Source organism: Balaenoptera borealis (genome assembly GCF_965194805.1).
Source record: "Balaenoptera borealis genome assembly, chromosome: 10".
NCBI lineage: Eukaryota > Metazoa > Chordata > Mammalia > Artiodactyla > Balaenopteridae > Balaenoptera > Balaenoptera borealis.
The window spans coordinates 73,030,829-73,102,132 of NC_138874.1; the positions used below are offsets into that span (position 1 = coordinate 73,030,829).

At 48.2% G+C, this 71,304-nt stretch overlaps 1 protein-coding gene across 5 annotated transcripts; it reads left to right on the forward strand.

Annotated features, from left to right (window-relative positions):
* Positions 1-2,959: 2,959 nt before the first annotated feature.
* Positions 2,960-31,591, forward strand: CXCL12 (C-X-C motif chemokine ligand 12). 5 transcript variants are annotated; one of them, XM_082407075.1, is made up of 4 exons: positions 2,960-3,120; positions 7,146-7,263; positions 9,439-9,525; positions 12,174-12,388. In XM_082407075.1, exons 1-4 carry the CDS (start codon positions 3,060-3,062, stop codon positions 12,265-12,267), a joined length of 360 nt encoding a protein of 119 aa, XP_082263201.1. In that variant the 5' UTR covers positions 2,960-3,059; the 3' UTR covers positions 12,268-12,388. The 5 variants fall into 5 exon arrangements, with proteins under 5 accessions (XP_082263201.1, XP_082263202.1, XP_082263203.1 ...); XM_082407076.1 differs by lacking the exon at positions 12,174-12,388 and adding an exon at positions 31,269-31,591 and having other exon boundaries at positions 2,962-3,120; XM_082407077.1 differs by lacking the exon at positions 12,174-12,388 and adding an exon at positions 22,919-23,051 and having other exon boundaries at positions 2,962-3,120.
* Positions 31,592-71,304: the final 39,713 nt, after the last annotated feature.

Consider the following 71,304-nt stretch of genomic DNA (forward strand, 5'->3'; position numbering starts at 1 on the left):
GTTTCACACTGGGAAACAATGATTGGGTGCAAACTTTCAACCCTGTACTAAGGTCCTTCTCCGAAAGCGCAGTCACTGAACTCTGAAGGTGTGAACAGCCTAGACTGGGCAGAGGGCTGTGGGCAGGCACCTGGACTGGCACGAGGGGTCTAGAGACCATAGCACAAAATCGAGCCTTGGAGATGCACCTGTCTGTTAACCCAACAGCCAGACCCCTGCCTCCCTCTCACCTTGAACTCCTCATGACTGAGGTGTCCCTGAGGAGCTGCAGCTCTGAGTGCTGAGTGTGGGAGAAATCTGCAAGATCTCACAGGGAAGGTGGCATTGCTTTGGGCCTTGACAGGGAACTGAGTTTCCTGGCAGAGAAAGAAAGGTGGAGCCTTTTAAGCAGGGATAGTGCCATAAACAAAGGACAGAGGAGAAAGGGTAGTGGGCCCTGCTACCCTGAATTTGGGAGGCACCCCTGTGACAGAGCACAGAGCCCAGGTTAAAAAGGCACAGTCTGGTCCCCGGAGTGTTGACTTGTGCAGAGTTTTACATTTAAGTAGCTTGCCAACTTACAAACTGTGGACAGTTTACAGATCCTTGGCTTCCCTATTTAAAATCCTAACTCACTCCCCTTCCTTCTGGTCCATTTTCTTGAAGCACTTAATGACCTTCCACAGTTTATGTGCTTAATTCCTTATGTATAGTGTCATTTTCTTTTCCCCCATCCCCCAGAAGGTACACTCCAGGAGGAAAGGGGTTTGGGTTGTTTCGTCTGTTTGTTTGTGCTTCCTTTACTGAAGTATTTCAAACACTTATCCCATGTCTGGAACATAACAGGTGCTCAATAAGAATTTTACTGAATTAATGGAGGAAGTGATGGCACTGATGGGTCCCACACTAATGTCTGTCCTGGGGTTGCGGGGCGCGGCCAGACACAAGGCCCTCGTTTCCCTTCAGCCCACGCGGGTCCCTCCCAGTGGCTCCCTCAGGCTGTGGGAGCAACAACCGATTTGTGACCAAAAGCAAACAAGCGAGAGGCTTTGACATTGGCTTTGGCCGGACTTGCAGGTAAGGCTCCACAAGCGCGGCTGTCGCCGGGCTCTGGCCTCTGTGGTGTGGCCCTAAGTCCCGGCCACCCGATATATGACTGAACCTTGCAGCTTCACGCGTCTGTGCAGTGATCTGGGGCGGGCCCGAGTCTTGGTCCACTCGGACCGCAGGTGCGCGGGGGAGGTGGGGGGGGAAGGGGGGAAATGAGAGACTTCGCCACCAGAGGGCGCCCGAGCTCAGCCGCCGCTCGCCAGCTTGTCAGCAGCGGGCTAGGGCTCCAACTGGAAGATTTCCTGCCCCAGGTCTCCCGAGAGGAGGTGGAGACCGGGGGATGCCGGAGGACCGTCTTATCCATTGGATTGTTAGTTCTTTAAGGGCAGGGACCAAGTCAGTGGGATTCCCGGCTCTACACCCAGCACTCAGAAGCAGGCTCGGCCCGGAGTGAATGAATGAATGAATGAATGAATGAATGAATACAGGTTCACAGAGCACCTAATTGGGCGCGAAAGTAGTTTGGAAAAAACAAAACAAAACGAAAAATGCAAAAGGCACCCATCCCCACGGCCGGAATCCCGGGGCTCTCGCAGCTTCCTGCTGATTGCCCCTTCCCTTGGCCCCCAGTTGGAGCAGCTGAGCCCAGGCCGGGCGGGCCCCGCCCACTCCCCCAAGGCCAGAGATCCGGGACTCCAGAGACTTGTCCCCACCGAACACCCCTTGAATGGACGCGGGGACAGTATCCACTCCATTGTCAGGTTATGAGGGAAAGAGCAGAGGGAGGTGGCCGGAGAGGCTTGTGACCACTAGCGAGGCTCAGAAGGGCACTCTTCTCACCCCTGCGCCTCCCAGACCGCCTGCTTGCAACCCTGTGCTCTGCTGGGGCCATCTCGGGTGTCCAGGTTAGGGTGCGGCAACCTGCCAGGAGGGCTGGACACCGCCGAGAGACGACCCCGTGGGTGTAGTTCTCTGGACCAGAAAGACGAGGAGCACCCTCCTGGATGTGGGGGGAGAGGGGAGTTCTTTCATCACTTCGGGGGGCGCAGGGCATCCTTTGGGGAGAGGGAGAAAATAACTGAAGTGTAAACAATTATTTCTAGCTTCCATTTCTTGGGTACAGACTATGTGTTAGACGCAGTGCTGAGCACTTCGTGGTGGTTGGGAGGGGAGTCTCAAGTCAAATCCCACAGTTCCCCTCCGCGGGGTGGGAACTGGGTTTATTCCATTTCACAGTGGAAAGAGCAGAGGTGCAAAGGGCTAAGTAAATTCACGTTTACTAAGAGCCTCCGGGGCGAACTGCCATTATTTCCTTTTGGTGGCAGAGCACTCTATTTTAGAGCTTCAATTTCACAGTTGAGGAAACTGAGGCTCGGCTAATAGGTTATAGCTTTGGCTTGGAATCAGAGTCGCTCTGCCTGCAAAGACTAGTCTGTTTCCCTTAGTCCCAGCTTTCCCCACCGCTGAGCAGCGAGCTGAAGCCGGTGGTCACCTCCAGGTCCTACACTCCCCAAAAAGGACCCTCTTAGCTACCCGGGACGCCGCTGGCCTAGCTGGTCCTCACCTCTAGGACCGACCTGTTTGTTTTTCCTTGGTTCGCATTCTGTTCCCGCCTCTGGGACTCAATCTTTCCATCTGCATAATGGGAGCAGTAACCAGTCCCATCCGCGACCCTCACTGAGCGGCTGGCTTCCTCGGTGCAGGTTAGGCCTACAACGCAGGGCCCAGCGCAACCGAGAGGTCAAAGGCTGGGACGCACCGCAGTCCCAGGAGCATCCCGGGCGCGGAGCAGTGGTGGGAGGGAGGGGACAGGGGGAGCGGCCGCGTGGGAGGGGACTCTGGTCAGAGCCCCGGGCCGCAGGCAGAATTCGGCTCCAGGCCCGCCCCTTGCCGCGCGCCCGCCCCGCCCCACCCCGCCCCGCTTTCGCCTCTAAAGTGCTGGGCGCGCGCCTCCTGCTGCCGCACTTTCACTCTCCGCAGTCGCATACCCTCCGCGTCCTGCCTCCGTCCGCCCGCCGCCCGCTCTTGCCATGGATGCCAAGATCGTCGCTGTGCTGGCCCTCGTGCTGGCTGCGCTGTGCCTCAGCGACGGTGAGTGCGCCCGGAGACGGAGGCGTAGACAGGCGCCAGGCTCCTGACTCCGTGCGGGGCCACGGCTCCTCTGCCCCGGCCCGCGCCGTCCCGAGCGAACCTAATCCGCGCCGCTTTGCACCCGGGAGGTCGAGGCAGCCCACCTCTCAGGGCGCGCTCCCTCGGCGTGCGGCGTTTGAAGTCCCCAGCGTAGCGCCCCCCGCCCTGAGGCTCGCACTCCGCTGCCGAGCTCGGGTTCCCGGACGCGGGAGCGGCCGCCAGACCTCTGGCGGGCTGCAGAGCGAGGTCGGGCAGGATAACTGGGTGCGAGCGCGCCCAGGGCGCTTTCGGAGCCGGCGCGGGAGGGCGCGGAGGTGTGGAGCCGAGTCGGGAGCCGCGGGTCCCTGGCCCTTGACCATCCACCTCCCAGCTAGTGCCTTCCCGCGGCCCAGCTCGGTTTCCAGAGTAGAATGGGCTCCTGGCTCCGTGCGGGGCCACGGCTGCTCTGCCCCGGCCCGCGCCAAGGCGGTCTGCGGTTCCTGTTGGAGAGAGCGCTTTGCAAAGCCTGTCTGGCATCGCGACTTGCTTGTGGTGGCAATGCGATCGGGTGCAGCTGCGAGGCGTCCCTCGCAGTCTTACCGTTCCGAGCAGCTGTCGGGTTTGCGGCGATCGCCTGGCTGCGCTTCTGTACCGCAACGCGGTCCGCAGCGACGCGGCGAAGCTGGAAGCGCATCCAGACAGTGCCTTCCCTGCCTCTTCCTGGGGTCACCCAGGAGAGGCCCAGGGGCGATCCGGGTCATGCATGCGCCTGCCCAGCCCCCAAAACACACCTGCAGGCTGGCGCCTTTGTCGCCAGACGGGCGAGCACTACTCTGTCTCGGAGTGCGCGCTGCAGCAAAGTTGAATCGCCAAGGCTTTAGGCCGTGGGGGAAGGTGGTGTACCGTTTCACTGAGAGGGAGAGAGCTTTTTTCCTTCTGAGGCTTAAGCGAAATCTCACTGTCCTGTTACAGGACACCACGGCTGCAAACCAAAATAAACTGTTGCCTCTGAACACACAAAATAAACCATGTCAGCATGGTCAGGCCACGCTGAGCTTTCTTGGCTGCGAAGTTTCCAACAAATCGCGCAGAGGGTTGAAGGACACTGTGCTCGGTGCAGCTGAGGTCTGTGCAGGGCCCCAGGCCCTGGAGCAGTCTGCTAGGTGCCGGCTGAAGACCACCGCTGCGTTCTCGCTGGCCGGTGGCTGACCACCTGGGAAGTGTTCTTTAAAAGTGTAGCAAGTTGCTGGTCAGAGCCGCAGAGAGACTGGCACCAAAGGGAATTCAGAATTTTTCTGTAAGCTGAAAAAGTAACCTAGCCTGTGTCTTTACACTGACACTGACACTGACACCCCCAACCCAGGTCATGGGGCACACTCCGGTTTGGGTATTAACAGCTGAGTGGTTTGGTGAGAGTAGAGGTGTCATCATCCAGCTGTGGGAATGGTGCTTCTTCTAGCTGCCCCCTCCCCTGGGGAACTGCAGAAGTGACTAGAATGCAAGGACCCAGGTCCTTGAGTCCTGGGCACAGCTGACCTGGGGGGAGCACAGAAGGAGTGGGGGCCTCATCCACAGACTCCTCCTGACTCCAGGAAGGGTTGGTTGCTTGCCCATCTGAGTTGCCCTCTTGGCAGCCAAGTGGCCAAGTCAGGGTCCTGGGCTCCCGCTTGGTCGGGCTCTCCTTGCACGCATAGGCCAGAACGCACTTTTTGACCACCTGGAGCCTGTGTACCCATGCTGGGTCCCCTTGTTCAGGCTCTGACTCTGGCTCCTGCCCTCCCTCCATTGACTAACCTCAGCCAAGCAGCTGGGCCCCCGGCTGCCCTGCGCTTCTAGGGCTTAAAGCCAGGGTGGGCCCCATTCCCAGGCCTGGCTGGAGGGGCTGGCTTGGGGGCTCTTGTCTCTGCATTAGAGTGGAAGGACTGCTCCGGAGCGGAGCCAAGTTCACCAGAAGCCAAGTTCCCCCAAACCCTGCGTAACATCTGGACCAGTCAGGCCTCTTGCCTGTACACGGACCCATATGCAAAACAGTTGGAAAAGTTAGTAATATTGACAAAAAGCTGGCAGGAAGGTCACCAGGTGGACACAGCACCTAGCTCTCTTGGTAAGAACACTTGGGGCTCTGTCACTTTAAAAAACCTGTTGAAATTCTCCACTTGACAGGCAGGCAACTGGGTCCTGGGAGCAGGAATAAAAATTGCCTTGGAAGGAAATGGATAATCCCAGGAGGTGGAGAGGGGAGAGGAGAAAAAGAGAAAGCTTGTGTTCTGACCTCAGAACGGGCTCTGATTTCTGGCCTGATCGCCACTGCTTGGCTAATGGACTCAGAACAGCATCTCAGGGACATGGGGGAGGAGCAGCCCCCATCTTGCACAGCGCTGCCCCCAGCAGCTGTCATACTGTGCACCTTCCAGTTTGCTGCTCTGGGGTTGGGACCAGTCCTGAGTCACCAGTGGGCCCCACATGCCGGTTCTGCTCAGCTCTGAAGGACCCCTGAGAATTTCAGGGGAACCTGGAGGCAGGACACTCGGAGGGGAGCCTTCGGCTCTTCCTTTACCCTGGCCACCCAGCCCCCAGCTGCAGGCCACTTTCCCAGGTGATCTGGTTACAGGGCCATACAGACTTCTGCAGGGACCCGGTGCACTTGCTAAAAGCCAGGCCCAGCAGCGACTTTCTGGACTTAGCCCAGGTGTAAACCTGAAGCCTGCTCCAGGCTCTCCAGTGCCACGAGTCACTGAGAGCCTTGAAGCCAGGCTTTCTTCTTCCTGGTTTTCAGGGAGTCGAGTTTGGTCTTGGGGGGCCAGGTGGTCTGCTTTCCCCCTGACTTGTTGGCCATGCCACCTCTCGACGGAATTCAGCCTTTAGAAAAAAAATGAAGTCCCTCACTCACAAGCTTCCCCAGCTCTCTTGCCCCAAATACGGAACTTCAGAACCACCAGGAAGCCTCTGGGAGCTCTGAAACAGGCAAACTTTTTTTTTTAATCTCTGGACTAAATATTCTCAGACATACATTTAATCCCTGATGAAAGGATCCACAAATTCAAATAATTTGGGGTATTAAGTAGGGCTTGGATAAAATCTGCAGAAAACGCGTACACATACGCGTGCGCACACATACACGAGCGCACACATACACGAGCGCACACATACACGCACACACACACACACACAAATGTCAGTACCCACCCCCCCCACCCCCCAGGGCTTGCAATTCTAGACTTCCAGGGTGAGCTGTGGGTTCTGCAGGAGCCCTTTGCTAATTTACACTAATGAGTGTCAATTATGGCATTTTGCAAATTGGTGAACTGGCAAACAAAGATGTAATACAACCCAGGAGGCTGGAGCATCCCTGCACAGGCAATGAAAGCCACGTTTGCCTCCAGCCCTGGAAGTGCAGGGGAAAAGATGGGCCCTTGCCTGCCCTCTGGGGACGCCCAGGTAGGAAGCCAGTGGGATTCTTTTGCGGTTGCCTTGGCTTAAGGTAAATGTGAGGACAGTGAAGACTGCAGGTGGGGGAGGGGAGCATTCCCAGGGCAGCTGCAGTGGCTCCTGGGAGAGGGCGAGCCTGGAGCCTCCTTCTTCCCCCTCCCTGTTCCCTGAATCGGGAAGTCTTTCTCAGTTGGCCCTGGAGGAGTTTATTTTGCAAAGGATAACTAGGAACCTCAGTACCTTGGACTGAAACAGTTCTCTCCTGTGATTAATGTCCTTTATCTTGAGACACCCGAGCAGGGGCCTTCCGATTTTAGCTTCCCTACCCTCCTAGGGTCCAGCTCTCCTCAGGTCCTTCTGGCCTCTTGCCCTGCAGAAGCTGAGCCTCAGCCCACTCAGAGCTCCCTGTGCTGCCCAAGGGAAAGGTCTCTGCCAGGATGCACCCGTGACTCCTCCCATCGTTCCCCATCCTACCCTCATTCCACCATCTGATCACTCAGCTGCAGACTCAGACACGCTTGTATCCCCAAGGCCTGGCAGGATAATAACAAGCTGCTTTGTTCTCATTACCTCTCTAGGGAAACCGGTCAGCCTGAGCTACAGATGCCCTTGCCGATTCTTTGAGAGCCATGTCGCCAGAGCCAATGTCAAGCATCTCAAAATCCTCAACACTCCGAATTGTGCCCTTCAGATCGTGTAAGTCCGAACATCATCCTCCAGGGATGTTACATTTGATGGGCATAGTAACACCCAATGCGCAGACTTGTTAAAGCTAGAGAAATGACACATGCCGAGTGTCCAGGCTCGAACCTGGCATAATTAGAGGCAGCTGACAGTACCACCAGGCACGGGTTTCAAAAGCTGCTCTCACCCTTGGTGCCCTAACCCTTGGTGCTGTGCTCACTCACAGAGGGCCCTTGCCTCTTCTTTCCAAGCTTCCTCCCTTTAGTGCAAGAGATGGGAGCACATTCAGATGCACCCTTAGACTGGAGAAACATGGGATTCACCAAAGTTTCTTTCTGCTGAAGTACAGTAAATTAGCCAGCCCCTTGCTGGTAATAGTTCTGCCAATTTCAGGGCTTTGGTGCCCTAATTTAATCCTTTATCACATAGCACAAACTCACAAGACTCAAATTCAGTTGAAGTCATCGTTAAACTGTTCGGTGAAACTCAAAATTACCAGCTCACTTAACTGCATTTTCTGAAAGCCAACACACAAGGTTTTAGTTTTGCTGGTGTTGATGGCAGCTGCTAACATTTGATTTCATCCATGTGGGAAACGAGACATACCAAAATCACACATACATGAGACGCTAAGATCTCTCCTGGAGAGCAGGAAGCTGAGCCAAGTCCAGAAAGAAAGCCACACGTGGCCGTCCATTGCTCGGCCCTCCAGGGCCCGTGTGTCCCCATGCCGCTCACAGCGAGCTTGGCTGTGTGTCTAGATGTCGGGGAGTTGAGGCTCGGGGTCTCCCGGGCAGAGCTCACCTCCTGAAAAGTCCCATCACTAAAAGCAGGACGGGGACACAGCAGTTGGAGCAAAAGCTACACCCACCTGACGACTTTCCACCCAACACCAACTGGTTTTAGGTTTGACTTTTCTTTTTCTCTAGCCTTTGCTGCCTTGAATGTGTTTGTCATTTACAATATGCTTTAGGGCACTAGAAGACGAATTTTGTTTTTCCATTTTCTTTGCTTGTAATAAAATACTCTCTTTTGAGTAGTATTTAATCAGATAATGAATTCAGCGAGGATGGGCCCACTTTGTGGTGCAGACTCTGTGGGTTCCCTTGCCTCGAGGTTGAAGAAGCCAGATAGAATCCTCAGGTCTTTCGGGGCAAACATGTTAATAAACAGCAATCCCCAGAATTGGACCTGGATCCGCCTTGCTCCGAGCCAGGCCCTCTGCACAGCTCGTTGACTCAACAGGCAGGCTGTGTGAAGACTCCTGGTGTCCACGAGCCTCTGTGCTGGCCGCACGGGTCCTCCTAGACCCCAAGTGGCTGGGCGGTGGTGTCCTCGGGCTGCTTGAGATTACCTGGTACCCAGGGGCTTTATGGAGAGGGATCCAGAGATAAGTCCAGGTCCTCTTCCAGGAGTCTTCAGGGAGGGAGGCTCTGAGTAAAGGTGAGAATTGGGAGGAAGGTGCAGTACGAACTTTCAAAGAACAAATGAGACCATGAACATTCAGTGAACTTGTAAAATCTCTCTGGAAACCATTTTCTGGCAAACTACCTACCCTACCTCTCCCCTGCCCTCCCCACCTGCCCCCACTGTACTCTCACCTCTCCCCATCCCCCAGACTATGCGGTACCTCTTTGTAGGTCTCCTGCCTCTAGGCTTATTCTTAAGTCTGTCTTCCATGTACTATCAAGATGGTCCATCAAAAGAAAAATCTGCTTCTGCCACCCCACAAGTTCCCGTCATAAACAAAATTGCAGATGAAGCCCCACTGCTTTGCCCCTTACATCTGGCCGTGGGCTTCTTGAGTGTCCTGTCTCCCAAATTCCTCACATCCTCTCTGCACTGTTACCCCTTTGGGCTATTTGCTCTTGCTTTTCCTTCCCCCTTTACTTCACTTGCCCAGCTCCTACTTATCCTAAAAAAGCCAACTCAAATGTTCCCTGTGTGAATTCTCCCTGGACTCCTTAAAGACTTTTCTTCACTCCCCGGTGTCTCCGGGGTAAAACTTGCAGCACGGCTAGCGCTGTCTCCCCAGCACACCTGGGGTTCCTCCCGAGCCTGAGCCTGCCAAGCGGGGCACCCCGCTCCAGTTGGGTCCTAACCTGGGTGTCGGATGAGCAGATGTCCAGGTCACAGCCATGTTCCCTTCCGATCAGCTGCACACTGTCGCCTCTTCTGTTTTGGCAGGGCAAGGCTGAAGAACAACAATAGACAAGTGTGCATCGACCCGAAATTGAAGTGGATTCAGGAATACCTGGAGAAAGCTTTAAACAAGTAAGCACAACAACCAAAAAGGACTTTCCACTAGATCCACTTGAGGAAAGCTAAACCCGTGTGAGATGAAAGGGCAAAGGTGTGTGGGGGAGGAAGGCCTGAATGGTGAGGACCAGGTGTGCCTGGGGGGCAGCGCATTGACCTGGGCACGGGCGAGAGGTTTGTCCAGCATGTAGACAACTGCATTTATAGCCTACGGTACAATATCGCAGCGTGTGTTCATATGTGCCCCGTACCTTTCACATTGGCTGTTTTATAACTGGGGTTTTTCTAAGAAATTGTATCATCCCAATAGCATTTCCCACCAGTCGGTTGCCTCATCATCATCACAATCATCATCATTCTCATTACTCTTTTTTAAATCGATGATTACTTCAAGCTTTGTATTTGGTTTGTTTTGGAGATTCTCCTTTTCTCCCCCGGGAAGTCTGAGCACAGTCAGGTGATGGCCAAGCAGGGAGCTCAGATAAGCATCCTTCCTCCAGAAGCTGAGGCTCGGAGGAAGACAGTGGGCGACTCCTGCAGGGGGTGCCCCTCCTGAAATGACAACCCACATGCTGACCAGTGCTAGGCGGCGGCCACTACCTTCACCTCCTCTTTCAAGCTCAGTGATTGGATGGGTGGGCTCCACGTAGAACCGCCATCACCGGGGACTGTGCTCAGAGACCCTCTCCGGGTCACTCCCGGCCTCTCCCTGCCTCCCGGAATATGCTTTCATCTCGCTTCTGCTTCTCGTTTCTGTACGCACCCAGCTGGAGGAGGGTGACCGCAGGGGCTCCCACCCTGTGGCCCCCTCCTCCCTTTGCCCGCCCCTCCTCTGCAGGCCCTCTGTGAGATCCTTCTCTGGCCTCCTCCAGAACGGGGCTGGCCCTCTGCTGGGGGTATGAGATCACGTCTCCTCCTTCCCACGAAAGGCGGTCTTTGCAGAATCAAATGCAGTTTTCAATCTGAGAGCTTGCTTTGAGGAATTTGGGTTCTGTGATTGCCTCTGAAACCTATGTATGCCATGGTGGCTCTACAAACTCTGAGGTTTCTGAAATCAGAAGTGAAAAAATAGATGAATCAATGAGCCTCTTGCCACTAACCCCTCCTCCTGAAGCCACAAGATGGTTTCAGGTTCCAATCAGAAATGTTGGCAAGATGAAATCCCCTGCATAAATGTGATCCACAGATGGGCCTGGTGGTATTTGTAACTTTTTGCAAGGCATTTTTTTATATATATTTTCGTGCACAATTTTTTAAACGTTACTTTAGTAAACAAATGTATTTCAGAATATATTTATAGTCGAACAATTCCTATATTTGAAGTGGAGCCATATGAATGTCAGTAGGTTACATTTCTCTATTACCATAAACTACTGGCGATTTGTAAAGAAATATATATAAGTGTGACTGCAGCTTTTTAATGTTACCCACAGTGTATTTTTTCACTTGTACTAAAATTGTATCAAATGTGACATTATATGCACAAGCAATAAAATGCTCATTGTTTCATGGCATAAACCTCCTACTGTATGTGGGAATTTATTTACCTGAGATAAAGTCCATTAGTTGTCAGACATGGGGCTCACACACATTTCTGGAATTTATTCAGATAAGCTGGCCTGCTGGTCAGGTGCCTTGCATCCCTCCTGCCGAGTTCACATGCAAGTGACAGCACATGGGCCTTGCTCAGGAGCAGATTAGATCTGCAGCTCAAGTTTTTATGTCTTTTTTTTTTTTAAAACCCGGTAGAAGCAGTGGGGCTAGTTGTCTGAAGAATAATATTTGGCTCACTAATTCCTTTTCCCCTTCTTACTGCTCCTCGGTTCTCCTAACATCCCCATGTAATCTCCAGAGACTCAATCCTCATAATATCCAGCTTTCACATTTTCCCATGTAAAAATCCCATAATTCCAGCCCATGGCTAATATCAAGCTTTCTCAGGAACAGGTGGCCTTACCCCATACATCATTAAATACCATTCAGCTTGAATCATTTTAATGTGACAGTCAAGAGCCAATTGCTCTAATAAAGTTGCTCTAATAAAATTCTGCTAACCAGCTCTCTCCCTTGCTCTCCAGAACAATCCCAGTCATTCCCAGGGGGTGCACACAGGCATCCAGAAAGGAGAAGGTGGGATAAGGCTGCCTTCTTTCTCTTCTCCTGGATGGCCATCTGAACCTTGGGCCTCCAACCTCCAAAGCTTATTCGATTTGAAATGCAGAGATTTTAAAGATAAAGCAGAGAGTTCAGCCCTGCATTGAGATGTAAAGAAGCCCTAGGAGAGCAGGTTGGGGTGAGACAGAAGACCAGTCAGGCCTGGCCCTGGGCGTGCCTTCCCACCCTTTCGGATATCAAGTCCTCATCCCTGTTAGAAGCCTCAGGCAAGAGCGGGAACCAGGGGCAAGTTGGCAAATGGCCAACTGCTATAACCAGTTCACGGGTATCTGTGTTCTGGAAGCCCGTCTAACATTTTTTTGAATTGGGGAAAATGTCTGATTTATTTTAATGAAGTACTGACAGACAGTGCTTTGCCCAGGGGCCTCCAGGCCTGCGACTAAAGACAGGGTTAAACAAATACACGGGCCACTTTTAAATATTGTGCAGACTGAGAAAGACTCCTGTTTATTTCAACGTTATTAATGGTTCTACTAATTTTATCTAAGGGGGCGCAGAGAAGAAAAAGTGGGGAAAAAAGAAAAGATAGGAAAAAAGAAGCGACAGAAGAAGAGAAAGGCTGCTCAGAAAAGGAAAAACTAGTTATCTGCCACCTCGAGAAGGACCACAGTGCACTCTGCTCTTGTGTCTCCCGGCGCTTTGTAAATCTGCCCTAACCCTCCTCCAGGGCAGAGCCCCTGCCTCCCGGGCGGGCGCTCAGACTTCCGTGGGGGAGCAGCACTTTGCCGCCACTGTGGCCACCCCGGGTCCTGTATTTATGTGCTTTTTAGGGCCTTTCCTGGTCTGCTAAGTTAAGAAGAAAGTAGTTGTACAAAGACCGGGGTTGGAGTCTGTGACACGGAGCCTGTGTGCTCAGGACTCTATCTAGAACAGCCTGGGACTCCGGAATGGCCCAGGGCTCCATCTAGAATGGCCCAGGGTCTCTCTCCAGCATCACCCTGGGCTGATGAGCCTCCACCCTGCCCTCCGCTCCCTCTCTCGCAAGGCCCATGATCACGAGCGCTCAGAGCTCACACAGCTCCCCACTCTTACAAGCTGCGTTCCCGTCTGAGGCCAGCGTGTGGCCACCTGGCCTGTGCACAGAGCGGTCTGCTGGCCCAGCAGCCGGCATCTCACCCAGCAAGGGCCATGTGCCTGATACCCTCTCATCTGCCACTGCCGGTGGCATCACTGCCTTTGTGGGGCAGAGCTGGCTGTGGCCGTGCCATTTGCAGGCGATAACTGACTCCTTTCCCCAAATGCCTGTTGCCTGGCTCTCCACCACTCTGCCACCTGGGGTAGGACTTTTCTGGCCGCTCCCTCCCTGGGCCTGGCACTGTATGAGCGGCTTTACCTCCAAGCTTGGGTGGGTTTCTTCAGACCGTGTGGGGAGAATGGCTGACAGCTCTGCATTTCCAGAGGGCAGTTGTGGAAATGCTTCTCAGGGAGCCTCTTTGCAGGGCAATTCACTTTGTAGATTCTTTAAATGGGTCCCTGATGCAGAGGAGGTGTGTGAAGGGCCTGTAGCTCTGGGGACTCCTAGCCTATCCCCTTCCCCCTTCTGCGTGACCCCAAGTGATTAAGTTCTGGGACACAGCCGCCTCAGTCCTCACTCACCACCCCGACCTCAGCACACATACACACACAGATTCATGGCTCAGCTTTCTTGCCAAGTCTCTCCAATTTGGGCTGGAAGGAGGGGGATCACAGGGGAGAGCAAGGCCCTGACTTTAGTAGTGCTTTGAAAAGGGAAACCTTGAATATCTACTCTTCTCCCCATCCCCCTGTCACACAGGGACACACACTCACCCTGTACCCCAGACCCCTGGTCATAATTTCAGTACATGGATCCAGAAAGACGACATGGTTGAAGGATGGAGCACATGGATTTCAGGAGAAGAAACCCAAGGTCCTTGCCTGTCACCTGGGTCACAGAGCGCTGTGTCCCCCTCACGCTTTAGTGCGCTCCTTTTAATTACAGCATAAGGAATTAGAGCCATTACTTTTCCTCACTGGAGAAGTGTCCCCCTAGGGCACTGTAGCCAAAGACTTTTACTTCCCACTGCCATCCCTTGTACCTGGCTAACTCCCCCAGCCTGTGGCCCTCTTGCCAGCAACAGGGATGGCAGGCCTGCTCCCGGGCGTGTGGGTTGCCCACTTACCTCATCCTGCCTGTGGTGCCTCCGAAGGCCTCTGGATGGCTGCTGGGCTATCCAGGGCTGCAGTCCTTTCCGTGGAAGCCAGCAGCAGTGCTGGTCTGCAGGACCTTGGCCAGGGTAGCGCTGCTCTTACAAAAGCACCTGCAGAGGGTCAGACCTGTGACTCCACGCTCCCTTTTTCACACCGCAGGAGCAGTACCTTTCTGTGCCAGAGAGGGTGACAGGTCTGTTCTGGGAGAGCTGTTTGCCCTGTAGCAACTGTGGGTCAAGCTATTGCTTCCCTGAGGTAGGCAATAGCTTACAAACTGCTTTCTGCAGTGCCCAGGGAGACAGCATCTGCCACCTCTCCGGGGGGAGCCGGGGCTGCGGGGACTCAGAGGGTTGGACCCACATTAAAAAACATAGGCAAGCCCCTGTCTGTCCTTATATGACTCCATTGGCCCTGGGGCCTCACTGTATCTGACCAGCGGGCCTCAGCCCCGCTGAAGGCAGGGTCGCCGTGGAAGAGCCGAAGAGCCGGACCTCCATTCCGTTGTGGGTTGAAACTGACTAGGCAGCGCTGGCGCGTCTGCCACCGGGTGCGCATGCGCGGTCCCAGTGCCGGCTGCCTGGGCGCCTAGCTCCGGGGCCACTCCGCCGCGCCAGCTCAGAGGTCCTGGGGCTTAATGTCTATGCTGGGCTAAGGCATCGCGCTTCGTCCTGCCTTGTGACCACTGTGCCATGCCATCTCCGTGCCCTTGTCCGTCCATCCGCCCTGTGCTTGCTGTGCCCACCTGCCCTCTCCGCTTCCCGCCTTCCATCTATCCTTCGCTTCTGCCATGCTGTCTCTCTCACTTCAGTCCCCCTGCTCAGGGTCTCGGAAGGCAGAAGCACCGCAGAGATTTGGAAATCAGAGGTGTGTCCCCGGCTGGAGCGGGACTCAGCGTCTCAGGTGTGCGGCCCGGCCACTGCAGGAACCCGCCTTAATGGTGTCTCCCTCTGTTCTTGTTAACAGGAGGTTCAAGATGTGAGAGGCGCAGGTTGGGTCAGACGCCTGAGGAAACCTTACAGTAGGAGCCCAGGTCTGAAATCAGTGTTAGGAAGGGTCTGTAGCCACTCCCCTGCACCCAGGCAGGCCTGAATGCATTTCCAAGGGCCTTGTCTTGCACAGTTTGCCTTACTTCACCATTTGATTATGTAGCAAAATATATGGCGTTTATTTCTCATTTAGTCTGATTATCCAGCGTCACTGGCGACAGATAGGAACTTAGATTAAGGCCATTCTTTTACCTGCTTTGTTATAATATCCTTCCCACGGACCCCCTTATCTAGCCAGAGGTTTCTGAGCTGTGCAGGCTGGAACCCCAGACCGAGGGAGCCTTGCCCACATCACCATGTCCAGGGTGGAGAGCCACCAGGAGGTGTCAGCACCAGTCAGCGTGGGCAGAACTTAGTGAAGGCTGCCCTGTGCAGGGGCGGGGGGGGGGGGGGGGAGAGGTTCTGGGGCGCCAGGCAGGAGCCTCACCCTTCCTTAGGGTGAGAGCAGGGTTCTGCCTCTTTGGCGAGTACCTCAGGGCTTCCCTGAGCTGAGGCAGGCAGGAGTGTGAGGCCAGGGTAGAGTGAGATTCACCCCTCATCCCAAGCTCTCCTCTACATCCCATCACGTCCTTCTCATCATTCTCTCTCTCATCCATCATCATGTGTATCCAAGACTGTCTCCATGACCCAGGAAAAGGACTCTCTCAAGAGCAAAGCTTTACTTTAAACTGGGCACCAAGAAGTAAATCAAAATGTCTCGTGTTACCCGGTCCTGAAAGCACTGTGCACATCTGTGGCTTGTTTGGGATATTGTCCATTGTCCAATCCTGTGTTTTTGTTCAAAGCCAATGTCCTCCGTGCATGCACTGTCAGTTCCTCAAATGCAAAGCCTGAGAGTGAGGAGATGCCCCTTGGGGCCTTTGACCAGGTTTCTGATTAGGGCTGTGATCCTTTTGGATGGAACCTTGTATTCCCCATGATCACAAACCCATGTTGAATCAACAGAGCCCAAGGGAATTCGGTTTGCAGCAGTATGACCTTCGAGGATGCAGACCCTCAAGGCGTCTATAATTGTTGGTACCTCAGAACTACAGAGAGTTTTGCCTTCATGGTGTCAGCATTGTTTGGGGAATAACAAGAGAAGAATTTTCAACTTTTTTTTTGGTTTTGAAAGCCCAATCCATAAAATAATCAATCCTGGACATGAAGATTCCTTCCCAATTAAAATCTAACCTCATTTTTTTCACCATTTGATGATCCCATCATCTCCTAACTTTGCACAGTGGCCCCTGGACCTTCTCTGCTGCCGCTGTCATCTTGTACTTACAGGACGTCCAGCAGGGCATTCCTCTTAGAAAAGAATGGGCTGGTTGGGAAAGTAGCTAAAAAATCCTGACATTTAGGGTGTTTCCCTTTACTGAGAGCAGTTTGTAGAGCTGCATTAAACAGTTTAAAAATCTCACTTTCTGAAAAGGTAAGCACTTGAGGGGTTTTGGCTTGTTTTGTTTTTCATTTGGTCTCACTAATACTTTTCCCCTCTGGTTAATTTTTTTTTAATTAAGAAAGTAGAAAAAAAGAAGGGCAAAACAAGGAAATGTATCAATTGACAGGATGATGTAAATAACATGCAGAAAGTATATTCTTGTAAAATAATCTTGAATTGTAGGTGTTCTCAGATTTAATAATCTTTGGGTTATCAGTAACATGTGTTAGGCATTTCCATAAATATGCCTTTAAATTAGATCTTCACGCAAAGAGACGCAAATCCATCAACCAAACAAAAATTCACATCCTCAAACCAGCTTTGTTATATTGAAAACAATAGAGTATGGAGGGGCCTTTACTAGTTATAAGGGATACAGAGCTGGTTTCAAAACCCTCTTCTGAAGTTAACCTGTCACTACAGGGCTCCTGAATTAGACATGAAATGATCGAATTTTCAGTGGGAGAGTCATTTTCCAAGTAATTCAAGACATTTTAACATCTCATGGAAAATTTGGAATTATCATCCCCTGGAACCCATGAACCGGAACCATTAAATCTCTTTCTCCAAGAAAATTAACATGGCCCTAAATAAATCTTGACTACAGTTAAGAATAATTTTTGTTTCTCCCCTATAGGGGGAAAAATAGATAAGAGGAGAAACTGCAGGAAAAATGATTTGTGTGACAATCCCTCTACTTGCAATCTGCTCCTAAGTGGAGACTGCCCAGCTAAAGCAAATATGCATTTAAATAGTCCATTTGCAAAGGAAAAGGCTCTCCTGATCCCCTTTTGCTTTCAAAATACAAGTTCCGTGGATCACTTTGATTAGGGGTCACCTAGCTGTTCCTCCTGGTCCAGTGCTGCCTCTACCTGACCTTCCCTTGGGCTCCATGTAACCTCCAGGGTGGTCCTCCACTGCCAGCCTTTGCATCAGGACCCAGGCAGAGAAGACTTGGGGGGACTGAACTCACAGACGTGCTGTGTGTTGGAATCTGAATCTGTGCCTTGTGTTGTTTTGCACTGTTCTTTGTCCCACTCCGGCCAGCTGCTGAGACCCCAGCGAGACACACGAAGGACCCTCTACTTATCTGCCTGTCCTCCAGAAAAAGGAGGGCCAGCTTTGAGCAGAGGGCCTGAGTAGCAAAAGTTTGCAGCCCCCACTGTGTGAAGTCCAGAGAACTTCTAAGCCTTTTCACTGGATCCGATTTGACCTTCCTTTTCTGACTGCCCCCTGGTGTTATCACTATGGGATCTCTCACTGGGAGTTCATCACCTTTCCCAGGTGGTGCATCCTTTTGTAGCTGGATGAGAACTGTGGGGTCCTGATCTCTCTATGCATATTCCCTGGGAAATTTCCCATCCCTGGGAAATGTTCCCTGGAAACCTTCAAGTCCCCTAAGGAGACCACTGACATTGTCAAGTTGAAAAATCCCATAGGCTGTTATTCTGCAACCTCGCTGGACTCTCAGTCTCTGAGCAGTGATGGGTTCAGTGTTAAATGTGATAAATACTGTATTTTGTATTGTTTAAATTGCATCTCCCACATAATGTGAAAATGGTCCAGGAGAAGGCAGCTTTCTCTATGCAGTGTGCTTTTTTTTTTTTTAACAAGTAACAACTCCTTTTGAGAAACAACAATTTCTACTTTGAAGTCATATCAATGAAAAGATGTATATGCACTTATAATTTTCCTAATAAAGACATGTACTCAAATGTAGCAGCCAACGGTTTGAAATTAGTGTTACCATTTGGAACTCTCCAGACTTGGTTTTTCTTCCTCAGACCCAACACGGAGGGGTTGTGTAATTCTAGCTGCAATAGTCAGTGAAAAACAGGCCATTGTAATCATACTCATCATAGGCAAGAATTCTGGGGGCAGACTTGCGTCTCCTAGTCTGTGTCCTTAGCAGGGGGAAAGGCTCTCCCTTTTCTCTGAATGTCCTTGGTTTTGCTGGAATCCCTTCTTAAAAGCGAGCCAGCCTGCTACTTCAGAAGGGATAGTTTTGTGCAAGGGCCTGGGTGATTGCCTGTCAGCCATGGGGAAGGAAACTTCCACTCTGTACTTCTCAGGCTTAGTAGAAGGCAACAGAGGTCCCGTCCCCGAAGGCATGGCCCAACACCCAGCACCTTTAGTATTTTCTGTCCTGCACTGGGGCCTCTGCTGGAAGCCAGATGCTGATTCAGCCAGCAGTGTCCTGAATACTGGGGACAGGGGCTGAGCCCAACAGACAGGGTTCTGTCCTCACAGAGGTCGGTCAGCCTTTCACACTTTCCACCACATTCTCTCTGATCCAGTCAACCATGCTGGAAAGGAGAGGCCAGCACGAAAGCCCCCAAATGCCTAAATCCAGATTGTTCTGTCCTCCAGGCCCTCTTGCCCACATGCCCAGAAGTGACCACGTCACCCCCGTGCTCAGTACATCCCGGGTATTTCTAGGGTGACTGCAGTGTGGTTACCAAGTTTCAGATTAACTGGAGGGAGGAGGAAGGGTTAGAGAGACCACGTCAAGAGGCAGCGCGGCGTCCTGGGACAGGCGTGGCAGTGAGGATTAGCAGGCCAGTGCTTGAATCCTGGTCTTCTCTCTGCTCACTGTGTGATTTGAGACCCCTGCCTGACTCTCATTCTCCCCATATAACGCTGGAGCTTAGAATCACCAAGAGTTGTGAGGATTAGACTGGGATCCTGTGCGTGGAAGCCGTTTTGCTCCCTCTCTCTCACCCCACTGCTCCCCGGGGTCTAGTCTTGGGATAAGAGCCTGCCTGCCTCTGCTTAGACCCTCAGCAAAGCTCTGATACCAGCTGGAGCTCAAAGTGATCTTAAAAGTTGAGCTTCACCCGCTTAGCCGACAGATGGGGAAAAGTCTGTTGGTTGGGTCTTGTAGGTGTCCCGGTGCCTGTGCAGTGCTGGTCCCAGCATGTCCCACCACTATCCTAGCACCAGGAACTCACAACCTAACCTCTGGGTTAGTTCCCCAGGATGATGTTGACTCTTCAGAATGATGTTGCATTAAAAAGTAATAATAATAAATAACTGAATCCATGTCCTATCATGCTTTACACAGCTGATGGCCCTCATTTAGCCAGCCGACAATCCCTGCCACGCCAGGCCCGGTACGAGGTGGGTAGTATGGATACTGTGGTGAGCAAGCTGGCGTGCCCCCTGATCTCAGGGAGCCTGTAGTCTGCGGGACTGTCTTGCAATTAAGTGAGCATTTTCGTAAAGCGTGGTAATGTAGGTCAGGGTGCATCCAGGGGTCAGGGAAGCTTAGAGCACCATCGAGGGCTCCTTAAAAGAAGTGCTGCTGAAGCTGAGACCTGAGAGAAGTAGATTATTTCCAGGGAGGGGAGTATCTACTGACCCATGAGGACTGCCCTTGTGAGCCCACGTGGGGTCCTGCTGTGGGTTAGAAACGGGAGCTTATTCTGCCAGGGGCGCAGCTCCCATGGGAAGCCCAGCATGAGGGCAGAGAGAGCTGGATTTCAGCCCCTCACTCCCCTGCTGCAGCCTTGCGTAAGGCACAAACTGCACAACGGCGGCTGAGATGGGCTGGGCCCCCCCATGAGGATGGGGTCCTGACAGCTGGGAAACATGATGAAGGGGTGCCCTCGGTACAGCTGATTGCATGGTTTAGACACCTGACCCTGGCTGCCCGGTCCAGTTTTCTGCCCCAGGAGTGCAGAGTTGTGATTCACACTTCCTCGGGTTGTCTGGGTTTCTCTGTGCCTACAACTGAGAGCCTTGTTCTCGGGAGTGTGGGTAGCTGGAGAGAGAGAGACGTAGAGAGAGCTACAACTGGATGAAACAGATTCAGAGAGAGAAGGGGGGTGAGAGAGCAGGAGGCCCTAGATGCAGGTGAGAAGTGGACAGAGAGGTCCGGCCACACCCCCTGCCCTCGGCTTCTGTGTGTTCCAGATAAACCCCTCTCAAGAGCTAGGATGAGGATTTCTGCTAATTACACCCAAATAACCAGCATTGGAGGCAATTAGACAGGCATGGGGGGCAAGGCAGGTGGGGAGCAATGAGGCTCTGGACATGGGCTCGCACTTGCACAAGGAATCATTTTGGAGACCGCCCTACCTCCTCCCCAGCCTCCCCAGGGGTCTTTTCTGGGGTTTGTCCCTGGCTTCAGCTTGAACTCCAAGGAAAGACCCCTCAGCCCTGTGCTTGCTACCCTGTTAAGACTGATAAATGACCCAGAAGCATCCCCTAAGCCCCTCCCCCCATAAAAAAGTACACAGATTCTGTTTAGGACCAAGATGCCCTTCCTTCCCTGAAGAGCACCAACCCAACCTGCCCAACATAAATGGTGGTGAGACGGCTGAACCATCAGCCTGTGGAGAGTGCTAGCCCAGCCCCAGATGTGTGGAGGGGAGCCTGCAGTCCACCCACAGCCTATGTGTCCAACGAGAACAAACTGGGACAATGAATTCTCAAGTGCATCCATCCCCAGGGCATCCCCTGCTGGGCTGCAGGCTCTGTAATGTCCTGTTGGGATTGGGGGAGCTCTGCGGTGAAGAGTGCTTGTCATAGTGGGTGTTTAACAAACATTTGATATGTGAGCTGATGTCCTCGAGTCGTGAGGCATCAACAGACCCTAGCAGCAGCTTCCCGGGCAAGCCACAACCAAGCCCTGGTGTTCCTACCTGGGACTGGAGCTAATCTCAAATTCCAAGGAGGTTGTTCTGCTAAGTTTCCAGAAGTTAACACTCATTTTAGAGCAAATGAATTGCAGCTACCTCTTGACCCATGAAACCAAACAGAAACAAAGCAGAGTGAAGCCCTAGATGGAGAGGGGAGAGCAGAGTGGCAAGGGGTGCTTATGGATTGGGAGGCTGGGTGGGAGGAGCCTTGGATTTGCAGTGAAAGCGAGTAGCTGCGGATTGCTGTATGACCCATCCCCAGTTCAATCTAACTCAGTCCACAGGGCGCCTGCCTGCACCTCTGTAGCTGACTGGAGCTCAGAGAAAAAAGTACATCCCCGCTATCTGGTCTGTTTAAATTCCTGACACTCACCAGAAGTGGGTCCTTAGTGCTGCCACACTTCCCTGTTCCATTTGCTCCTCCTTCTCCTGGGTGCTGATTCCACACTTTCCTCTCTCTTTAAATCTTCATCCCCCTCTCCCTCCTCACTCCCAGCTGATGGTCTGGTATCTATGTCAGAATAAAAGGAAGAGGTAAGAAGGGCATTTCCTTGAGCTTCCCCTCTCATCCACTGTCTGTCCATCCTGTACCCACTGTCACTGCTGTCACCTGGGAGTGGTGCCCAGTGCTTCTCACCTGCAAAAGGACATCTCTCCTAACTTCCCCCGTCTCCTGCACCATCAATCTTTCACTCTCTCCATCATGCCAACATGCTATGATAGCTCCCTTGGAAAGCAAAACAAGGCAAAAATAAAAACAGCCTCTATACTGTATCTTCTACCCCTAGGTCCCCCTACAACTTCTACAGTATTTCTGTTTATCACACAAAAGTCCTCAGAAATGTTGCCTGTATTTCCTATGTCCACCTCCTCTCCTCTCTCTTTTATCCTTCCTGAACCCACCCTACCACTCACTCCACTAGAGCTGCTCTTTGTCGAGGGCGTCATTGAGCCCTGCTGGGAAATCGAATGGTCGGTTATCAGTCCTCAGCTTCTTCAATCTCTTGGCGTCATTGGACATCGTGGAACACCCTCCTGGAAACACGTTTTCTGGTTGGCTGTCAGGAGGCCACTCCTGGCTGTTTCTTTGGCTTCATGCCTTCTTGTGTCTCTTTGCTGCTTCCTTCTCAGCCTCCAGACATCATCCAGACAGGGACACCCCGGGACTCAGTCCTCAGATGCTCTTCTTAAGCACCAGGTGAACTCACTCACTCTCTTGGCCTTGAACTCCATGTGAAGGTTAAGGAAACCAGTGATCTCTCTCCTGGACTCTCACCTTGTAAGCTCAGCTCCTCCTCTGAAATTTACCATATGCAAAATGAAACTGCTAATTCCCAATTTCCCCCCAACCTGCTCATCCCGATTTCTGCAAATAACAACTCCATTTCTTCCAGTTGCTCAGGCCAAAACCTTTTAGTTGTCTTTGATTTATTGTATTATCTTACAGCCCTCAGCTAAACCATTACCAAACCCAATTAGTTACCTTCAAAATATATCCAGAACCCAATCACCATGCTACCATCTGATCCAAGCCACAGTCATCTCCTCTTTGAATCCTTACACTAGCCCCTAAGCTGGCCCACCGTCATGTCCTGCAGTGTCCTCTCAACAGCAGCAAGGGTGGCCGGGCATGGTGATGTCACCCCTACTCAGACCCTCCAGTGGCCAACAGAGGCTTTCACCTGTGGGTCCCTGCCATCTCTCTGATGTCACCTCTCTCTACTGTGGCCACGCTGGCCTCCTCTCCCTTGAACAGGCCAGGACTGCCCCTGGCAGAGGGCCTTTGCACTTGGTGGTCTCTGCCTAGAAAGCACATGGTTTACCCCCTCCCTTCCTTCCGTCTCTGATCGCCATCACCTTGTCAGAAAAGCCTTTGCAGACCCCCCATCCCGTACAGCCGCTCCTCACCTGCATGTGCGCTGGCACCCTATCCTGCTTTTTTCTGTCCACAGCACCGCCTGCCGTGTTTACTTGCTTGCGGACTGCTTCCCCACAGGAGAGGTTTAATACCACGCAGGAAGAGAGGGGCTCGGTCTGTTTCACTCACTAATTATTCTTTGCGGCTGGTACACAGAAGGTACTAAAGAAATATTTTTTGAATGACTGCCTGATAAATCAACAGGATGCTATCATATTGGATGCTTTCTTTGCTCATCTCTAAAATAAAGATAGCCATGCTCGCAAGGTTGTGCGTTCATTCATGCACCCAAGGTCACACTGGTCAGTCGTTACTTGGATCCAATTCATCTTACTCTACTGTCCGTATGTCAGTGGTCACACACATGACCCTTCTCTAGAATCCCCTGTGCCTGACCCTTCCCCCTGAAGTCCCCATCACATGAAGAACTACAGTGGTTCATTTCCTGTGAGTCTAGATTAAAGAATCATCCCTTTCCCCAGAGGCCCCTCCTTCTGAGCGCTCCTCCCCCCGTGGGGACCTGCACACACTCCCTGTGCAGACCACGGGGGCGGCGAGTGCTGGGCTGGGGTCCAGCTGGCCTGGGCTCTGCAGCCGGGGGCTCAGGGGGAGGACGGCCACGGCCAATACAGGTCCCCAGGGACGAGATCTCTGCTGCTGGTGCTTCATCACAGGCAGTGGATGGCTGGCCAGACCTTAGGACCCAGCAAGAGCCCTAGAGGAAAATGATTCCAGAAATACTGAGCAGAAAAGAACAATCTACAGGGATCAGCTACAGGAAACGGAGGCTGTGTGACCACAAATAGACACGAGTGGGAAGTGACAGACTGGAGGGGTTCCCACCTCCGTAACCATCAGGATTCCCGGCCTCATTTCTAGGGGTACCCAGGTCTTTCCCACTGCCCTGCCCAGGTGGAGGGCTCCAGGCACCTGGATGCTGCTGGCTTGGCCTAAAGGCAGATGCTGGCAGCCAGACCCGGGAGGAGGTCCGGCCAGCGGCCGAGAGCTCGGGAAGGTGGGTGGCAGCAGGGTCTGAGCTCAGCTTTCCTGAGCAGCAACCAAGCACTGCACTGCAGCTGTACAAGTTGCTCGGGGGGAGGAGTGACCGGTCAGCCTAGAAGGCCCCAGATGCAGCCACAGGCTCTCACCTTGTCCTGGCCTCTTCCCAGGCATTTTCCTGAACACGGGAACATCAGCCCAGGTCACACAGGCTTGTAGGCCGTGAGGAAACAGCCATTCTGAGCATTCCTGAGCTCTGGGGGAGGGGACTGTCCTTCTGGCCACTGTGGGAACCCCCAGCACCATGCCGAGTCCTTGGCACCTAGGAACGAGGCCTGTGAGGGACCAGCTCTTTCCAGTTCTTCCCCTGACAGATCACCTGCCCAGCCAAGGCCTGCCCCCTGCTCAGGAGGCCAAGGGGAACCAGAGGCTAATGCATTCACCACGCGTTTCCTTATGTGGGCAGGACAGAGTTCCCAGCGGGGACAAACAAACCCCTTGGTCAGGTGCTTTCCATCCTGCTGACATTTCTGGTGCAGCCTGTACCTGACAGGCCCATAGCAGTACTTTCTAGGCATGGTCTTCTTGTCCTCCCAACAATCCCACGAGAGACCAGCCCTCTCCCGTGTGATGGACACAGGCACCAAGGTCCAGGGCGGCCATGGAGCCTCCATGTCTCAGAGCTGGGACGTGGAGAGGGCAGATCTGATCCTGGGCATTTTGGCTCCAGTGCACCAGACAACCCGTCCTTGCTGTTTGCAAAGCAGAGCCCCAGGCAGAGGCGGTGGGCAAGGGCTGCCGGGTTTCAGATCCCTTCTGCCCTATATGGCCCAAGCGTATTTCCAGACCCCAAATGAGAATCCATTTAGAAGAAATGCTAGGCAAACTCTGGCTGTGAAGTCAGTATAGCCCGTCAGAAGCAGCAATTTTTAAAAATGAAACAGCACTGAATAGAAAAGAAGAGAATAAATTGGAAAATATGGGCATATGTCACACTTTCTAAAGGGAAGAACAATTCACACGTGTGTGTGTATGTTTCATAACGTCAAATGCAATTTTTATTGTAGACAGTGGTCAAAAGTGTACCGGTCTTGTGTACATAAAACCCATGAATGTGTCTCACCCTCCCTGAGTAGAAGGAAAGAAGTTAGAGGATAGCACTAGATTTCCTTGATTTAATGAGTTAAAAAAATTCTTATGTTTCTAAAATGAGGATGCAGTAATAATAACAGTATGCATCAAATGGCTACTTTTTTTTTTTTTTTTTCTTTCCTAAAGAGCTGTAGGCTTCTCTAGAATAGCAAAATCAGATCTAACCCACAGGGTACTTTCCTGGCCCATATTCTCAAGTGGCAGGAGGGCAGGGGCCAGATCCCCATCATTATGCCTTTCCAGGGAGTCCAGTTCCAAAGGGGACCCCAACTGGCCTCCCCAAGCCTGGTCTGTACTCGGGAAGCCCAAGGAGCAAGGGCCTGGAGCCTGGGTCCCAGAGAGGGGAGGGCCTGAATCTCAAGGTTCCCAAAGAGTGAAGCCAGAGGGAGTAGTCCCCCGGGCAATAAAGAGTATCAGTGATGCTGTTAAGATGCCCTTTCAGTGTCCTTAAAAATGGAGCGATCCTGGCCCCGGATGTGCCCAAACAGTCCCAGTGTCTGCCTATTGTCCCAACAAAATCACTAATAGTGCCCTTTCTCTCTCAGAATGTCCTAGTTTGAATGATAAATTGTATGGCCGCCTTATCAAAGGATGAATGAGTTTGTGGACTCCGCTAAGTTCATGCCTGCTTCTCCCAGCTCTCTTTCCCCTCTTTCTCCTCCCTTCCCTTCAGGAAAGCCTGAGCAAGCCTCAGGTCCCTGTCCCACTTCCTCCCCTGGCCCTCATCTCCTCTGCTCACCCAAACCAGAGCTGCTTTCTGGGGTATCTGAATCCCTGGCCCAGCCTTGGGAGCCTCATTCTCCCCAGAGGCCAGGTACAAGATAGGGCGGCTGGCCCAGGAAGAGGAGACATCAGAATCCACAGAGCTTTTGAAGAGTCACTGGACCCACAGTCAATGCCCACCTGTCCCAGACCACACTGGGGACCCAGGGAAGCCTCTGTACCTCCCTGAGCCCTGCTCTCCTTGTCTGTGGTTCCTCATCTGGAGCTCACAGAGAGGGGAGAAGGGACAGCCCTGGATTGCCCTGGAGGTGGGCAGGGCAGGCGCCTGAGTGCAGGGAAGGTACCAACGTTGCATTCATTGCATCTTCCTTGTGCCCGGCACACAACACACACTAATGGGTGCTCACTGCAAGGGAGATGGTGTTCCTATTTTGCGTATCAGGAAAGTCAAGTTAAGCACTTTCCCAAGCCATGTGCGTAAAAGTAACAGAACCTTGAGTCTCCACGTGTTTTATTGCACCATCTGTATCACCTGTTAGTCCTCCTTCCTGTGTGTCTCAGAAGTAACCATCAGCCATGGAGGGGTGAAAGGGAGGTGCTGGGGTGGGGAGGGGTTATGATGACAGGAGGGAGTCACTCTGAGCCTAAAAGGCAGTGGACACTCTTTCACCATCCACTTAGCTGGGGGCTGCCCTGGGATAGAGGGGTGACGTGACGGCGACTCTCATGGGGTCTGCACATGCAACGTATGCAGAAGTGTCTCCTGCACGTGACCCTGTTGACTGACATGCCCCCAGCCACGCGCAGCCATGGGCTCAGGAGTGTGGGTGAAAGAAATGCATTCTTGGGTTGGAAAAGGGGGGCAGTTAGACCTTGCCCTGAGCAGGTGGCATGGAGGGAGCCAAGGTAGAGGCTGATAAAGAATAACAGGAATAATAAGGACAAAAATGATGCCCGCTAATGTTCCCCACGCGCTGATTATGTGCCACACAGGGCTGGCTGCTCTAGATCTGCGACCTCATTCAACCTGGGAGAAAGGGAGTGACTTGCTCAGGGCCACACAGGATTAGTAGCAGACGCGTACCAGATCCATCCCATCTCTGCATGGTGTGCGTTTGAAGGCTAGCAATGGGGGCTTTGCAGCTTGATATGTTGGGTTCCAAGGAGTGCAGTGCTGAGCTGGGGTTCCCCTCCCTGGTTTTGCCCCTCAAAGCTGCCAACATGAGGCTCTTTCATTTTTCAGGGCTGCCTCCTATGTCCTCCATTTGTAATCAAACCCATATCTTTATGAAGTGCCAGGGGCTCTTGGTGATGTTCATCCGCTCAGCTGTCTGTGTTGAGGTTGTTCCTTTGCTGGAGACCAGGCTGGGATAAAGGGTTAAAGCCCACCCCACCCCCCTTTCAGCTTTTTCCCTGGGGCTGTCTCCCAGTGGGCTCCTCCTGGGGTGGCCTGGGCTGTTTGAAGTACCCAGGGCAGGACGTTCTCATGAAGCCAGGATTCAGGAATCTTTTCAGATTCATGTGATTAGGCTCTGTCCTTGGCCTTAGGGTACACAGGCCCCCAGTCCACCCACCCTGGGCTCAGCCTGTTGCTTCCCTTCCCTTCCTCATCCCCATGCTGCTCTCTGTCTGTAGTCTCACCCCATCCTCAGGGACCCCAGCTCCTAGCTCAGCCCTTCTCCAAGATTTCCCACTCATCCAGGGCTTTGGGCCCTGTTCCCCTGGGTCCATCATCAAGGGTCACCAGCTCTGCCCAATTTCATGGAAATTTCCAGCTCCTAAGTCTCCATCTTGGGTCCACCGCTCACTCATTGCAAGAAATTTTAATTACTTGCCGAAGAAAATATTTAAACAAACAACTGAGGTTATGTAATTGCCACCGGCTGCAGCTCCCTGACCCGCAGCTCTGGAAGCATTGAGAACTGTGCCCTGGGCTGGACCCAGAAGCTCCTTAGAGTTGCCCATCCCTGTGACATGTCAGCACACATGGCACATCTGATTATGAGTCTGCTAATGAGGATGTGGTTTGAAAAGCATTTTTGCTCCTTTGTCTGTGAACTGAAATTCTTTTATCTGGATTTTACCATTTCTTAATTTTGCTGAGGGTTCACAAACCACAGATCTCCACAGTGTTGAACATATGTATTCTTGGGAGTTCAAATTCCCGACTTTCATCCTTCACTCCCAACTGTTCCAGCTTCAGCAATTTCATTTCACCAGCTGTCCTGCCAGGGGACCCCAGCGCCACCTCATGCCAGTGTTACAGATCCTTTCTCAGAGCAGCCAGGTGGCCTCCTATGCAAAAACTTTTTTTTAATTAAAAATGGTTTCCAAGTAAAATAAGACAGAGTCCTCCACCTCGTCCCCTCAACCTAAGCCACCCACCGCTCAAACGGGTCTCCACCCAGAGGTTGCTTAGAAACATATACAGAAGGTCCAAGGCAGCTTGGAAATGACTTGCATCTCTTCTCCCAACACACACCGTGGGCTGTTTTACAGGAATCAGATCAAAGTGGAACAAACTTGTGAAGTTTCCAGCAACTAAATGCAACTTCCCCACTGTTTGTGCTCACATGCTCACACAATTCACTATCAAAGTGAAACAAGGGGGCTTCCCTGGTGGCGCAGTGGTTGAGAATCTGCCTGCCAATGCAGGGGACACGGGTTCGTGCCCTGGTCTGGGAAGATCCCACATGCCGCGGAGCAACTAGGCCCGTGAGCCACAACTGCTGAGCCTGCGCGTCTGGAGCCTGTGCTCTGCAACAAGAGAGGCCGCGATAGTGAGAGGCCCGCGCACCGCGATGAAGAGTGGCCCCCACTTGCTGCAACTAGAGAAAGCCCTCGCACAGAAACGAAGACCCAACACAGCCATAAATAAATAAATAAATAAATAAAATTTAAAAAAAAAAAAAAAAAAAGTGAAACAAAAGACAGAAGAAGGCACCTTTGGCAGGTTAGGGCTTGGAATTGTGGCTGGAATTAAAGACACTTTTGAGAACTCCCATCTCAGGGACCCAGCCAAACCCAAACTGAATGAGTCAGGGAGCTGCTGCCAGTCTTTGGGAGTAACTCCAGCCTGATTTGTGACTCTTTGGGCATGCCCCCAATGCTTAGGACAAGGGAAGGCATGTTTTCGGACCTTTGCACTTCCCAGCATCCAGAAAGAGAAACAAAAAGGGCTACCTGATTCCCTGGACGCGGCCGGTGGGCGTCATCCATGGTGAGAAAAGAGATGCAGCGATTTAAGAAGAGCCTGGAGGGAAAAACCAAGCAAAAATGAAAATGGATGGAAGGAAAACAAAATTTACAAAATAATATTAAACATTTAATTTTAAACAATGTGAGGAGAGCCTTTGTAATGGTCTCGAGACTTTTAGGATTTTGGATTCAGTGTCTTTCCTCACAGAAGAATGAAAAGTATCTCAAAGGTAGCAACGTGTTAGATTCTGGAGAAGAAAGATCAGCCTCACCTTGCTTTGGGGTTCCCTGTGTGCTCAAGAAAGTGTGAATTCATTGTAGGCACTAAATAAAAATGCTCTGTGTGGATCTTAACATCCTTTAGTTGAAACCCTCCAAGAAATTCCCACAGCTCCCCTCTGCAGCCCCACTTCGCTTCCCCATCCTCAATCACACCATCTCACCAGGGTCCTCAAATGCATCTTTCCTTTGGCCAAGCGTCTTCCCCGACCTTCCACCCCATGGCTCTATTGAGCCTTCAGCTGGACCCTCCCCTGCACCAAGATGCCTCCCTGATAACCATTTGTGCTCCACCCTGTTTCCCTCACAACGCACAGATCTCCACACCATCTTCACTCCCTTGCTCATGTGTCTGTGTCTGTGTCTGTGGTCTGTCCTCCCCCTGGTTGCCAGCTCCAGCAGGCACTCTCCTCCACACCGCACCCCAGCCGTCCCTGATAGGACAGCCTCTGCGGGCAGCTGGCATTCTTCGGTCTTGTCTCTCTGGAAGTTTTCTCCTGTCACACAGCCAAGTCCAAGTTTGTTTACCTTCTCTTTAGCCAAAGCCTGACCTACTATCCCAAGAAGGAAGGCAGCAAAACTGTCTCCTGTTAACTATTTACAAAGCAGTACCTTTTTCATTGCTGTTGCTTACATGCCCTGAGGGTTTTGCATTGGTCAAATTGGCATAATTTGAATAATGTGGTAAGTTAATATTTCTCTAAAAACTTTCATGTGGTTACATTTGTAATGTATGTTAATACATTAACATAAACTATAGTATTCATTTTATTAAAAAAGAAAAATCACTTGGCAAGTTTCATATGGAACACTGTAAGTCCCCAAGACTACAGGCTGAAGCGTTAGGAAAAATCTAATATATTATTTTTAACATACTGTGCAAAACCCCCAGAGGATTTGCTCACAAGGATCTATCTTGTTTAGGCACTTTTTTTTTCACAGTACATGTTTGGAAAGACGATTATCACCCTAACTTGTTTTCGGTGAGTAGCTGAAAAAAAGAGAAGGCAAATCCAAGAAGAGGATTTAGTAAAAGAAATACAGGAAAGCAAAGAGATAGGAACAGCAAGTCTAGAGGCAAGAGTCCTGCTGGGGGAAGGCCCAGGCCAGGGGCTCAGCCCGAGCTGCACGTTAGGACCACGATTCCCAGACTGTGACCAACAAAATCAGAGGCGGGGGGCGGGAACCAGGTGGCAGTACTTTCTTTGCTCTTAGGGAAACTCACGGTGGGAAATCACTGCTGCAGACCAGAGGTGCTCAAGTTTGAGAGATGATCAGAGGGCTTCTTAGGACACATTTCTTGGCAGCACCCCAGAGCTTCTGACTCAGCAGGCCTGGGTGACACCTAAACAGGTGCATTTCTAACGGGTCCCAGGGGATGTGCCGCTGCAGGTCCGGGAGCACAGCATGACAGCGAGCCTGTGCTCTGGACCTGGGATGCTTTGCCTTGAGGAAAAGGCAAAGCCCCAGGGATTGTTTGAAAACTAAATCAAACTCTCTAATAGCTTCACACAGCCTCTGGGCCCCCATGCCTCATTACACCTGCTTTTGCCTATACCTCACCGGGCTGCCCAGGAAGCTCTCAGGGCTTGCGGGGAGAGAGTGGCACGTGGAAGTGGGAGGGGTGTCCAGAGGCAGAGGCAGGACCAGTCCTGCAGCCTTGTTGGGGCAGGTGTCCTGCCCGTTCGCTGCCTTCAGCCGTGGGCATCCTCCGCCTCTTCTCAGCCTGTCACTGTGGACCCAGCCTCTGGGTTGCTGCTCCCGCTTCCTCTTCATTAATTTCTTTCGCTCTCGTTTGATTAGTGGGATTTTCTGCGTGTATATGGCAGACCTCACGCTACTCACTCAGTGCCCCGCAGAACTTGAGGGCAGTGGGCTGCCGGGGCTTTGGTTGGGAGGAACGGTCCAGGTTTAGTGAGTGTCTCGAGGACTCAGTTCCTAAGATGGTATTTAGAGACACAGCTGCCAATAGAGGTTACTTTATAGGATGGGATTCTGGGGCAGTGTGTGGAATATCTTCTGTCACCTTCCAGACCCAGTCCCACACTCTTGGGCCTGACCTCTGCCCTGGGAACCAACCTGGCCAGCACCACTGTCGGCACCACCAGCAGGAGCTGAGGACGACGGGATGTTTATTCCCTGGAACCTTGAGCCAAGTCACCCCACCTCCCCCAGCCCCCCGCCCCGCTTCTGCTGATGGAAGGTGGGAACTCTGTCCCTCTGTCCAGGCCTGCTCCCTGACTCTGTATCTGGTGACTGCTCCCGCCCCTCCCCCCTCTCCAGGGGAGGTGACTCTGTGTCCCGCCTGCACTTTTGTAAGGAATTCCTTTATTAAACTCTCCTGAAATGGCGTTAACTGGAGTGTGCCGTCTCATCTCTGCTGGGACCCTGATTGCTACATTCACTTTCACATTTTCAGATTATATCTTTCCATGATGTTTGCATTTCTTGTAACAAGCCCATGTTACTTTCACAGCAGAAGAAGTAAACAGCAAGAAGAAGCAAGGAAAGGCAGCAGTCAGTATGCTGCATGGGGCGGAGAGCTGCTCCCTGACCTGGCTCACTCTGGGCCCAGGTTTCAACCCCCAAGGGGACACAGAACTGACCCAGGTCCCTGCATCTGTGCATAAAATACCCAGGGGAAGATTTTAACTCAGCGAATTATGATGATGCAAAAGGATTTGCCAAGAACGTCTCCAATTCACCCTCTGGAGTGAGAAGGTTATAACTTTAGTCTGCATTCATTTCAAGGTCTACATCAAGCTCAGAGGCTACAAGGCCAGGCTTTGGAGTTAGGCAGACCTGGGCTCCAGCCTGTGTGACCTCAGAGAAGTCACCTAACTTCTCTGAACTCCAACCTTGTCATTGGCAGAATATTAGCTGTGGAGAGAATTAAATGAGATAATATATTTTCAATCTTTAGCATAATGAGCACCCAGCAGTTCCTCAAAACATGGAGATAATTCTCATATAATTATTATAAATGCTATTCCATACCTTGAGCAATCATGAGTACAGTAAGATGGATGACGATATACACACTTCTAGTTTTTCACATGGCATGTGTGGCAAGAGGCATTTTTGGTCCCAGTCTAGCCTGGGCTGCTTCAAGGTCTTCAGCCCCTATTCTGTCCATCCTCAGCTGAGGGTCCCGAAATACCTGAGGCCCAATTTGCTCTGCCTTGGGGTGGCAAGCCCTCCTCTCAAGGGCTTTGCCACGGTTGGCAGAAGATCCGCAGTCTGGGGATCTATAGTCATTCAAAGGTCACTTCACACCCAGAAGTGTTACCACCTGATGTCTGAGGAAGAAAGCTTCCCTCCAGTAAGTTTCCCAGGACTCCAACCGCCAGCCTGGTGGTCAGTTGGGACAAGCATCTGCTGTCGGTCACCTGAGGGCTCTGTGTCTGGCTCAGTGCGGTTTTGGGGCTGCCATCTTAAACGTCTGCTGTTCGGGAACAGTCTTTTCCTGAATGAGGTTCAAGCTCAGCGCTCCCACAGGACACGGGGCAATTCCCCTATAAAGGCACCCTGTCCTCTCCGTCCATCCAACCACTCCTCCACGGTCAGAGGGCCTTAGTGGAAAAAGCACTATGTGTTTGACCCTGTCCATCAGGGGGTCATCGGAGGGGAAGGTAGGAATGATCGCCTTGAAGCTATACGTCTCCAGGCCTGAAAGACCGAAGCCACTTCCTTGTCCAACCCCCATGTACTGGGAGCAAAGGCTCGCACGGGAGGCTCTCGGGATGGCACTCGAAGGACAGCTGGTCCCCATGGACTGTGTCACACTCTTGTTTCTGCCCTTCCCTGGCCACTCTCCCTCTGCACATCTATGGCCCAGGTCTGTGGGAGGATCACGGAGATCATGGGTGTAGTGTCCGCGTGGCTCGGGGCTCAGCTCCTGGTGTCCACTATGCAACCCCAGGCCCGGCTGCAGGACACGTGTCCACCAGTGGGGTTCTCTATGGCACCTCTACTGGGCATCCAACAGCTCCCAGCTGCCAGACTGATCTTTAAAATATAAATTTGTTCACACCCTTCTCTCTGAGTAAAATTCTCCAATGCTTTTTTTCTGTGCCTTTATAATAAAATTCAAGCATCTCTCTAGAGCCCACGCACAGGCTCAGGAAGTTCTGCCTCTGGTTACCATCCAGTGCTCATCAAAAAACACCCCATCACCTGTTTCCTGAGATCCAATCTCCCCACCATTTCTCTGTCCCTTGACCAAGCCCCACGTGCTCTCTCCTCAGGACCAGGACGTTTGTACTTAGGGTTCCCTTGCCTGGAGCACTGCCCCCTACATCTTCCCACACTGCCCCCTCTTCACCCCCAACTTAAAGAAGTCCCCCCAGGGAGCCCTCTTCTGGTCCTCAAGCAAAGCCCCTCTCCTCCTCAGTCCTGCCTGCACCCTAACTGCCCCCAACCCATTTATCACTTGACATTTTCTCCCTCATCGTCTGTCTGTGAACGTAAGCGTGTAAGGGCAGAGAGCCTGTTCATTTCCACCTGTGCACCAGGCCCCTAGGACAGTGAAGAGAACATAGCAGGGATTAAATAAATAGGTGAGGATGGGTGATGATTCCCCAAGTGCCTTGCAGTGTAGAGACACGGGGGTCCTGGCTCCAGGCCAGAGAGCCCAGAGAAGCCCAGGCCCCCTGTGGACCAGTTACACAACAGGGGAATAGAGGTAGGAAGTGTCCCAGCCTGGCTTCTGAAGAGTGCAGGCCCCCAGTGCACCTGACGGAGAGAGACTGGGGATGCGGGGGAAGTGGGTATTCAGAAACCGAGGACGTTCAGGTGTGGAGAGCGCTGGTGGCGGGGGACAGGTATGGACGCTGCGGGTTTCCAGCAAGCCTGAGCCCGACACCAACCGGTGGGACGCCGGGCTTTGGAGCTAGGCGGCTTGCCCAGGCCACAGCTGGCCAGGCTCAGCTGAGCCTCCCCAGAGGAGGAGAGCTGTGTAAACAGGAAGTCCACTGCCCGGACGCTGATGTGCCTTTGATAAGGGCCGAATCCTCGGAGGTCTCTTTCTCCCAAACAGTTTCTCTATTGGTTTGAAGCCACAGCTCCGGTGCAGGAAAACGAAATGGAAAGTGTGGACACTTTCCTCCTTCCTGACTCAACCTCCATGGGGGAGGGAAGGGAGGGGAGAAGAGGAGAGGGGAGGGAGGGAGGGACTAGGAATACATGAGAAAAAGGGTGAAAAGTGGAAGAAAATAAGACGAGGAAAATGAAGGAGAGGGTGAGACACAGAGGAAGAAGCAAAGGAAGAGCTGAGTGATTACGCAATTTCTCTGAAGTAAAACCAACTAAACAAAATGGAACTTTGAAAAGCTAGAGGTACTTTGAAGGGATGAACATATGAAGTTTCATAGGTTAGAACTTCCGTGGAGCCCCTGCTTGCAAACACCCGAGTCAGAAGCACTCTCTTTCCAGAAACGGGTCTCGTCAGAAATTCCGTTTTCTAGTGTGTGCTCTCTGAGGAGAAGAGAGATAAGGCAGCTTAGCGCCATCCCTGCCGGGTCTCTCCAGCCCTCTTCTCCCTGCTTCCTATCCAGTCTCCCGCACAGAGCTTATCTAGCCCAATTGTTCCATGTAAATCATCCCCAAGTCTCCACTCTGTCCTCATTTCACTTCCAAAATTCAGTCTCACATTTTCTATTACCACCTCCAGCCTGATGCCCCATCAACTCCTCAAACTTCCTGAAATCTGGCCTCTGAGCATCAAGTAATATACAGAGATAGAAGGAATACATCAAAAATGAGAAATAGAAGGATTGCTTGGAAAGCAATTGTATTTCTGCAGTATTCCTCCACCTCCCCACACATTACTGGGTCCTTTGCATGCAGCAGGTGATCAATGGCTGTTCACTGAGTGAATAAATTGATAACAGACACCACATCCACCTAAATGGAAATCACTCCCTTGTGAAGCCCAGTGAGCCCCACCCCTGCCATCTTCCCTGTCCCCTCTCTGCCTCCCCAACTCAAGTCTTCTTCTTCGAACAGTACTATGCGGTGGCATCTTCATTTGTCCCCCTCTTCAGTTTTCCTCCATTCCAATGCATTTGGCCAGCTAAATCTTTCTCAAGCCAAGGTTTGATATTTGACACGTACACATATGTCCTACTGTGTGCCTGGCCCTGTGCTGAGCATCTCACATACATGGGCTAACTTGCTCATCAAAGTCACCACATTACACAGGTACCCCTATTTCTCCCCCCATCCCTGTACAAGAGGAAAACTGAAACCCTTGTGCAATATTAGTGGGATTGTCAATTGGTATAGACACTACGGAAAACAGTACCTGAAACCTGAAAATAGAACTGCCATATGATCCAACAATTTCACTTCTGTGTATTTATCCAAAGAAAACAAAAGCACTAATCTGAAAAGAGAAATGAACTCCAGTGTTCATTGTAGCTTTATTTACAATTGCCAAGATATGGAAGCAACCTAATTGTCCATCAATAGACAAATGGATAGAGAAGATGTGGTGTGTATACACACACACACACACACACACACACACACACACACACACATATATCTATATCTATATCTATATCTATCTCCTGGGCCTGCTGCCTTCTCCTAGCATCCAGACTAAAAGGGGAGCTATTCCTCAGAGCTCACTATGAACGTTCCTTAAAGAGACATCGTCACCAGGGAACTCCATCTGACCAGCTTGCGCCCAGGGAGGTCAGTATGTCCAAACCCTTTCAAAAGAATTCCAGAGCAGAAATAAATAATTGCTCTTCCAATACGCACTCTGATTTTATTGCCAGTTAAGTAATTTTGGTGTTTTTAAACTTTGGATTCATTACTCGAGGTCATTAAAAATAATCGTGAGCTTCAACATGCAGTACACTAATTAAGAGTTCGTGGCAGATTCCTGTCATTTCCTTCAAGTCCCTGAAATCCAAGTTCTCTCTTTCCCCAATTTATTGAAATTCGAAAGCACGTCCTGTGTTCTGTCAAGTTCCAGGTGACCCTGTATTAAGAAGGCACTTTTTGGGCGGGATGAGTGGTTGGTATGAATCTGACTGTAAGAACAGATTGATTAATTTTTAAAAGTATAGGACACGTAATTTTTTAACCTTTCAGAGTCCCCCCACCCCCTAAAAATGTCATGGGATTCTTCCCCCAAAGAGACCCAGGGACAACTTAACAATGTACAGGCAATTCAGAGGAATCTATGTTAGTATGATGCTTCCAAGCCCCACCTTGGAAGAAAGTACAGAAAGTTAAATACAAGAAAAGTTATGCCCTGAAGCTATGCTAGTTTAACTAAGAAATGAGATGTGGCAGGTCGGGTTGGGAAGCTAGATCTGGGCAGCTGCCACGTCCAGGTTCACATGTGGCTGGCACCCTGTGGAGGCACTCTTAACTGCCCGTGCACCCACGGCTGCCCTGTCCTCTGCCCCTGGGGCTCTGCCTTTTCAGACCGACAGTCTCCAAAACGTGGGGTGAAAGGGCTGGTCCCTGAGCAGTGCAGAGGAGAAGTGTGCATGCATTCGGAAGGCTGTAGCTGATCTACACGCCCCAAGATCTCAGTAACCTTCAAGGCAGCCCTAAGATGCATGATTGCTGCATGCCCAAGGCTTTCAAGTTCTCACCTGTCTTTTTCTCTGCAGTAGGGCTTGCTAAATTGTGTACATATTTCTGGGTTGGTAAGTTAACTTTGGATCTTGGTTCTTTCATCCAAGGCATTTGAAATTCCTCCCATCTACATGCGGTCAAAGTCTTGATCAGAACTTCTATAGTGGACCAACGTCTCAAATGCCGTTCGGCACCTCAACCCTTCTTCCCCTAGTCTGCAGGTGATGAGAGAGACCTGGGCGACAGGTCTTGTTGAGGACTAACTTGCATTCTGTCCCCTTCTTTCCTTTAGGACGTGTCTTTTAATTCCTTCACTATTGCCATGGATTTCTTCCGTACTGTTCAAGTTTTTTAGGTGCCTTTTAAGAAATGGCACCAAGAGCTGAGTTTGGACTAGAAAGCAGGACTCTGAGACTCCCCGCTCCCTCAGGGGAAAAGGTGGAATCAAGGATTCCCCTTCGTCTAATTCATTTGACAGTCATCCTTGCCTCTCTCAGTTGGATTGTGACTCATTTACACCCCGTGTGGAAAGGGTGCCCCATGTTGCCCACTGCAATCCCATTTTCATATCTTAGAGATACACCAAGGTTCTAATGACATTTTTCCAAACATTCTTGCTCAGAAAAGTTTAAAGAGAAAGGATGAGCCTAGAGTCCTTCTGCAAGCGGGATGTGGAGAGCCAGATTTTCCATCCCCTTGTTCCCTCCCCTCAACAAAAGTGGGCATGGCTCTTTACACCGGTCTGGGCTGGGCAGTGGAGTCCGGGAAACAAATAGCCTGTTCCTTTCTCTTCCCTTCCTAAAGAAATGTATTTCCCTCCAAAGCAATCTTATTATTTGTGTATGTTCCCAGTGTCCTTCATTACAAGTGGCTCACAGCCAGCTCAAGGGAAACTGTGAAATTCACAAGAGAGCCCTTGTAGATGGAAAGAAACACTCACTAACTCAAGTAATTATGATGTTTTTTTTCTTTTTATTAATAGAGTAACCCCCGACATAGCCTCAGCTAAGTAATTTATCAAATATAAATTCCAGAGCCTATATATAACTGGATTCCTTTTAAAGCTTTAAAGTGATCCATCCTATAGACTTCTTTTGTTGAGGGTTCAGTGGAACATGAGAAGATGAAATGAGGGGAACTTGGGAGTTAATACTTTAAAACTGAGATTTCTTGAGCTGGTTCAGAGAATGCTGTATTTCTGGGGAAGGAAAACAAAGAAAGATGAGACAGGAAGAGGTGAGAAGTCTTAGTATTTGGTGTAATGAGTACTGTTTGGGGAGCTATAGGCTTTCAGCCATGCCAACAAAATCCTCCCTCAGCAATATTTGAGGACTACGTAGGAATATTTCTCCTAAAGATGTGAGTAGTTCAGTTATGTGTTACTGTCCACCAAACCATCCCAAACACAGTGCCGTAAAGCCACTTCACCACCACTTCACTGTGCTCATGGGGTCTGTGGCTCATGAGTGTGAACAGGGAAGAAGGGGGTGACTGGTCTCCCCTCCATGCACTTGGGGGCCTCAGCTGGAAAGAACTGAATGGGCAGGAGTGATTCTCACAGCTGAGGGCTGAACTGGAGTCAGCTGGAGGTGCCTTCTCTCAATGTCTGGCACCTGGGCTAGACAGCCGGCAGGTTAAGCTCCACTGTGACTGCCAACCACGGCATGAAGGCCTCGCCTTTCCCTGTAGCCTTTCTTGGCCACTGGATTCCAAGTGAAAGGGCCTGTGATGGTTGATTTTATGTGTCAACTTGACAAGGCCATAGTACCTAGATATTTGGTCAAACACTGTCTGTATGTCACTGTGAAGCGTTTTTTTGTTTTCTTTTGTTTTGTTGTGGTTTTGGTTTTGGTTTTTTTTAGGTGAGATTAAGATTTAAATCAGTAGACTTTGAATAAAGCAGACGATCCTCCATAATGTGGGTGGGCCTCATCCAATCAGGTGAAGGCCTTAAGAGAAAAAGACTAACCTCTCCCAAAGAAGAGGGAATTCTGCCTCCAGACTTCCCTGGAACTCAAGACTGTAACATCAACTCTTCCCTGGGTCTTCAGCCTGCCTATCCACCTACCCTCCCGATTTTGGATTTGCCAGGCTCCACAATCAGGTGAGATAATTCCTTAAAACATGTTATTAGTTCTGTTTATTTGTTCTGTTTCTATTAGTTTTGTTTCTCTAGAGAACCCTAACACCTAGGGGCTCAAGAGGGACAATCCCGAGAGACCTAATTGGAAGGCTGAAGCATCTGGGCCTTTTCTGGCTGAACCCCAGAAGTCACAGAGCGTCACTGCTCCATGCTCTGTTGGTTAAGCCCAGATTCAGGGGGAGGGGGTGTAGACCACCTCTCAACAGAAAGCGTGTCAAGGAATGTGGGTCCATGTCTTCCAGCCTGCCCACTATAAAATCCACAATGGCCCTTTGAGAACCAGGATCAGACACAGGGTAAAGTTTCCCGATAATTATCTAAGGAGCCAGAGGAAGTACAGATTGAAGATCATGTCTGTGCCAAGAGCCCCGGCATCATCACACAGCCTCTGAATGCACTTCCTTACTGGAGACAAGAGGGGATGGTCAAGGTCACATTTGTCCTAGGTCTTGGGTAGGACCAACCGTCAAGAGAACTGCTGCCTTGCTCTGAGCTTTGGGAGAAGTCTGTGCCTTGTGTACCATGGGTCTAATCTGTGTGACAGAGTAGACAACTTGGAAGAGGGCATATAGGCAAAACCTAAAATTTTAATGTGGGTCAGGTTGAGGGGATGGCCGAGTGCATGCACCCCAAGACGCCTCCTCTCAGTGTGCTTACTGTATAAGGTTGTACTCAAACTCTTTCACTGTATCATTTAACTTTTCAAATAAGCATGTAGAGTAGTTATCCGTTGTTGCTGAACCAATCACCCCCAGATCTAGTGGCGTGCGGCAGGAACAATCATTTCGTTACCCATCCTCGTGGCTCTGGGTGGACTCAGCTCAGCTGGCAGCGCTCCATGGACGTGTCTCAGGCGACAGTGAGGGCCGAAGTCACCTGAGGTTCACAGGTCTGGCTGCTGAGGCTGTCGCGGAACCTCCACTGGGACCGTCAGCTGGAACGTCTGCATTGGTCCTTCATGGAGAGTGATTGGGTGCCGAGAGGGAGCAGCCCAAGAGAACCAGGCAGAAGCTGGCCGGCTTCTTGTGACCTCACTTCGGAATCACGTAGCATCACTTGCACTGCATTCTATCAGCTGCGAGCATCACCGAGGTCAGGCCATATTCAGGGAAAGGGGTATCAAAGCCCTTTCAGACATGCTAAAAACCATCGCAGGTTATTATTCCTCTCCTTTTACAGATGAGGAAGGAAACTAAGATCTGGAGAGGCTGCGGTGAGTGTGGTGGTTCACACAGCTAGTAAGCAGCAGGGAGGAGACTCGAACCAGCTCAGCTACACCCTGCCTCTGTGTGAGCCCACATTCCAGCAGGGCACAGAAAACACAGACGTATAGGACCAGACATTGAGGTTGAAATTGATAAGCACTAGAAGAGAGGACCTGATAAATTATTCTAAGAGCAAAGAAGGAATGAACCTGTCCTGCTCAGAGAAGTAAGGAAAGGCTTCCTGAAGCAGGTGGCTTGGAGCAGAGGGGGAAGGATCTGTGTAAGACACAGATGTACAGAGAAGCTGGGGCAACGGTGGGGAAGGCGGAGAGGCACAGGCATTTGTGGCAGAGACACAGCATGAGTGGATATGCAGAGGCAGGAACACACGTGGCGGCCCTAACTGTTAACAGCGGAATGTGCATAAGACATTTCATGGAAGTAGATGCAGGACGTGAGGACTGCCACCTGATGATGAAAGGGCTGGAATGCCAGGTTGAGGCCTTTGGCTTTTATTTAAAGCTGTGCTTTTCAAAGTGTGATCCCTGGGCCAGCAGCCTGGGCAGCACAAGCACCACCTGGGAACTTACAAGAAATGCAAATTCTCAGTCCCACCCCAGACCTACTAAATGAGAAACTCTGGGGAGGGGGCCCAACAAGCTCTGAGGCAGGCTCTTGTTTGAGACCCTCTGCTCCCAGGTACTGGGGAGTCCCGCAGCAGTTTTGAGCAAGAGAGTACTGTGATCTGAGATCCTCTTGAAGCAGATTGCCCTGGTTGTGGTGTGTTGGGCAGGCTGAAATGAGAAAGCAGATACTTGTCTCCAGGAAAGAGGTCATGTACAATCGGACAAGTGCAGGCGGAGTGGAGGATGGGGCAGAAGTGATAGGCGAGGCACCAGGACAGGCAAAGCCCTGGGACTTGGAAACTGGTGAGGGCTGTGAGCCCTTCCTCACATCATCCCCTCTAAGGACAAATAGCTAACAGGCACAGTTGGGCTATTTAGAATTTCTCTAAATATTTGAACCACGTGGCCCAGGAACCTGAGTATAAACTGAGGACCCAGGGGTTGGATTACAGACGCGGTTTCCTGTTACACAATCAAGCTACTCTCTGCAGTTTTCCTGGGGGAAAAGCATTGCTTGGTCCAGCATTTTCTTCTTCATGCTTCATTACAAGGTCTGTTGGTTCCATCATGCTGTTGCAGAATGGGTTTAATAATATGAACTATCACATATGGTTGAAAATTAAATAATTCCTGCAAACTCAATATACATTAGCTATTTTAATTATTATCATCCTTGCTGTCATCATCATTATTCATTTATTAAAGATACATTTTCTGTGCACCTACCGTGTGCAAAGCACTGAGAACGTAGTGGTCCATCCTCTGGGTCAGTCTGTCCTTTACTGAGAGTTCATCTGTGAAACAGACAAGAACATGGATCTTAGACTCTAAAAAATTGGGTTTGAGCTTTAAGTTTTGTAAAGTCTTAACTTTAATCTTGGTAAACCACATTTCTAGGCTTGTTTAGTCTTCTGCAAATGGAATTAAAAGACTTGCCTTGCTTCACAAGACTGTGTGAGGATCAAATGAGAAAAAAAAGGGAAGACCGTTCTTTACTTTTTAATCATAGTCAAGGCTATACATCCTCAGAGAGGTGCCGCAGAATCAGTGCTTCTTGCCCATTCCTCCCCCATCCGCACATCCCCCTCAGCTCCCAGGCCACGTCCATTCCTGGTGCCTCCCTCTCTCTCCCTGCTCAAGGCCCAGTTCCCCACTGGAGTGTTGCAGATTTCATTGTCTCTTTTTCTGGGCTGTCCCCAGCTGCCCTTCCAATTCAATGAAAGCCAATTAAGTCACAAATCAATTGGCAAAATGACTAATTCATTGACCATATATATAAATAAACAGATCTGTCAACAACTTGTTTCTTTTGATTCTGTATTGAGACTTTGGCAATCTTACTGGAAGTGATGATTTTATCAGCTTATTGACGTTTTAAGGGACGTTTCACTTGTGCTGCTGTAGGGATCCTGGAGGGCACCGGGACGTAAAGGAATTCTCTGAGGGAGGAAAGGCAAAGGCAATCAGCACATGGATCCCCCCGGACTGCCTGACTCAGAGAGGGAGGGGCTGGCAGTTATCTGCAGAATATAGAGGCCCCAGAGCCCAGACTCCTACAGCTCTCTTAGGTCCTGCCAATCCATCAAATATAAATCGCTAGAGACTTTAATAAATATTTTGGTAAATCTGCCAAGTTTGCAGATTTGAAATACTGAAACATTAAAACATTAAAAGCTTTAAATTTAAAACATTAAATTAGCCCTCCAGTGCCCAATGGTCCAGTCACCCATCAGTGTGTGGTCGACTGGTTTTTAGGGACTTGTTGAGGCCCAGACAGACATTTCTGAGTGGACTTTCAGCACATGTGGCCGAGCCTGGTCTTCAGCGCACTGCGATTAGCCTTGTCTCTGGTAGTCGCCTGGTTCTGACTTGCGCCCGCAGACCTGCTCACTGCCCAATGTTTCAGCAGAAGCCACAGAAGCAAAATGGGGGGGAACTGCTCTCCAGGACTCCACACCCGAGTGGGATTTGGTACCACCTGGAAAAATTCTGGCCTGAAAATGTCTTAGGTAACATCTCTTCTCTTCCTCTGTGTGAACCTTCCTAAAGCTACCATTTTCCCCACCTGTTTCAACACATTTTCTTTTCCAAGCCAAGAATGAAGGTCAGAGAACTTTCTCCGTTAGTAAATGTCCTCTGCGTATGCTCAGCTTCCAGGCTGGGCCCAGAGTGGCTGGCCGGCTGACCTTCACCAACCTTCCTGCCTTGCGTCTGTGACCGTGTTAGCTCTCCTGGGGGCCTGCGCCTGCCTGTGTGATCCACCAGCTGCGGTTCCACTGAACCTGTGTGTGCTGACCGCTGTAGCATCTCTTACCAGGAGTAAGGTGGGGTTCCCAGAGTGGAGGTGGCCACGAGGTTGCCGTGGGCTCCCTATGGGCGGGGCTGGAACCATCTCGCCCTCCCCTGAACCTCCTTAGGAGGAGGAAGAGGAGGAGGGGAGTATCTGATAGAAAGGGTGACTGCTGAGGTCTTGTCCTCAAATTCTGCACAGTGAACCTACCCCTGCCAGGGTGGTGGGCAGTGAAGGGGACGCCCTATGGTTTTGGGTATTGTTTACCTCTGGGGAAACTGAGAGCTGTAGGCCAGGAGGAACATGCTGAAGACACGTGTCAGTAAGAGACAAAGGTGAAAGTGAACAGCAGGATTCTGAGCCGCTCCACCAGCTGTGCTGGGTGTCTCTGCTGGGTCTCTCCGAGCCCACTTGCTTCCTACTCTACCCAGCAGAGAAACTGGCTAAGACTCCAACCTGATGTCTCAGGCCCCACTTTACCTCCCAGCATCCCCTCGTCCTTGAGGACAATTCCCAAACTCCTCAGTTTGGCACATGTGGCTTTAACTATTGGAGCCCTGGCTGTGTCTCTGGCCTGACCACCTACTTTGGTGTTTTACTAAACCACAATGTCACTGCCACTTGTGTGTCTTCTCACATGCTGGACCCCTTGAATGAATGACCCCCACCTTGTTTCAAGGCTACGTCTTACCCAGTGTATTTGTCTGTCAGGGCTGCCATAATAAAATACCACGGTCTGGGTGGCTGTTACAACAGATATTTATTCTCTCACAGTTCTGGAGGCTGGAAAGACCGAGGTCAAGGTGTGGGTAGGGTTGATTCCTTCTGAGGGTCATGAGGGAAAAGTTTGTTCCAGGTCCCTCTCCTTAGCTTGCAGATGACCACCTTCTCCCTGGGTCTTCACAAGGTCTTTCCTCTGTACGTACATGTCTCTGTCCCAACCTCTGTTCCTTATAAGGACACTGGTCATGTTGAATTAGGGCCCACCCTAGTAACCTTCTTTTAACTTACCTCTTTAAAGGCCTTATTTCTAAATTCAGCCACACTCTGAGGTATTGGGGGTTAGGATTTCAACATATGAATTCTGGGGGACACAGTTCAGCCCAAATCACCAAGCCCCAAGTAGGGAAGTAATTGCCCTGGTTTGAAGGGGATTGAGGGGTTTTCTACAACCTGAGACTGTGGGTGCTAAAACTGGGACAGTCCTGAGCAGACCAGAGCCGTTGGTTCCCCAGCCCTAAATCTCCGCGGGTGGGGCTCCCCGCACGTCTATCGCGTCCTTCATCCCATTGTTCTCCCGAGTGTCTCTGCCCGCCTAGTAGGAACTCCTTGCTTACTCATCTTTGCATATACCTAGCCTAATTCGGTGTTCATATATGCAGAGGAACTGATAAATATTCCCTGATTATGTTCCAGACTCTTCCTTCCCTCATTCCTGGAGTGCCTCTCACTCTCCCCCTTTTAACTTGCAGTTTTTATATCAGACCCATGATAAAGGCTCAGCTTGAATGCAGAAAACCATTCCAGATTTGTCCACCAGAGCTGACTGGGAAGGTTTCTCCATCATTTGTGCACGGCCCTCCCCATCCGCTGTCCTCTGCCTTGGGCTTGGTTATGTGGCAGGAGGCTTGGCTGTGAATGTGTCTCAGCCCCTCCAAAGGCTTGAGTGCAGGAAGCAAGCCCAGCCCCTCCCTAAGGTGACGGTGCTTGGTCGGTTAGACCAACGGTGCTCAGAAAGCTGGTCCTCATCTCGGGTTGTTTTGTTCTCTCAGAGCCTGAGCAGTAGGGGTCCAGAGAAAGTCAACGGCCTGGGCAGGTCACACAGGGGCAGGGGTGGAGCTGGGAGGTTGCACTTCCAGTTGCAAATCTGTGGCGGGTGGCTGGACTCCCCTGAACACCGAGCCGGGTGACCTCTGGGCCCACCTGCTCTGCCCACCTTGTCTTGCTTCCCCACAGGTGTTGTTTAAAGCCCCTGCTGGCCTGGGGCTTGCTGAGTGTGCGGGTCTCCGACTCCTCCCTGCATCTATAGTGGCCGGGCACAGTGCCCACGAGCTGTCTCTAGCACTTCCTGGTTGATTTTTTTTTTTTTTTTTCTAATCTCATTATCCTATCAAGCATTGTTTACATTTTTTTTCACACACACACACTGTATTTTATTTTTACAAGAGATAAATAGACTGACACTAAGCATTGTACATGGATGGCCACAACAAAAGCAACAATGATTGCAATTACCAAACACGAAACACACTGATACTATGTCATAATATAGACATTCAGTGCAGTAATCCTCCACTGTAACAGCTCCTTTACTTTGCAATGAAAATTGATTTGTATATTCTTTGCCTCTGAGTCCTTGTGGGATTTTTTTTTTTTTATTCAAACAGAAAGTCACAAAACTTATAATCATCCTCATCAGTTCACTCAGTCCCATGTAATTTTTTTTTTCTTGATCTTTTGTTAGCACTTTTATGAGTTCATCAGTTTTTCATTAGAGTTCTGAAAATGCTTATTCATTCAGTTCAGCAGTACAGTTACCAGAAACCTGTACTTGTCAGAGTCTTTTCTATGAATTCCTTGAAGATGAACCCCTTTTATAGGAACATATTTGCAAAAGCATCAGAGTACACCCAGAACTGTCTGTAAATGACAAAAGACTTAAAAATGACCACAGTTAAAGATTTGATGAAAGTTCATAATCCTGCAATTGACAAGGAAATTTAGTTATTTCTGAGATATACACTTTAAAGTAATAACTAGAATTATGACTTATAACATTATACCAGAACATATAAGATTTTTAGAAATTTCATGTAATGTCTGAAACATTTATATTAACATATTTCCATACAAATAACCCAAAGAAAGTTTAGTATTAGTTGTTTTGTTTTGTTTGTTTGTTTGTTTATACTGCAGGTTCTTATTAGTCATCAATTTTATACACATCAGTGTATACATGTCAATCCCAATCGCCCAATTCAGCACACCACCATCCCCACCCCACCGCAGTTTTCTCCCCTTGGTGTCCATATGTCTGTTCTCTACATCTGTGTCTCAACTTCTGCCCTGCAAACCGGCTCATCTGTACCATTTTTCTAGTTTCCACATACATGCGTTAATATACGATATTTGTTTTTCTCTTTTTGACTTACTTCACTCTGTATGACAGTCTCTAGATCCATCCACGTCTCAACAAATGACTCAATTTCATTCCTTTTTATAGCTGAGTAATATTCCATTGTATATATGTACCACATCTTCTTTATCCATTCGTCTGTCGATGGGCATTTAGGTTGCTTCCATGTCCTGGCTATTGTAAATAGTGCTGCAATGGACATTGGGGTGCATGTGTCTTTTTGAATTATCGTTTTCTCTGGGTATACGCCCAGTAGTGGGATTGCTGGATCATATGGTAAATCTATTTTTAGTTTTTTAAGGAACCTCCATACTGTTCTCCATAGTGGCTGTATCAATTTACATTCCCACCAACAGTGCTAGAGGGTTCCCTTTTCTCCACACCCTCTCCAGTCCTGGTTGATTTTTGATTACCTGCTCTGTGCCCACCTGTGATGTGCAGGCAGAGGCACTCATTTTAGGAACGTGAGAGTTGAAGGCTCTCAGACTGTAGCTGTAGATCATGGACCGATCTAAATTTAAATTATAGGCATCCCTATAATAATAGCTAACATTTATTCCGTGCCAGACCCCTTGGTGAGGGGGTTCCCATGTATTAATGCGTGTGAGCAGACTAGAACCCAGTGAGGCTGCTTCTCTTATTACACTGCAAATGAGGAAACTGAGGCACTGGGAGATTACATGATCTTTTCAAGGACATAGACCAGGCGTGACCCACTGAAATTCACACCCACCAGCCCTCTCACAACCACAGTTTCGCTCTTAAAGTTTGTGATCCACTCTCAACTGGAATTTAAATGGAAACCTTCAAACTAAGAGTTTACAAACACACACGCCTACAGGGCGGGGCCCCCTGAGCTTGTCCAGTGCTGGCAGGCTCCGTGTGCCCCAGGCTGGGAGCTCGGGCTGGTGCACCTGCGCGCAGCCACCTGCATCCCTCTCCCTGGCATTCCCTCCACGTCCATCCTCCTCTCCTCCCAGCTCCGTCCCTCTACTCCATGGTCACGCTGGCCTCACTGCAGCCTGATTTCACCACAGCTGTGGTGAGGGCCACGGGATTTCGCAGGGAATCAGTCTCTAATTGTATCCTATGAGTCACGATCATCTCCCAGCTAATAATAATTATGGCTACCCCTGCACAAGACCTCGAAAATCTCAGAGCTCTTTTACCTGGGAAAGTCCAATCGATCCTTCTCATGACCTCATTAGGAAAGCAGGTGGCAGTGCTGATTTTCGTCTTCTAGGTAATCCAAGGGCCGGGCAAAGGGACAGAGGGGAGTGGCTCCTTTGCCCAGTGCCTGAAACGTGATGCTGGGCTTCAGTGTGGGGTGGAATATGGACGCTGTGGCTGGTTCTATGTGCACTTTCAGAGACCACAGAGATGGGACAGACGCTTTGCTCCCAATATGCATCATTGCAAAAGGCACAGAATGTAGTCTCTGGAAAAGAATCTGTAAAGAGACAGAGGAAGAAGATGAAACAAAGCCAGAAATGAGAAGGCCCTGCTCAGCAGGCACGCGGAAGTGATTGGAGCCTTAGGGGATCGCCTTACACCCACGGGAAATCAAGCAGGTGGTGACGCTGGGGATCTAAGGGGGTTTGAAAGTAATTATCCCCAGTTTATTATTCAGAACAGCATCGTTTATAGCTGAGCGAGAAGAAAGCAAATACACCTTTCCTGAGCTTTGGCCTTCTTGCCTCCACGACGTCTAGACCTGGACTGTAAAACTGGGCTGTGAGGACATCTGGATTGGACAGCTGGATCTGGAAGAAAGACATGCATGCGTCAAGGAAGGATGCAAGCCTCTGTTATCTAGGAGAATCTCACAGCTGCAAGACAGAGACAGAGGGTCTTGGGGTCTTCATTGTGGCGACTTGAAGGGACAGAGGGGACTTGGAGGATTAGGGAAAGGCTCCCTGACACCCAGATGCAGGGGCAGGGCTGGGCCTGGAATCAGAGGTCTGCCTCCCAGCTGGGTGCCTGCCAGGACCCTGCAGACCAGAACGGCCCCTCACTTTATTGACTGATTGATTGATTCATTCATTCATTCATTTATTTATTTTTGGCTGGGTTGGGTCTTTGTTGCTGTGCGTGGGCTTTCTCTAGTTACAGCGAGCGGGGCCTATACTTCATTGCGGTGCGTGGGCTTCTCATTGTGGTGGCTTCTCTTGTTGCAGAGCATGGGCTCTAGGCCCGTGGGCTTCAGTAGTTGTGGCATGTGGGCTCAGTAGTTGTGGCTTGCAGTCTCTAGAGTGCAGGCTCAGTAGTTGTGGCGCACAGGCTTAGTTTCTCCCCGGCATGTGGGATCTTCCCGGACCAGGGCTCAAACCCGTGTCCCCTGCATTGGCAGGCGGATTTTTAACCACTGCGCCACCAGGGAAGTCCCAGCCCCTCACTTTGAAATGCTTCCGGGGTGTGGGCCGACCTGAGCTCAGCTTCTGCAGCAGGAAGCATGTCTTTCTCTCCAGCCCAGCCCGTGATCCGCCCACACAGTGCAGGACGTGAGGGGGTGTTTTTTTCCTTTTGGAAGAAAGTTGGGCTTTTGTTTGTTTTCCTTTTTTCCCCCTTTCTCCTTCTCTATTTCTTCACTTAGGACAGACCAGTACCGGGCATGTAATAAGTATTCAAGAAACAGCTGTTAAGTATAGTACTTTATTCTTCTTTTTAAGTAACACCTTTTGTGTTTAGTTATGGAATTAATATGAGTTCAACTGTAGGAACTCTTGAAAATATAGATAAGTATAAAGAGGAAAATAAAAACTCTCTAAATTTCCACAACTTGGACAAATACACGTTAACATCTAAACATATCTTCTTCTGGTCTTTTATAGATGCATACATTTACATACATAGTTAACAAAGCTGCGGGGCATCATTTATATAAAGTTTTATATATATATAGATAGATAAATATAATATATATTTGATTTTCACTTACTATTTATATATATATAAATATACAGAGATTTGATTTTCACTTATTATTTTAACAGAAACATTTTCCCCACATTTTTTTTTTTTTTTTTGGCTGCACCATGGCATGTGGGATCTTAGTTCCCCCACCAGGGATTGAACCCATGCCCCCTGCACTGGAAGTGAGGAGTCCTAACCACTGGACCACCAGGGAATTCCCCATTTTCCCCACATTATTCAAGTTTCTTAGAAAAAAATACATCTGAGAGCATGCTCACCATTTCATCATACAATGGGCCGTAATTTACTTAACCTTTCTCTTCCTAAAAGCACTGCTGCTATGAACAGCACCATGCACAAATCATCGTGTGTCCTCGGTGGGGGGCGGGTTCTTTAGGGTCATTCCTAGAAAGGAAGTGAATGGCTCTAGGGCCCTGTGCACACTGCACTCCAGACTGCTCCGAGGACAGTGTGGGTGGGTCTCTGTGACTTGCTCACTTCTCTGGAGCTTGAGAACACTTCAGGAGTGTCAGGCTCCATGGGTACTTAGCAATCTGTGCCTGCGAGTCATTAAAAATATAAAATAAATAAAGGAAGGTGGAGCAAAGACATGGGATGTGAGAGAGGAAAGAGGCAAAGTGCACACACCAGGAGTCTGGCTTAAGGACAGTGAACTCTTTGTCAGCAACTAGGTCTTCCCAAGGTGTAGACAAGCCGATGTTCCTATAGAGGTGTGCGTGGTCACTTTCCTATGATCGAGTGACTCTGTAAGGCAGTAAAAGGGTGCCTATTTCCTTGTAGCCTGGGTAGCTCAATAAGTGTTGATATTAAAATAAATCCCAGTGATTCCTCTACGTTGCTGTGAAAATGATTATGGTTTTCGTTCTCAATAGATAGAAGTACCAATTTCTCAGACCTCCTAAAAAGGACCCTGGCTTATCTTTCAGACCTTATTTTCTACTTATTCACTTGCACAAATTTCAGATCCAGCTAAGAGAGAAATCTCTCTGTGATCCAATCATGTCCGCCACCCCCACCCCACCATGCCATCACATTTCTACTTCCTGACTGTTGCTGGACCAAATCTCTGCCCCTAGAAGACCCCTTCCTCTCATAGTTCCTCTCACTTCTTGTAGAGGTCCTGATTTCTCAAAACCTGGGATTTACTCAAGAGTCTGGTTTTAAGAGTCTCGTTTGAGGTCCCTGCTGTGTCAAGAATCAATGGATCACAGCAATCCCACTCCTGGGCATATACTCAGATAAAACTATAATTTGAAAAGATACATGCACCCCTATGTTCATAGCAGCACTATTTACAATAGCCAAGACATGGAAACAACCTAAATGTCCATGGACAGATGAATGGATAAAGAAGATGTGGTATATATATATATATATATATATATATATACAATGGAATATTACTCAGCCACAAAAAAGAATGAAATAATGCCATTTGCAGCAACATGGATGGACCTAGAGATTATTATACTAAGCAAAGTAAGTCAGAAAGAGAAAGACAAATACCATATGATATCACTTATATATGGAATCTAAAATATGACACAAATGAACACATCTACGAAACAGAAACAGACTCACAGACAAAGAGTTTGGGGTTAATAGATGCAAACTATTATATATAGAATGGATAAACAACAAGGTCCTACTGTATAGCACAGGGAACTATATTCAGTATCCTGTGATAAACCATAACAGAAAAAAATGTGAAAAAGAATGTATATATATATATAGATAGATAGATAGATAGGTATAGATATATCTATAACAGATATATGTGTAACTGAGTCACTTTGCTGTATAGCAGAAATTAACACAACATTGTAAATCAATCATACTTCAATAAAATTTAAATTTAAACAAAGAATTGATGGATCAGATGAGTAGCAAAACGTCATGCATCCAACACATCATCTAGTAAGAGGAGAGGCAGAACTACTGTGAATGATGTGCCTCTGCTCATTCGAGAAGGAAACACTGCAGAGGATGAGATGTAACCATGCCTAGTACCGGGGGACAGAGGGAGACGTGTTAACTTGCCTTAACCATGGCTCTGGGCCCCAGGCTGAACCAAGGTCCTCTCACCTCTGATGAAGATGCTCCTCAATGCAGCTGAGTAATGAGACTTGATATGGAGTAAAATTCAACATTTGGATCTGAGTATCCCCAGATTGAATTTTTTGCTCAATCTGGACCAGTTCCCAGTGGAAACAGCAGCACTGACTTGTAACTGGGCTCTCAACCCTAGGACTTCCCATGAACAAAGCTTAGAGTTAGAATTCTGGGGAGACTGCTGGGTTGAAACTTTGTTTCTTATACAGGAAGAGCCCTGGAAACCCGGGTCTGAGAGGCCACAAATGCTCAGGCCAGGCTGAGCAGGTTTAAACATTTGAACCATCTGCCCATCACAGAGATGGTGAAGAAGGGAAGGGTCCAGCTATGATGCAGAAGAACAGATTCCTGGCACTAAAACTGAGAACAGATATTTTAAATGGGGATGGAGATGATGGTCCGTGTAGAGGGGAGGGTAACCAGGTAATTCCCAGAGGCGTCAAGGAAACTAAAGCCTCTTCTTGTAAGGACACCAGTCAGATTGTAAGGACGCCAGTCAGATTACTCTTCTTGTAAGGACACTACCCTGACAGCCTTATCATAACTTGATCACCTCTTTAAAGGCTCGATCTCCAAATATTGCTCATGTTCTGAAGTACTGAGGGTTTAGAGGGTCACCATATGAATTTTTTTTTTTTGTGAAGGGGAATGCAATTCAGTCCATAACAACCACACTGATTTAATTATTATAGTTATACAATATGACTTGTACCTGTCTTAATACAGTACCTCCCTTTCTTCTTCCTTTTCAGAATGATTTAAGGTAGTCGTTTAGTTTTACTCTTTTACCAGGAAAGGAGACAGGTAGTGAGAGAGGAGTTGATAGTTGGAAGCAAAACCCGGAGGAATTCCATGAAGGTCCAGAGAAGCAGTATTCAGCTCAGCCAAGGATGAACTGTTAAGCATTTTGAGCTCTACAGATCTCTCTCCCCCACTCCACTTCTCTCTCAATCAAGCTCTTGCTTCAGGTAAAATAGGTCTCTCAGGTCCAGTGGGTAGAAGACCCTACCATTTCTGGAGCAATCTGAACGTGGGAGGGAGTTCTGATTTCCTTTCACCCCAGCCGTACTCCTCCCAGTAAACCAGGTAGCAGAGCTCACTGTAGCCTTCCCATGGGTCTTGTGATTCTTTCCGTTTACTGCTACTACTAAAGTTACTATTTAAAAACATTCAATTATTACCTAATTTAATCCTCTCAGTAACCCTGTGAGTTATACATACCCATTCTACAGATGAGGAAACTGAGATTTTCCTAAAGTGACTTTCCTAAAACCTCATTAGTTGGTAGTAGAGCTGAAAATTAATCCCATGCTAGTCTGGTCCAGATCTCATCTTGACCACTGGGTTTACACCCTCCCCTAGCTAAGTAAGAGTGTTGGAGCACTGGGTCCATTGTCCTGGGTGTCCAGGTCTGAAGTAAGATTACTTGCCCAAGGGCTTAGATTCATGGGGCAAGATAGTGACTCCAAGGACTTTCCAACCAAGATTTTTCTTAAGTCGAGAGGTACAGGGTCAGAAAAGGGGGCATCAAGACACAAATTTGGGAAACTAGTAGATAGTCGTGTTGGTATCAAGGGAGTAGATGAGAAGCCAAGCTAGGTTTTCCCTGATTTCTTTCCTACTATGGTGGGTTGATAAGTGTCCTCCACCCCCACCCCATCCCAAATACATGTCCACCTGGAACCTCAGACTATGACCTTATTTAGAGATGAGATCTTTGCAGATGTAACAGTTAAGATGAGGCTATTCTGGATTAGGGTGAGCCCTAAATATGACTTGTGTCCTTATAAGAAAAGGAGTAGACATGCAGAAATACATGTATTATAGATAAGAAGGTCATGTGAAGACAGAAGCAGAAATGATGCTGCCACAAGCCAAGGGACACCAAGGATTGACTGCAACAACCAGAACCTGAAAGAGGCAAGAAAGGATTTTCCCCTAGAGGCTTTGGAGGCAGTATGGCTCTGCTGACACCTTGATTTCTGACTCTGTCCTCATGAACTGTGAGACAATAAATTTCTGATGTGTTAAGCTGCCCAATTTGTGGTAATTTGTTATGATAGCCCTAGGACACTAACACACCTACTCAGGAGTGAGAAGGGATATCCCTGTTGAAACAGTTGAGGTGACATTTCCAGATACCTCTAATTTCTTATTCTTTTGATGACCTGACTTGCGAAATTATCTCTGCTTCTTGGCATGTGAGATGCAAATGAAATAAAATCCTAGATCTGAAGCTGCTTCTCAGTACGTTTGGTTCTGGCTGGGATGGGCTTCTCAAAATGAGCAATGTCTGGCAGGCGGTAGACCCTGCATATTCATATTTGTTGAATGGATGAATTAATTTATGCATGATGGGTATGGGAAGTAAAAGAGATCATTATACTTCTTTATGGAAATCAGGCCTCTTCATATTTTTCTTTGATTCAGTTGTCTGTAGGAGACGGTCTGGTTTGCTGAAGTGGTAGAGAATGGGCTTGATAATCAGATAAACTTTGAGTTACTTGCTGTGTGACTTTGAGCCAATAACTTAGCCTCACTGAGCCTTTGTTTCCTTACCTGTGAATAAAGAGGGCAATGCCTGCCTCAAAGGGTTGGTTATCTGAGTACCTGGGCTATCACATAAGTATACATGGTCACAACTCCTATAATGTTGATCTACTTGCTCCTCAAGTGGGAGGTGCCTAATGGTAATACTTGCAATGGCCTTTTGAAATTGGAAGATGCATGCACACATTTTGCGGTGTGTGTCTGTGTGATGTGTGTATTCTTAAGTGTGAGGTGTGTACAAAGTAGTGTGTGTCCATCGAATGGCTGTTCTTAAATAAACCTGAAAAACTGTGACCACCCTCGGCTGTGGCTGAATTCAGCTCTAGAAAAATCCAAGTTTTCCAAGTAGCCCTCTTCTGAGAGTGGAGCATCAAAGAACTGAGTCATTTAGTCACACATTTTAAATCTCTGTAACATTTTCCTCATTCATCCCAGGACTGTCAACACAGCTGTTATGCAACGTAGGTGTAGACAGCTTTCTAAATGGAATGGTAAGTCCATTGGTTTTGGTTTAATAGACACAGTATTAGATGTTTTCCACTTTTGGCTACCGTACTCAATAAATCATCTTCTCTGGAGGAAATATAAAGGAATAAAAAAGAAGAGGGAGAAGAGAAAAGGCATCAATCTTGACTGATAATGATCCCAGGAGCTTCTCTCCCAGGGAGGACTTTAGGAAGGGCGTGTGAAGGCAAGTGCCAGAGGTGGACACAATTAACCTGTCTTGAGATCTATATGTCAACATTCCTAACACCGAGCTGTGCCCCAGGGAACACACCCCCAAGAGGAAAGGAAGGTGAGGAACAGTGGAAAATCTGACTGCTGGAGAAAGTGGCTCCAGGTACCTTGGAAGCAGATGCTGGCAAACAAATGCTATGCACGACCTGGTCCCCAGCCAATTTCTTAAGCTTCACCAGATCCTATAGCCAGAGCAATGTGGCTTCAAGACTCATTTGGCTGATTTTAAATCCAGACATACGCACAAACTATTAGATGACATTGCACTGGTATTTTTATGGCTTCGTAAATCCATTCTTTGTCTAATGCCTTAGACACCTTGGACAACTGTCTGGGTGGCTGGGAGGAGGGGGAAGCAAGGAATCCCACACACAAGGCAGCGCTGATATGAAAACTAGATCTGATTCCACTGCCTGTGCTCTTTCTACCCAGTGCACTGCTTGGCAAGCGGCAGAGACTTAAGGCCTTCCATCATCTGACCCTTGCTTCTCTCCTTGGTCTAATTTGCCATAAATCTATACTTGCCTTCCTGGTCTCCAGCCACATGGAATTCCTCACCTTTCATGAACGCACATCAGCGCTGAAGTCAATGTCTTTGCACTTGCTGTCCCTTCTATCTGGAACACTTCTCTGTTTAGAATAGCGTTGGCCCTTTTGGCTGCCTGCCACATTTCTGAATAAAGGACAGCCACTTCTGAAAAATTTTCTTCAGCTCCCTTTTCTATCTCCCTTTTCATAGCTCCCTTTTCAATCATATACATCTCTGAGTCTCTGTTTACCTGGCTGCCTACCTCACCTTTCAGCTTTATATCTCCATAGTCGGGATTATTCTTGGGCTCTAGTGGCATTTGACAAAGACTGTTTAATGCATGAAGGAAGTAACGAATGGATAAATCCAATGAAAGCTCTCAGCGGAAGTCCACAAAGCTTTGGGAAGAGGTGAACTATAATCATTATACATCACATACAACATTACATATCGTGCTGAATAAACCATGACTGAGTCAGGTCTCCCTGAATCAGACTACATGCTCCTTTCTGAGAAGGCAGAATTCTCAGTTTGGGTTATAAATTAAGCATCAGAAATAACCAGCATTGCAGATATCAGCGGGTGTAGTTGATTATCTCACATATCCAAGGAGGGAGTTTAACTCCTAATTCAACTCCTGGCTTAGCATGTGACTTCAAGCAAGTATCTGTTGTTCTTTAATCTTCCCACTCATACGAGAGGGATAAAGACTTTGACCTTTAACTCAAGGACTAATGAGGTTGAGAGTGTGAGTGCTCTGAGCATCTTGGGGGAAAATGCTTGCCACAGGGCTATGAACACGCACTCTCATCTCCTGTGGGGTGTGTAGGGTGGCTGAAGTTGTCTCCACTCTTCTCTACCATCTAAGGCAGATAATCTGGATTCCAAATGTCACTACATGGAAGGTTGCAGTTAGACGCTATTTCTGGCTAAGGAAAAGATAGAATTGGCATTTCTAGAATAGTTTTCACTAGATTGGGGTACAAACTAAGGCCAACACAGCTTTATAGGATTAAATTTGGAGCACTCATCCTGCAAGCTGTGGGAAAGTCTATCTTCCCCATCTGGCATCTCCCTCCCATGATAAATGTGAGAAATCCTTTCTCAGCCCTGGAAGATCAGCCCTGGTGATTACTGTCATCCAGAGGCTCCACTGCTGCAGACATTAAGTTCTGTCAAAGATTCCTCATGCTGAAGGGTGGAAAAAGCCCTGAACTCAGTTATGGGTGCTGTGGCTTTTGCCTTAGTCACATGCAGTGCCTGGAATGAGCCTTTCCCACAGAAAAGCTCATGACATCTAGATGGCAGCTACTCTCAATTAAATAAAGAAAGTCACTACAAGTAAATCAAGATGGGATCCTAAGATATTGTTCAAGTAACCTAAAGGAAGGCAAGAAGAGAGAAACAAAGGAATAAGAAATAGAAGAAAACAACAAAATGATAACTTAGGTCCTGCCACAACAATAATTGCCTTAAGTGTGAATGATCTAAATGCCAATCAAAAGAGAGAAATTGACAGAGTGGATTTAACAATATGGTCAAAAATACACTATCTACAAGACATATACAAATACAATAACATACAAACATCAAATACAATGACCTAGGTAGGTTGAAGTAAAAAAATGGATAAAGATATACCATGAAAACATTAATTAAAAAAGAAGTCAGGAGTGGCTACATTAATATCACATAAAGTAGACTTCAGAGGAAAGAAGAGAGACAAAAAGAGATATCACATAACAATTAAAAAAATATACCACTATGAAGACATAATGATCTTAAATGTGCTTGCACCAAACAACAGAGCCTCAAATACATGAAGCAAAAACTGATAGAGCTGAAAGGTGAATAGGCAAGTCCACAATTACAGTTGGAGACTTAAACACCTCACTCTCAGCAATTGATAGAACTACAAGAGAGAAAATCAGCAGGCATGTAAGAACTGCACAACTACTATCAACAAACAGGATTTGACTGACATAGGTATTCTACTCAATAACAGCCAAATACACATCATTTTCAAGCACCCGTGGAACATTCACCAAGATAGAACCATATGCTGAGTCATAAACAAACCTCAATAAATTTAAAAGAACTGGAATCATACCAAGTATGTTTTCTGACCATAATGGAAATCAAACTAGAAATCAATAACAGAAAGACAACAGGAAAATCTCCAACTTAGAAGTTAACACAGGACTTCCCTGGTGGCTCAGTGGTTAAGAATATGCCTGCCAATGCAGGGGACACAGGTTTGATCCCTGGTCCGGGAAGATCCCACAAGCCGCAGCGCAACTAAGCCCATGTGCCACAACTACTGAGCCTGCGCTCTAGAGTCCACGAGCCACAACTACTGAGCCTGTGTGCCACAACTACTGAAGCTCGCATGCCCTAGAGCCCGTGCTCCACAGCAAGAGAAGCCACTGCAATGAGAAGTCCATGCACCACAACGAAGAGTAATCCCTGCTCGCCACAACTAGAGAAAGCCCGTGTGCAGCAACAAAGACTCAACACAGCCAAAAATAAAATAAATATATAAATTAGTTAAATTTGTTTAAAAAAAAAAAAGAAGTTAACACAGTTGTAAATAACCCATGGGGCAAAGAGAAATCTCAAAAGAAGTAAAAAGTATACAGAGCTGAATCAAAATGAAAATATAACACATTAAACTATGTGGGCTGCAGTTAATGTAGTGCTTAGAGAGAAACTTGTCCTGAATTCTTAGTTTAGAAAAGAGAAAAGTTCTCAAATCAATAATTTAAGCTTCTACTTCAAGTAACTGGGGAAAAAAAGAGCAAAATAAGCCCAAAAACAAGCAGAAGAAAGAAAATAAAGAAGAGCAGAAATTCACAAAGTTCAAAATAGGAAAATAAATTAAAGAAAATCAATGAAACAAACAACTGTTCTTCAAAAAAATAATAAAACTGATAAAACTCTTGCAAGGCTAACAAGAAAAAAGAGAGAAAACACAACTCATCAATATCAGTTATGAAACAGAGCATGTCACTACAGATTCTGAAGCCATTAAAAGGATAAGAGGGAAGTACTTTGAACAATTTTACTCTGATAAATTCAATAACTTAGAAGAAATGGGTCCAGGTTAAGAAATGGGTCCAGTCCTCAAAAACCACAAGCTAGCAAAACTTAATGAGGATAAAATATTCAACCCTAATAATCCTATAACTTGTGGAATAAACTGAATTCATAAATTAAAAGCTCCTAAAAAATGAAAGACAGTACAAAAAAATTAGGAAACTACAAACTAATATCTCATGAATTTTGATGCAAAAATCCTCAACAAAGTGGGAGGGAGGCGCAAGAGGGAGGGGATATGGGGGTATACGTATACATATAGCTGATTCACTTTGTTATACAGCGGAAACTAACACAACATTGTAAAGCAATTATACTCCAATAAAGATGTTTAAAAAATAAAATAAAACGCTCATAACTGAAAAATAAATATTAGTAAAGCAAATCCAGTAATGCATAAAATGAGTTACAAACCACCACTAAGTGGGATTTATTTCAGGTGTGCAAGGCTGGTTTAACATTTAAAAGTCATCAGTGTAATATGCCACATCAGTGGGCTGAAGAAGAAAATCCATATGAGCATATCAATTGGTGAAAGAAACAACTGACCAGAAAAAAAAAAAAGGAAAGAAAAATTCTGTTTCACCGAAAAACCAGTATGGGTTGTGCTGGCCTTGTCCAACTGTGGCAAAGGTCAAGATGAACAGTCTTTGGTTCCCTGTCCTTGGAGAAACAGGAAGTCTAGAATGGAGCGGAGATATGCAGAAGGGTGGAGATAGAGCATTTGCATTATGGGCTCAGGAAGGCTAAATCATTTGCTAAATGCCATCTAGCCAGTAATGGAGAATAAGAGTTTTTGATAGAGCAAATCCAGAGATCTCTGCACTGGGGTACCCTGGAACTGTACTCCGGATCAAATTATTTCATAAAATTACATACACACACACACACACGTGTATGTATATGTCATAGAGATGAAAAATACGTCTCAAGACAAGAAGATAGTGAACACAGCAACTAGAAATCCTTGAAATAATGTGAAGTGGTGACTCTTATAGTATTTGGCATCACAGAACTCTTTCATATGCCTAGTTTTACAATGATGGAATTGAAGTTCTGAAGATTAAGTCTTGCCTGAAGTCACACAGCTACTTAAAGGCACAGAGAAAACTAGATCTAGTGACGACTGTCCAGAAGGAAAATTTCTTTTTACTCTGCAGCTCACTAAAATGTTAATTATGAATGCACTATATGTATTAATTGTATAAGAGAACCCCATGTACTTTTAAAAATGTTAATGCCATGTCAAAATCCAGCCTCACTGTATCATTCATTGGAATTGTAAAATGGGCTTGTACTGTAAACTGTCTCAAATTCTTTAAAATTATGTAGGAACTGCTTTATAAACACATAGGATTACATCTCATGTATATGATCTCTAATATGAGCATTTCAGCAAATATGGTAAATATTCATAAATATTCAATAATAAAATCTGGGTATTTTCAGAGGATATAAAAGGGATTGGTTTGGTGGGATTGCCCATGTTACTTTAAAAAGTTGTTCATAAAAATGGGAACAACGTCTTAGTTTTCCTTCAGTACATTTCCTCAAAACAAACAGCTGTTCAGAATCCTTCCATGAACTATTCTTTTCACAAGGATTTTGAGCACCTGGAGAAGAAAGCATTTTTTAAATTTTATCTCATTAACATTAATGATGATTTTGCCCTGGGCACAGCTCTGGGCCCTTTCTACATTTTTCTTCTTTTTTTTTTTTAATCTTCACAACACTCTTCCAAGGTAAGTATTACTAATAGTAATATTATTCCAATTTTACAGGCAGGTGAACTCATCGGCTCACCCAGCATCACAGGGGGCTGGTGGGAAAGCTGCGACTGGATCCAGAAACCCATGCCCTTTCTCATTCCTATTGTTCCTCCCCTCTACCCTCCCCATCCACCCCTAGCGTCGGAGGTCCATGTGACATTACCTTCCAGGATACTACAGGGGGAAAATTTGAAGGGACTGTTCAGAAGGAGGGGGAGACCAGGGCGGTATGTAGAGTTCATGTTCTTGGGCTGATGTAAATGCCCAGTATTTTGCAGAAGGAGCAGGATGGTGACGACTAACCATTACCTGGGTGCACAGCTGAAATTGTGCCCACTGCCATGCAGATCCACCACACACAGCCAGCCAGATACCCCCAAACTTCCACCCTAAAAGGAATGGCTGTTTTGACAGGAGGGATGATCCCAGTTGCACCTGGTTTTGGATCAGTCCACAACTGACATTCATTCTTTTGCTTCATATTTTCCAAAACTTAGGGAGGAACTAGAACGAGACCTAAGAGGAACAGTAAATGATTAAAGGGAAAATTAAAGTTCACCCTTTTAAAGTGTACAATTGAATGGTTTTTAGTATATTCACAAGGTTGTGCAACCATCACCACTATCTAATTCCAGGACATTGCATCACCTCAAAAGAAAATCTATACCCATTAACAGTCACTCCCCACCCCCACCCTCAAACACCTCCACCCTTGCCAAGGGTAATCTATTTTCTGGCTCTATGGATTTGCCTATTCTGGACACTTCATGTAAAAGGAATCATATATATGTGGTCTCTATGTCTGGCTTCTTTCACTTAGCATGTTTTCAAGGTTCATCCATATTGTAGCATGTTTCAGTACTTCATTTTTATTGCCAAGTAATATTCCATTTTTGTATATACCACATTTTTTTTATCCATTCATCAGTTGATGGGCACTTGGGTTGTTTCCACTTTCTGGCTATTATGAATAATGTCACTATGAACATTCAAGGACAAGCTTTTGTGTGCACATATGTTTGAAATTTTCTTGGGCATATACTCAGGAGTGGAATTGCTGGGTCAAATGGTAATTCTATTTTTAACTTTTTCAGAAATTGCTAAACTGTTTTCCAAAGTGACTGCACCATTTTACGTTCCTACAAACAATGTATAAAAGTTCCAATTTCTCTACATCCTTGTCAACTCTTGTTATTGTCTGTTTTTTTTTATTACAGTTGTCCTAGTGTGTATAAAGTGGTTTTGATTTGTATTTCCCTAAAGATGTTTAGCATCCTTTCAAGTACCCATTGGCAATTTGCTTATCTTCTTTGGAGAAATGTCTATTTAAATCCTTTGCCCATTTTTTAAATTGGGTTATATGTCTGGATACTAGACCCTTATCTGATATAAGATTTACAGATATTTTAGATACTTTCTCCCACATTGGCTGTCTTTTTGCTTTCTTAATAGTGTCCTTTGATGTACAAGTTTTTAATTTCATTGAAGCCTGATTTAACAACTTTTTTATTTTCTTGCATGTGCTTTTGGTATCGTATCTAAAAATTCATTGACAAATCCAAAGTTATTCAGATTTACCCTATGTTTTCTTCTAAGAATTTTATAGTTTTAGCTCTTACATTTGTATCTTTGATCTATTTTGAGTCAATTTTTCTATGGAGTATGAGGGTAGGGGTCCAACTTCATTCTTTTGCGTGAGGATATCCAGTGGTCCCAGCACCATTTGTTGAGGAGGTTATGCTTTCCCCCACTGAATGGTCTTGACACCCATCTATTGATCATAAATGTAAGGATTTACTTATGGAACCCTTTCATGAGGGAACTTGCCTCTGCTTTTACTTTCCAACCAAGTATGTGACTATCCAGTGATAAGAATGGATGTGAAAATGTGTGGTAACCTTATAGTGCTGTGCACATCAGAGGGTGATGACGTTGATGATGAAGACTGGTCAGGTAGAAAATAGAGAGGTCCGGTTTGCCCTCTGCCTCATGGCCAGACAAGTTGGATCTGTGCTCTCAATTTATGATTTTCACATTCTGGGTGCAAAATGCGTGTGACCAATGTCTGCATGAACTGAAATAGGACATCAAGGAAGAAGGATGCCTAAGAACAGGCAATGTTCTTTGGGGCAGAGGGAGCATAGGACAATGATACAATAATAAGAAAGGCTGGAGATTTGCTTCCCTGCGCACCTGCAGGAAGGAACGAAACATTCACTGCAGCCCCTAAGGGCCTGCGACCCCTTCACCGCAGCTTCCTCTGCAGTGTGCAGTGAGGCCACGTGTCGGAAGGAAAGGGATGTGGAAGCACTTCTTTGTCACAGGACAACGCAGGGCACCTGACTCAGGGTGCAGAGGAAGGGAAGTGGGGGCAGGCAGTGCCTCGTCCCTCCCAGCCAGGTTGTCTTAGGGGACTGAATGCTGCTCAGCCCCCCTAAGGCGTTGGTTGACTTAGTGAGCCTTGGGTTCTCCAAAAGCTTTCTTGAACTCGGTATTTCCTGAAATAAAGCCCTTTCTTTGGGGTGATTACTCATGATGGGACCCAAATGTAGCATTTTCTACTAAGTGATTTGATGCTGAAATTATAAACTTAAATTATAATTGAAAAATATTTTCAAGAGGAAATCTGGAAGTTGTCAGGGGCATGTCACTGCAATCACAACACTCACAGCTGGCTCCTTTAAAAAATGGAGCCAGAAGACTTCTTAAAACAATGACCAAAAGTAAAATGTCCGGGGGTCTTGGCGCAGTAATAGCCAACAGCTTCAGAGAATAGAGAGGCTTACTTTCTCTTGCTGGCCATTCTTGGCGCACCAGAACTGGGCTAGTAATGTCCCTTGTGTCAGCATTGGGGACGAAGGCACCAATAGGATGTACAATGGGATGCATATTGGATGGTATTCTCACCCTGGACCTTACCAGATATAGTCCAAAGTAAAGCACTGCTTTGTGTCTGTGAGTGTGCAGCACAGTAAAAACAAAACAAACCCCAAATTCATTTTTTTTGGCCTCTGAACCTGAATTAGTGGAGCAATTTCACTACAGAGTAGATGGTCTTTGTTTAGCAAAATACTTTGGTACGGTACACCATTGTAACGCGAAAGAGGAGGCTCCCAAGATGTTATTTGGAAAGGGACAATGGAAGATATAGTTAAAAGACATCGTCTAGAAAATCAAAGGGAATGCAGGGGTGGGGAAGGCCAGAGAGGAGAGGACACATCTTAGAGGAGGGGAGAAAAAAAGCGGGGGTGGGGGACAGCCACATGGCCCACTTAGAAGAGAGATGTGCAGTGACAAATTCCCAGAGGCATAAGGTGGTTGGCTACTTTGAAACACAGGGCTAGCATACATTAATTTTATTTTTTTTATTACGTGCTACTGACATTTCACCTTCCCCTACCCTCTCAAACCTTTAAGGATCAGCTAAACCCCTACATCCTTTTGAGGTGGTGGTCTGGAAACACGATATTAGCAGCAAAGGAAAAGAGGTTTCCACCTCCTTTTAGGGGCCATGATCCCAGGAAGTAGTATCTAAAGAAGAGGTCGGAGGTCCCGAAGAGCCCTGCAGTCACCAGAAGCAAAGAGAGCTGAGGGAATGCCTAGAGGAGCCAGGGCTGGTGGGAGGAGCTGGGGCTGGTGGGAGGGGCCAGGCTGGTGGGAGGGGCAGCTGCCAAGTTACTGGCCAGGAGCACTTTCAGAACCAATCCTATTTGTCTCATCACAGAAGGAAGTGGGTGGTGCAGGGGAGAGCTACATAGGTATCCTCTCCGTAATGTCATTAAAGCAATGAAAATAGAGAATTGATTCAAAGCAAGAGCAGAAAACTGGAAAAATTGGTGCTAGTTTTATGGCTGAGAGGCTACAAGTAGTGCTGGACGTTGCTTGGACTTCAGAGGCAGCGCAAATCGAATGGGAACCCTACTTCTGTCACCTGTGAGCTGGGTAATCTTGAACGGAACAGAGCCTCACGGGACCCCAAACTAAGAAATGGAAGTAAGAATAATGATCTTGCTGGGAATCATGCCCCCTTTATCCCTCTTCTCACCACTCCCTGAGGAAGAAGCCAATTTCCCCCTTCACCATGGCCACCCAAGGCGTTAAGAGAGCCAGGGGATCTGAATTAAGGAGACCCTATCTAAAGGAGCTCCAACTCCCCCTGTAGTCCTTTCTTCCTAAACCTGTGCTCTCCCAAGGGCCCCCAGCTTCTCTCTCTGCTTGTGGCTGCTAGAGAGCCCCCTTTCATGCTACGTGGACCAACTCCCCTCTCACTCTCCAGCATCATGCAAGCCGGCAGCTCTAGGGCAGTATCTCAGAAGTGGGTTTGTGGTGGATTCCAACACAAACTGAGCAGCCTTTTATTTTTTTTAGCAACATGTTTGGAAATGTAGGAAGTGGATGGGTGGGGAGAGGTACAAAGAACCCACCCTGTATGAATCAGATACAGCAGGAGACAATGATTATGTCCCGAATTGGGTAAAAGGAAGTTCTGGGACATACCCTGCACTCTCAGCATTCCCTGATTTCTTTATGATGCCAGGATTGGACAAACTTATTCCCCAGTAGAAGAGGCTTTCTAAGTCAGAGAGCAAAACACCACATGCCTGGGCTGGGGAAGCCCTCATGGCAAAGATACAGTCTCTCTGACCAATACACTTTGCAGAACCCAAAGGTTACCTTGACAGCTTTCCATTGAAAGTCTTCCTTGGTGCTCATTTCACAGCTCAGTGATGACCATCTTTGTTAGCTGGTGTCTTGACTTTCTCAGTCCAAACTTTCCTGTCCCCTACCCTCTTCTGCCACGCCAGGCATCTAAAGCCCTCTCAAGCTTCTTAAAGGGGTCACAGGCTGCAATGCAGCTACCTGGGGTGCCCTACCAGCCTGGAAGACTCAGTCCTGTCCTTCACTTGCTCTGCTTTATTTTTTTCTGTCCTTCCTCCAGATTATGAGCTCCTCAAGGACAGTAACTTGCTGGAGGTACCTGGGCATAAAAACATTTTGTTGAATGAGTGATCCTTTGCTGTTGGTTGTTGTACATGCACGCACACATGCGTGCACACGCGCACACACACGCATTAGTCAGTGTTTACTGACTTTACCATGTGCCAGGCATTTTGCTGAGCATTTTATATGCATTTTCCCCTTTCATCCTAAAAACAAATCGTCCCAATTTAAAACCAAGAAACTAAGTAACTGACCTAAAGTCAAACGACTTGTAAGTAGCAGAGTCAAGACTCTGACCAGATTCATCCACCTGCCCTCCAGACTTGTTTGAAGTTAGAAAACTTCAGAAATCATTCTAAGCAAATTGGAGAGATGAAATCCAGTGAGCTGTGCAGTTCAGGGAATGTGCGTGAGCTTATTCACTGTGTGACTTTGAACCTGAGCCTCAGTGTCTTCTATCTGTAAAATGGGGATAAGGGTTTTGAACAACAGGCTTTTGTACGGATTAAATAGGCTAATGTTAATAGGTCTTACCAAACCTCCTGATCAGGGCTAGCACTAGGGTGAAGCCAGCCGGCCACCCACCAAGGGCCCAACTTTTAAAGAAGGTGGTCTCTCTCAGGAGCCGACCTCCACCCAGCACGACCTTGAGCTTGAGCACCTGTGTATGCCTCACCCTAGTCCTGCTCCTGGCCCTCAGGAGGTGAGGAATCATTATCAGTGCCTCTCTTTCTTACTTCTCCCTAATGAAGCTGAGTTTTCTTAGGCACCAGGGTGGAATTGTTCTATCTGTAGGAGGAGCTATTTCCTCCAATCATCTCTCTTTCCTCGTAGTCATACATACCTCAGTACTATTACTGTATTTATTAGGAAAACCCCCTGACCCCAGAACTACCTTCATATCTTCATGCAGTTTCCACACACCGGGGGAGTGGTTTACAGTGGGTCTAGTTTTCTATGGTAGCTCAAAGGGTGCCCTTTGTGCAGATGTGGTCCCAGGCACAGTCTCTCCAGGAATCACGCTTTCCTTTCCATTTCTAGAACCTTCGCAGCTTACCCCAGACATAGGGTTCTTACCAAGGCTTCAGCAGAAACTCTGCCCTGGGCTGTCGATGCCGTGCTTGTGCCCTCAGCCCTGTGCTGGGCCTGAGGCTTTTGGCTCCTCTTTAACTCTTGGACACGCAGGTAGCTCTGGGGCCACGTCGGAGCGGCCAGCCAGGCCTTGGTTGCTATAAAGCTGCTGAATGACGCCTGGGTTCTCCGGGAATCATTGCCGTGCGGAGCTGTAAGGGAGAGGCCGCTGGCTGCTGGGTGGAGGAGATCGGACAGGCGGCGCGCCACGTGCCCCCAGGACTGGCAACGGGGGCTCAGTGCCGGGTGGAGGAGGGGCTCACGCCCCCTTGCTGAGAGCTCTGTGCGTTCCTAAAGTGAATGCGGAGATAGGCCTCGGGGAGTTTAAAAAAATATTCAACCTTTTTATTTTGTTAGCATTCCCTCAAGATTTTCATCCTCCCCCTCTTTCTCTCCCTCTTGTTCTTAATAAAATGGCATTTTTTTTTTCCTAGAAGTTTCTGAAATGTAGCTTGCGAAATAACCCTGCCCAAGGACAGAAGAAACTAAGTTATATGGCTAATGCCCCTTTCTGTTTTTGGACATATTTCTTTGGGCATTTATTCCTGTTTGCCCTTCCTGTCTTGAAAAGCCAAACAAGAAAATGGAGCTTCGATTCCCGATGCAAGCTCTCCATCACTCTGTCCGGCAGAAATGTGTGAACCACACATGGGAGCCACACCTGGTATTTTCAGTTTTCTTATGGCCACATCCAGAAGAGTGAAAAAAGAAACAGTGAAATTAATGTTCAATATATATTTTCTTTTTTCTTTCTTTTTTTTTTTTTTTAGTGTAACAAAGATTATAAGCCAGACTTTATTTTATTGCTACATTTTCCCCACATCCAATATGGGTACATTTGCTTCCGCCAACCTTTTCTATAATACTGGCGTGGTTTAGAGTTGTTAAAAAAAAAAAAAAGCAAATCTGGATTCATCCTCTCTTTACAAAAGTGTTGATTTATTTATACTGCACTTGATTCAGCAAATATATTTGCTTTAACTCAATATATCCAAAATAATATTTCAACATATGATCAATATAAAAAATTATTAATGATATATTTTACATTTACACAAAACCCAGTGTGCATGTCACACTTACAGCACATCCGCATTTCAGCTGGCCACATTTCCAGGGCTCTGCAGCCACATGTGGCTATGACTTCCATACTAGACACTGGACTGCACAGTTCTAGATTCTCTGTATCCACTGAGTTAGAACCACCATGCCTGGCAAGGCAGCGTGATGGATTCAGGCAGACCCGGCCCACCAGTTGCCACATGATGGTGTGTCGCTTTGAGCACGTGACTTGAGCATGCTGCGCCTCAGTCTTTCTCATCTATAAATGAGAACAGCATCTCTATCTCCTAAGTCTGTTATAAGGATTTAAAACATTGCTGAATTCAAAGTCACAAATGCATAGTCAATGAGTGTCGATCACTGTTATCAGTACTAGTAGTAACAGCATCCAGGTACGGATCTCAGAGACAACGGGTCTATATTGCGAGTGATCATCTCAGGACGTGGTGGGAGACTTGGAAGGGATGTTTGACATCATCTAGTCCCAGCCATTCATCACATAAGCAAGAAGACTGAGGCCCAGAGAGAGGAAGTGATGCCGCCACACCACGTGGCAGGTTAGAGTGGACCCCTGACATCTAGTCACATTTTCTCACGTACTCCTCCACCTCCCAAGGGCACATATTAGGCTCTGACATCAACTCCACATTTTTTATTTAATTTATTTATGTTTTTATTGAAGTATAGTGGATGTACAATATTATATAAATTACAGGTGTACAATACAGTGATTCATGATTTTTAAAGGTTATACTCCATTTATATTATGATTATTTAAGGAGAGATAAAAGTTCTTACTTTTAATGTATTATTATACTATTAATATGTAATATAGTATAAAATAATATAAGTGTAGTCTAGTAGATAGTATGAAATATAGTATAGTCTAGTATATAGTGTGTACTATATATTATAAAATAAATCTAAAACAGTAACTATCTTGTATAAGATCCTTGTTATACATACCATGCACATAGCACACATATTCGGGCATACCCTGAAGAGATGGATGTTATTTGTATTAAAAACAAAAGGTGTAAGAAGACATAATAGTATGAAATCAGTGCAGGACAATTTATGAGTAATATCAGGAAGTCTTTGTTAAGTGTGCCATCTATTATTAGACTAAAATAGCCTCCCCAGGGACACAGAGGAGGCCCCGTGACTTGAGACATTTCAGCCAGGACAAGGCGCTGCTAAGCGCAGAGAGAAACAAAGTACCCCCCTCCCAGGGGACGCTCCCAGGGACAAAGCTTGAGTCTTAGCCTCCTTTCTGAGTCTCGGATGTAGAGCAGAAGTTTGAGCCAGAACAGAGCATGCCTCTGTGTGTAGCAGCCTCACCTTAGTGTCCGACCGTGTGAGCTGAGCTATAGGCTTAGAAACTACTAAGGGCAACTTAAAAGATGTCATGTCAGAACCCCACAGCAGGCGATTACTAGCTGCATGTAGAGATACGTGATGGGCTCAGTGTCTCTGGATTTCTGTGAGGTGTGTGACAAGGTGACATGTGGAAGCTTTTTGATCAATCTAAAGATGACAGAACAAGAGCCTCATGGGGCCCTCATAAAAGCTTTGGTAGTTGATTGAACAATCTCTCACAAAGGGCAGTGATGAATGTGGACCCAAGGGAGCTCTCTAGGAGCTGTGCAGTCTCCTTAAATAAATATTAAGATGGATTGTGGTAATCAGAGGCACTAGGATAGAAAGGCTGCCTGCCAAACTCACTAAATTGTTTTGGAAAGCACTACAGATATACTGGATATCAAAAAAATAAATCACATCCCAAATGATGATACAAAAATTGTGAAGAAACACCAAGATTGAACAACAGTAATAGCAACTGCCTGGCATGTAATATTCAATAGGAATGAAATGTTTGCTGGCTCAGTTAATGGATGGGATTAATTAATAGCATGTATAAAAATAAAAAGTTGAACATAAACTCAAAGTGTGTCAGAAGTGCAAAGGTTGTGTCACATCAACTGCTGTGACCTCCACTGTGTGCCCAAGTCCAGCCGTCAGCCCTGGGAGGTGACATCTCATCTTGTGCACTGGTCAGACCCTGCCTACAGGGTCAGGTGGGCTTCTGGGCACCACTGTGTGAGAGGGGGTTGGAGAAATGAATTGTGTCTGGAAGCGAGGGATCCAAATGGTGACGTCACATCACAGCTCGATGGCTGAAGGACTTAGGAAGCTTTAGAAAGAGGGGAGGAACTGGGGTTAGGTGATGGTTGGGTTCAAATTCCTGAAGGATTGTCGTGAGAAACAGAACTATTTTTGCTCAGGGTGACTTAAAAGGACAGAGTCAGGGGAAGTGGAACAAATGATAAAGGGCAAATATTGGCTTAACATAGGGAGCTATTTCCAATGCTCGGAGCTGACAACAGTGGAATGGACTGCTGATGAACTCCCCGTCACTGCAAGTGTTCAATCAGAGGCTGAACAGTTACTTCCCGTGTTTGGCACAAGCAGATTTGATTCACGCCTGGGATGGACGATCAGACTGGTTTGTATCCTCCTTAGGGTTGAGTCTAGAGGAAGGCTGCCACCTTGCTGGCCCAGGCAGAAGAAGCCATTGCCAGCAGAGGGCGTGCTTACTGATGACCGGTGCACGGGCTGCCTGGACCACTGGCTGGTGTTGTAAGGAGAAGTGATGGGATTCGAAGTGAAAACAGCTGGCAGGGGGCTGGTCACCGGGTCCAGAGTGACCAGCTGAGCTAGGGGGCCACGGGTTTCTAGCGCTGGCATGAATGCAAAGGCCTGCAGGCCATAGGCGGCTGTGGTCAATAGGTGAAGTGGGCCGGGAGGGGCCATGGGAGAGCTTGGGGCCCCTCTGGAGGGGACAGTGGCCACTCAACTCCAGACCACCCACTCTTGCCCCTTCCTCTGTGCAGCATGTCAGGAACTCTTACTAAACCACAGTCCTTGCATTTCTCACGTTTCCACTTTGTTTGGGGTTTTTTTCCATACACTGTTCTCTTCAGGCCTGCCTTCCTTCTCCCCCTGCCCCCAGTTGGGTCCCCTCCATATCCACACACTCCTGGTCTCACGATGGGCACCTACAAGACAGTGAGGGAAAGGAGGGTTTCTCCCCCTGGCCCTCTGGGAATCAGCTGCTCAGAAATGAACCCTCTGACTCTGTGTACATCTCGTGCTAAGAGGTGAAGAGAAGCCAATCAGCCCTAGAGGCAAGAAAACCATCTTTTCAGTGCCAACGTCTCTGGTTTCCTTAGTGGCTTTTCACTTTTATACACCTTAACGTGAAAATTCCTCTGCAGGTTTCCCTGGGGGCAAGCCCAGTCGAGTCACACCTGGACTGCACCATTAGACGCCAGCATCCTGCTTCCCACCGGTTTAGCAAACCCAACCATCTCAAGTGCCTTCCCCACAGGGAAAAAGGGGATGAAGGGAAGTGAGACTCATATTGAGTCTCCCAAGGCCAAGTCTCTGGTCTGTGTCAGTCACACCAGGCAGCCAAGTTTTTACAGAGATGTCTGGCCCTTGCTGGGGCACATTTCCTCTTTATGAAACGTTTCCCTTTCCCTCTGCCCACTAGCCCACCCTCCCTCACCGTGTGTCCAGTGGGCAGCAAAGGTGGTACTTCTGCTGATGCCCCAACCTGTGGGAGAGTCCAGCTTATGAAAGCGGGCAGCCTGACTTCAGGCTTTCATTTGCAGACTGAATAAGCAGGCGGGGTTTCTCCGCATCACCCAGAATCCTCAGCACCAAGCTTGGAATAGTCCGCACCAGGAAGAGAGTCAGGGTGGCTTTATCTGGGGTCAGGAGGCTGAATGGGGAGGTGAAGAGCTGAAATTCCTCCATGCACACCAGGACCAGTTCACTTGGTCAGGGGTGCCTCCTCTCTCTCACACACACACACAAAGCCACATGGATTATTCCTCTAAAAAGTTCTCTGATTTTTTGAACCACATGATGTTTTCAGTGGATAAACTGTTTATGATTCATAAGGGCCACAGCTCATTAGACTTTGTTTGTTACAAACTGACTTTATTCACTTTCTCTAGGCAGCCAGCAGCTCCCAAATGAGTAGCACCACAGTGCCCGTTTGTACCTGACAGAGCTGCACGATTGCGTACGTTCTGCCCTTAAACTTCCCGATGGCAGAGCCCTGGAAACTAGACAGTGGACCAGAGGAGGAGTAATGACAGCCAGTGAAAGGGGAACCAAGGCAGTCCTCCAAAGCGAGT

What these genes read in the sequence shown, in the direction of transcription:
- CXCL12 (XM_082407075.1), top strand. Translation starts at nt 3,060, where the DNA reads ATGGATGCCAAGATCGTCGCTGTGCTGGCCCTCGTGCTGGCTGCGCTG. An exon ending in TGCGCTGTGCCTCAGCGACG is followed by an intron (nt 3,121 to 7,145) that starts GTGAGTGCGCCC and finishes TTACCTCTCTAG; the next exon opens with GGAAACCGGTCAGCCTGAGC. An exon ending in AATTGTGCCCTTCAGATCGT is followed by an intron (nt 7,264 to 9,438) that starts GTAAGTCCGAAC and finishes CTGTTTTGGCAG; the next exon opens with GGCAAGGCTGAAGAACAACA.